Source organism: Tursiops truncatus, chromosome 1 (genome assembly GCF_011762595.2).
Source record: "Tursiops truncatus isolate mTurTru1 chromosome 1, mTurTru1.mat.Y, whole genome shotgun sequence".
NCBI lineage: Eukaryota > Metazoa > Chordata > Mammalia > Artiodactyla > Delphinidae > Tursiops > Tursiops truncatus.
In genome coordinates, this window is record NC_047034.1 from 145,315,216 (window position 1) to 145,376,163 (window position 60,948).

The following is a 60,948-nucleotide window of genomic DNA, read 5'->3' on the forward strand; positions in this document are numbered from 1 at the left end:
GCAGAAAGGACAATATCCAGAAAATCCTGCTACTTCCTCTTCTTAGTGTTAGTCTGCTTATTCTCATCCTTGAGGGAGTTCTTTCTAACCTGGATTATCTTTTCTGGGGTAGAATAAAAACTCCCCATTACCGAAGTGACAGCAAAGTCAATCAAAGTAAAATAAATTACAGAACAAGCCATGGCCCAAGAATAGTTTCAAATCTTGCCTAATTTCCTGAGGTCAAAGTGGGTACATTATATTTAAATAGCTTTAATTTATGCAGATATTTATCTTCCCATCAAATTAAAACTTTTGGTCAAAGTTCCAAAGACAAACACAACAGACCAAAAATATACTTTATATAACTAGGTAGGCAATATAATTAAAATAATGTCAAATTTAGGTGCAAGTGACCAATCATTCTTTTCTTCCTCAGTCTAATCTCTCATTTTCATGGAAAAGTTATCACATGAAATGTAATGAAAAGTAAGACAAGTAGGGGCTTCCCTGGTGGCGCAGTGGTTGAGAGTCCGCCTGCCGATGCAGGGGACACGGGTTCTTGCCCCGGTCCAGGAGGATCCCACATGCCACGGAGTGGCTGGGCCCGTGGGTCATGGCTGCTGAGCCTGCACGTCTGGAGCCTGTGCTCCACAATGGGAGAGGCCACGGCAGTGAGCGGTCCACATACCGAAAATAAATAAATAAATAAATAAAAATAAAATAAAATAAAAAAAAGAAAGACAAGCAAAGAAATGCCAACATATGTATAATTGAAGGGGCTAAAAGAAAAAAATACGGAACAGAATATTTAAAACTGTATCTAAGAAAACTTTTTGGAAATAAGAGAAAAATTAAATCTACATATTAAAGGGCTCATGCTATGTCTGGAAAAATTGGAAGGGAATAACCAATTTCAATATATACCCTAATAAAATTACTTGACATTAAAGACAGAGAAAAGGAAATCCACAGAGATTCCAGGCAAAAATACCAAATGACTTTTAAGGATGACAAATTAAGCTAGCATCATACTTCTCAAGAACAATAAAGAAATCAAGGCAAGATTAGAGCATTTAAAAAAAACTCAAGGAAACAAAGTGTGAAGCAAGTATATTATATCCAGCAAAATTGTTCTTCAAGTATCAAGTCTACCAAAAAACAGTTATAAACTTGCATGAACTCAGAAAATGCTATGCTCATGAGCCCATCCTGAGGAATCTATAGTGGATGAGCTTTATCCAACCAAGAAAGTACTGGGAAAACTTTATAAAAATAACTGAGGTAGGGGGACTTCCCTGGTTGCACAGTGGTTAGGGCTCTGTGCTCCCAATGCAGGATGCCCGGGTTTGATCCCTGGTCAGGGAACTAGATCCCACATGGTTGCTGCAACTAAGAGTTTTCATGTCACAACTAAGGAGCCTGCATGCCACAACTAAGGACCTGGTGAGCTGCAACTAAGGAGACCACAAGCCACAACTAACGAGCCTGCCTGCTGCAACTAAGACCCAGCACAACCACATAAATAAATAAATAAATATTTTTAAAAATAAATAAATAAAAATAACTGAGGTAGGTATTTCATAGATTTAATTCTAGATCTCCGAATAAAATAAGGATAGAAATTTGGGCACATAAACATTAAAAGTAAAAATTATGCTACCAAAAATAGGAGGAGTAGGGAGGGAGAAATGGGAAAGTAGATTAAAATCACTAATAACTGTGTAGGTAATAAATGAAAATCAGTGGATATAATTAAAAACTGACAAACTATCAAGTAATCAGTCACAAAAGGACAAATACTGTATGGTTCCACATATATAAGGTACTAGGAGTATCTAGTCAAACTCATACAGAAAGGAAGTAGAAAGGTAGTGGCCAAGGGCTGAGGAGAGAGTGGAATGAGGAGTTATTGTTTAATGGGTACAAAGTTTCAGTGTTGCAAGATAAAAAGAGTTCTGGAGATGGATGCTGGTGATGGTTGCACAACAATGTGAATGTACTTGATAGCACTGAACTACACAGTTAAAAAAGGTTAAGATAGTAAATGTTATGCCATGTGTATTTTACTACAGTAAAAAATACTGACAAATCAGATAGCAAAAGTTTAAATAAGGAAAAGGGGGATTAAGGATCTATGAAAGGACTAAATACTACTGTAGCCATAGAACAAAAATATAAACTTCTTATATTTATTTATTTAAAAAATAAATTTAATTAATTTATTTATTTATTTTTGGCTGTGTTGGGTCTTCATTGCTGTGCAGGTGCTTTCCCTGGTTGTGGCGAGCGTGGGTTACTCTTCATTGTGGTGCATGGGCTTCTCACTGCAGTGGCTTCTCTTGTTGTAAAGCATGGCCTCTAGGCATGTGAGCTTCAGTAGTTGTGGCACGTGGGCTCGGTAGCTGTGGCTCATGGGCTCTAGAGCACAAGCTCAGTAGTTGTGGCCCAGGGGCTTAGTTGCTCTGCAGCATGTGGGATCCTCCTGGACCAGGGATCGAACCCACGTCCCCTGCATTGGCAGGCAGATTCTTAACCACTGCACCACCAGGGAAGTCCCTAAACTTCTTAAATATCAAAAGATCTTGTATTAAAAGAAAGACAAATACGATATGATATCACTTATATGTGGAATCTAAAATATGACACAAATGAACTTATTTACAAAACAGAAACAGACTCACAAACATAGAAAACAAACTTATGGTTACCAAAGGAGAAAGGGTTTGGGAGAGGGATAAATTAGGAGTTTAGAATTAGCACATAAAAGGAAAAAATATTATATTTTAATAAAGCAAAGAAGACATACCACATAGACAAAGAAACAGTGTATGCTGGGTTGAATAATGTTCTCCTCAAATTCATGTCCACCCAGAACTGGTGAAAGTAGCCTTATTTGGAAATAGGGTCTTAACAGATGTGCTCACCTGCTAGGCCACAAAGCAAGTTTCCATAGATCTAAGAAGACTGAAATCATATCAAGCATGTTTTCTGACCACAGCAAACTATAAATCAACTACAAGACGAAAACTGGAAAAAAAAAATAAACACATGGAGACTAAACAACATACTACTAACCAATCAATGGATCAATGAAGAAATCAAAGAGGAAATAAAAAAAATACTGAGACAAATGAAAATGGAAACATAACTTTCCAGAATCTATGGGACACAGCAAAAGCAGTTCTAAGAGGGAAATTCAAAGTGATACAGGCCTATCTCAAGAAAAAACTCAAATAACAAACCTAAATGTACATTTAAAGAAACTGGAAAAAGAACAAGAAAAGCCCAAAATTAATAAAAGAAAGGAAATAATAAAGATCAAAGAGGAAATACATGAAATAGAGACTAAAAAAGAATACAGAAAAGATCAATGAAATTGAGAGTTTGTTCTTTGAAAAGAAAAACAAAATTGACAAACTTTTTGCCATAATCACCAAGAAAAAAAAGAGCCACTAAATAAAATCAGAAATGAAAGAGGGGAAATTATAACAAACACCACAGAAATACAGAAGATCATAAGAGAATAATATGAACAATTATATGCCAACAAAATAGACCTAGAAATATGGATAAATTCCTAGAAACATACAATCTTCCCAGACTGAATCATGAAGAAATAGAAAAATCCAAATAGTCTGATTACTAGTAACAACATTGAATCAGTAATCAAACAACTCCCACACAACAAAGTCCAGGTCCAGATACCTTCACAGGTGAATTCTACCAAACGTTTAAAGAAAAGTTAATACATATCCTTCTCAAATTATTCCAAAAAACCACAGAGGAAGGAACACTTCCAAACTATTTTACAAAGGCAACATTATCCTGATACCAAAACCTGACAAAGACACCACAAAAAAATAAAATTACAGGCCAATATCCCTGATGAACATAGATGCAAACATGCTCAATAAAATGTTAGCAAATTGAATTCAACAATACATTGAAAGTATCATACACGGGACTTCCCTGATGGCACAGTAGTTAAGAATCTGCTTGCCAATGCAGGGGACACAGGTTCAAACCCTGGTCCAGGAAGATCCCACATGCCATGGAGCAACTAAGCCCGTGCACCACAACTACTGAGCCTGCGTGCCTAGGGACCATGACTTGCAACAAGAGAAGCCACTGCAATGAGAAGCCCGTGCACCACAACAAAGAGTTGCCCCCACTCACTGCAACTAGAGAAAGCCTGCATGCAGCAATGAAGACCCAATGCAGCCAAAAAAAAAAAAAAAAAAAAAAATCAATGGTTTAATACACCAATTAAAAGACAAAGACTGTCAGAATGGACTGAATAAACAAGACCCAACTGTATGTTGTGTACAAGAAACCCACTTCAATTCATTTATGTATTTTTATATGTATATTTTTAACATTTATTTATTTGGCTGCATTGGGTCTTCATTGCTGTGCTTGGGCTTTTCTCTACTTGTGGTGAACGGGGGCTACTCTCCATTGTGGTGTGTGGGCTTCTCATTGTGGTGGCTTCTCTTGTTGCAGAGCATGGGCTCTAGGCATGCGGGCTTCAGTAGTTGCAGCATGCGGGCTCAGGAGTTGCAGCATGCGGGCCCTGGAGCACGCAGGCTTCAGTAGTTGTGGTGCGTGAGCTCAGTAGTTGTGGCACATGGGCTTAGTTGCTCCATGGCATGTGGGCTCTTGCTGGACCAGGGATCAAATCTATGTCCCCTGCATTGGCAGGCAGATTCTTCACCACTGCATCACCAGGGAAGTCCCAGAAACCCACTTTAAATACACAAAGATACACATAGATTAAAAGTAAAGGGATAGAGAAAGATATACCATGCTAACTAACCAAAAGAAAGCTGGAGAATCTATATTAGTTTCAGACAGAAGAGATTTCAGAGAAAAGAAAATTATTAGGGATAAAGAAAATTATTTAGGCATTACATAATGATAAAGGGGTCAATTATCCAAGAAGACAAAGATCTTTAATGTTCATGTGCCTAACAACAGAGTCTCAAAATATGTGAGGCAAAAACTAATAGGACTACAGGAAGAAATAGATAAATCTACTATAATAGTTGGAGACGTCAATACCTCTCTATCAGTAATAGACAGATCCAGCAGGCAGAAAACCAGCAAGGACATAGTTGAACTGAACAATATCATCAATCAACTGGATCTATTTGACATCTATAGAATTACCCATCCAACAATAGCAGAATACACCTCCTTTTCAAGCTCATACAGAACACTGACCAAGATAGACAACATTCTGGGCCATAAACCACACCCTAAATTTTTTCTTTTTTTTTTTTTACATCTTTATTGGAGTATAATTGCTTTACAATGGTGTGTTACTTTCTGCTTTATAACAAAGTGAATCAGTTATACATATACATATGTTCCCATATCTCTTCCCTCTTGCATCTCCCTCCCTCCCACCCTCCCTATCCCACCCCTCTAGGTGGTCACAAAGCACCGAGCTGATCTCCCTGTGCCATGTGGCTGCTTCCCACTAGCTATCTATTTTACATTTGGTAGTGTATATATGTCCATGCCTCTCTCTCGTTTTGTCACAGCTTCCCCTTCCCCTTCCCCATATCCTCAAGTCCAGTCTCTAGTAGGTCTGTGTCTTTATTCCTGTCTTACCCCTAGGTTCTTCATGACATTTTTTTCTTAAATTCCATATATATGTGTTACATATGGTATTTGTCTTTCTCTTTCTTTTTTTAAATTTTTTTAAATTTTTCTTTATTTTATTCTCACTCTTGAATGATATGGTAGCTGGGTATAGAATTCTAGATTGAGTATTATATCTTCATTGTAAAGAAGTCACCTCTTGGTTCATTTGTTGTGCTTTTTTAGGGGAGGTAAGTAAATTGTCTTTTCTGTTAGGCTGCTTTTTTTTTTAACATCTTTATTGGGGTATAATTGCTTTACAATGGTGTGTTAGTTTCTGCTTTATAACAAAGTGAATCAGTTATACATATACATATGTTCCCATATTCCCATATCTCTTCCCTCTTGCATCTCCCTCACTCCCACCCTCCCTATCCCACCCCTCCAGGCAGTCACAAAGCACCCAGCCGATATCCCTGTGCCATGTGGCTGCTTCCCACTAGCTATCTACCTTACATTTGTTAGTGTATATATGTCCATGCCTCTCTCTCGCCATGTAACAGCTTACCCTTCCCCCTCCTCACATCCTCAAGTCCGTTCTCCAGTAGGTCTGTGTCTTTATTCCTGTCTTACCACTAGGATCTTCATGACATTTTTTTTTCTTAAATTCCATATATATGTGTTAGCATATGGTATTTGTCTTATTCTTTCTGACTTACTTCACTCTGTATGACAGACTCTAGGTCTATCCACCTCATTACAAATAGCTTAATTTCGTTTCTTTTTATGGCTGAGTAATATTCCATTGTATATATGTGCCACATCTTCTTTATCCATTCATCCAATGATGGACACTTAGGTTGTTTCCATCTCTGGGCTATTGTAAATAGAGCTGCAATGAACATTTTGGTTCATGACTCTTTTTGAATTATGGTTTTCTCAGGGTATATGCCCAGTAGTGGGATTGCTGGGTCATATGGTAGTTCTATTTGTAGTTTTTTAAGGAACCTCCATACTGTTCTCCATAGTGGCTGTACCAATTCACATTCCCACCAGCAGTGCAAGAGTGTTCTCTTTTCTCCACACCCTCTCCAGCATTTATTGTTTCTAGATTTTTTGATGATGGCCATTCTGACTGGTGTGAGATGATATCTCATTGTAGTTTTGATTTGCATTTCTCTAATGATTAATGATGTTGAGCATTCTTTCATGTGTTGGTTGGCAGTCTGTATATCTTCTTTAGAGAAATGTCTATTTAGGTCTTCTGCCCATTTTTGGATTGGGTTGTTTGTTTTATTGTTATTGAGCTGCATGAGCTGCTTGTAAATTTTGGAGATTAATCCCTTGTCAGTTGCTTCATTTGCAAATATTTTCTCCCATTCTGAGGGTTGTCTTTTGGTCTTGTTTATGGTTTCCTTTGCTCTGCAAAAGCTTTGAAGTTTCCTAAATTTTAAAAGAACAGAAATCATACAATGTATGCTCTCAAACCATAATGGAATAGAAATCAATAAGAGAAAGAATAATTGGAAAACTCCAAAATATTTGGAGAGTAAAGCACACACTTCTAAATAACACATGAATCATAGAAGCAGTCTCAAGAGCAATTTTAAAAATATTTTGAATTAAATGAAAATTCAAATACAGCTAATCAAAATTGTAAGATGCAGTGCTTAGAGGGAAATTTATAGTATTAAATGAATTATCAGAAAAGAAGAAAGATCTAAAACCAGTAATCTAAGCTTCTACCTTGGGAAACAGAAAAAGAAGAAAAAATTAAGTCCAAACTGAGTAGAAAAAAAGAAATAACAAAAATTTGAGCCGAAAGAAATAAGATTGAAATAGGAAATCAAGAGATAAAATCAATGAAACCAAAAGTTGGTTCTTAGAAAAGATCAATAAAGTTGATAAATCTCTAGCCAGGTTAACTAAGGAAAAAAGAGAGAAGACATGAATTGCTAATATCAGATATAAAAGGAACCATCACTTCTGATCCTATGGACATTAAAAAGATAATAAAGAAATATTATTAACGACTCTATGCTCACGAATTTGATAATCTAGTTGAAATGGGTCAATTTCTAGAAAGATGCAATCTACCAAAAGTCAAAAAAGAAATAGCAAATCTGAATAGACCTCTATCTATAACAAAGTTTAAGTCAATAATTAATAACCTTCCAAAACAGAAAGGACCAGGCCTGGATGATTTCACTGGTGAACTATAACTAACATTTAGGGAAAAAATTCTGCCAATTCTCTACAATCTCTTCCAGAAAATAGAAGCAGAGGAAGTACTTCCTGACTCATTTTATGCGACCAGCCATTATCCTCACACCAAAACCATACAAAGGCATTTCAAGAAAGGAAAACTACAAACTAATATCTCTTACGAACATAGATATGAAAACCCTCAAAAAAATGTTAGCAAATTGAATCCAACAATGCATAAAAGGAGTTATATGCCAAGACCAAGTGGGATTTAGTCCAGGTGTGCAAGGCTAGTTTAATATTCAAACATTAATTAATGTAATCTATCACATCAACAAGCTAAAGAGGAAAAATAATATAACCATATCAAAAATTCAGAGAAAACATTTGACAAAATCCAACACCCATTCATGATTAAAAAAAAAAAATACCCTCAGCAACTAGAAATAGAGAAGGAACTTCCCTAACTTGACAGAGAAAATCTCCCAAAACCCTACATTTAACATTATATTTAATAGTGAGAAACTAGATGCTTTCCCACTAAGATCAGATACAAGGCAAGGATGTCCCCTCTTATCACTATGATTCAACATTGTACTGGAAATCTTAGCCAATGCAACAAGACAAGAAAAGGAAATAAAAAACATACAGATTGAGAAGGAAGAAATAAAACTGTTTTTGTTCACAGATGATATAATTGTCTATGTAGAAAATCCCAAAGAATCAACAAAAACTTCCTGGAACTAATAAGCAATTATAGCAAGGTTGCTGGATACAAAGTTAATATACAAAAGTCAACTGCTTTATTATATACTACCAATAAATAATATTGGAATTTGAAATTAAAAATATAATACCATTTATATTAGAACAAAAAATGAAGTACTTAGGAATAAATCTAACAAAATATGTACAAGACCTATATGAGGAAACCTACAAAACTCTGATGAAAGAAATAAAAGATCCAAATAACTTGAGAAATATTCTATGAACATGGATAGGAAGACTAAATATTGTGTTCTTCCTAATTTGATCTATAGATTCATCACGATCACAATAAAAACCCAACAAGTTACTTTGTGTTTATCAACAACTGATCCTAATGTTCATATGGAAAGGCAAAAGCCCCAGAATAGCCAATACAAAATTAAAGGAGATCAACAAATTTGGAAGACTGTCACTACCTGACTTCAAGATTTACTCTAAAATTACAGTCATCAAGAGAGTCTGGCATTGGTGAAGAAAGAGAAGTAGATCAATGGAATAAAATAGAAAGCCCCAAAATAGATCCACACAAATACAGCCAACTAATCTCTCACAAAGGAGCAAAGGCAATTCAGTGGAGAATGAATAGTCCTTTCAACAAATGGTGCTGGAACAACTGGATATCCACATGCCAAAAGAAAAGAAAAGAAAAGAAAAGAAAAGAAAAAGCATCTAGACATAGATGTTACACTTTAACATCTTAAATATTAACTTAAATTGTATCATAGACCTAAATGTAAAATGTAAAACTATAAAACTCCTAGGAAACAACATGGGAGAAAATCTATATGACCTTGGGTATGGCAATGATATAACACCAGAAGCATGATTCATGAGAGAAAAAAAAAACTGATAAGTTGATTTTATTAAAATTAAAACCTTCTGGGACTTCCCTGGTGGTCCAGTGGTAAAGAATCTGTCCTGCGATGCAGGGGATGTGGATTTGATCCCTGGTCAGGGAACTAAGATCCCACATGCCGCAGGGTAACTAAGCCCACACACGCCACAACTACTGAGCCTGTGCGCTTCAACTAGAAAGCCCACGTGCTGCAAACTACAGAGACCACGTGCTCTGGAGCCTGCGTGCACCACAACCACAGAGCCCACAAGCCCTGGAGCCCATGCGCCACAACTAGAGAAAGAAAACCTGCACGCCAAAACTAGAGAAGACAAAACCTGTATGCCACAACTAGAGAGAAGCCCACCCACTGCAGCAAAAAGCCCATGTGCCACAACTAAGACCTGACGCAGCCAAAACCAAAAAACAAAACAAAACAAACGTTCTGCTTGGCAAAAGACACAGTTAAGAGACTATTAAGACAAGCCACATATTGGGAGAAAGTATTTGCAAAAGCCTCTTCTGGTAAAGGACTGTTATCCAAAATACATAAAAAACTCTTAAAACTCAACAATAGAAAAAAGTAATTTAAAAATGGGCCAAAGACCTTAACAGACACCTCACCAAAGCATATATGCAAATAGTAAACAAGCATATGAAAAGATGCTCCACATCATGTGCTAGCAGAGAAATGCACGTTAAAAAATTAATAAGGGGGGAGGAGCTTCAAGATGGCGGAAGAGTAAGACATGGAGATCACCTTCCTCCCCACAAATACATCAGAAATACATCTATATCTGGAACAACTCCTACAGAACACCTACTGAACACTGGCAGAAAACCTCAGACCTCCCAAAAGGCAAGAAACTCTCCACGTACCTGGGTAGGGCAAAAGAAAAAAGAAAAAACAGACACAAAAAATAGGGAGGGGACCTGCACCTAGGGGAGGGAGCTGTGAAGGAAGAAAGCTTTCCACACACTAGGAAGCCCGTTTGCAGGCAGAGACTGAGGGTGGTGGAGGGGGGGAAGCTTCAGAACCGCAGAGGAAAGCACAGCAACAGGGGTGTGGAGGGCAAAGTGGAGAGATTCCCGCACAGAGGATCAGTACTGACCAGCATTCACCAGCCCAAGAGGCTTGTCTGCTCACCCGCCGGGACGGGTGTGGGCTGGGAGCTGAGGCTCGGACTTCGGACTTCAGAGGTCGGATTGCAGGGAGAGGACTGGGGTTGTCTGAGTGAACACAGCATGAAGGGGCTAGTGCGCCACAGCTAGCCATGAGGGAGTCCGGGAAAAAGTCTGGAGCTGCCAAAGAGGCAAGAGATTTTTCTTGCCCCTTTGTTTCCTGGTGCGTGAGGAGAGGGTATTAAGAGTGCCACTTAAAGGAGTTCCAGAGATGGGCGCGAGCCGCGGCTATCAGCGCGGACCCCAGAGACAGGCATGAGATGCTAAGGCTGCTGCTGCTGCCACCAAGAAGCCTGTGTGCAAGCACAGGGCACTATCCACACCTCCAGTCCCAGGAGCCTATGAAGACTGCCACTGCCAGGGTCCTGTGATCCAGGGACAACTTATCCAGGAGAACACACGGTGCACCTCAGGCTGGTACAACGTCACGCTGGCCTCTGCCACCCTAGCCTCACCCCGCATTCCGTACCCCTCCCTCCCCCCAGCCTGAGGGAAGCAGAGCCCCTGAATGTGCTGCTCCTTTAACCCCGTCCTGTCTAAGTGAAGAGCAGACGCCCTCAGGCGACGTACATGCAGAGGCGGGGCCAAATCCAAAGTTGAACCCCAGGAGCTGTGCGAACAAAGAAGAGAAAGGGAAATTTCTCCCAGCAGCCTCAGGAGCAGTGAATTATATCTCCACGATAAAGTTGATGTGCCCTGCATCTGTGGAATACCTGAATACACAACAAATCTTCCCAAATTGAGGGGGTGGACTTTGGGAGCAATGATATATATGTATTTTTTTCCCTTTTTCTCTTTTTGTGAATGTGTATGTGTATGCTTCTGTGTGTGATTTTGTTGTATAGTTTTGCTTTTACCATTTGTCCTAGGGTTCTGTCTGTCCGTTTTTTTGTTTTGTTTTGTTTTGTTTTGTTAGTATACTTTTTAGTGCTTGTTATCATTGGTGGATTTGTTTTTTGATTTGGTTGCTTTCTTTTTTCTTTTATTTTATTACTTTTAAAAAAATTTTAATGATTATTTTTTATTTTAATAACCTTCTTATTATATTTTATTTTATTCTTTCTTTCTTCTTTTTTTCTCCCTTTTATTCTGAGCCATGTGGATGACAGGCTTTTGGTGATCCAGCCAGGCATCAGGGTTGTGCCTCTGAGGTGGGAGAGCCACATTCAGTACATTGGTCCACAAGAGAGCTCCCAGTTCCATGTAATATCAAATGGCAAAAATCTCCCAGATATCTCCATCTCAATGCCAAGACGCATCTCCATTCAACGACCAGCAAGCTACAGTGCTGGACACCCCATGCCAAACAACTAGCAAGACGGGAACACAACCCCACCCATTAGCAGAGAGGCTGCCTAAAATCATAATAAGGCAACAGACACCCCAAAACACACCATCAGACGTGGACCTGCCCACCAGAAAGACAAGATCCAGCCTCATGCACCAGAACACAGGCACTAGTCCCCTCTACCAGGAAGCCTACACAACCCACTGAACCAACCTTAGCCACTGGGGACAGACACCAAAATCAATGGGAACTACAAACCTGCAGCCTGTGAAAAGGAGACCCCAAACACAGTAAGTTAAGCAAAATGACAAGACAGAAAAACACATAGCAGATGAAGGAGCAAGATAAAAACCCACCAGTCCTAACAAACGAGGAGGAAATAGGCAGTCTACCTGAGAAGGAATTCAGAATAATGACAGTAAAGATGATCCAAAATCTTGGAAATAGAATGCAGAAAATACAAGAAATGTTTAACAGGGACCTAGAAGAACTAAAGAGCAAACAAATAGTGATGAACAACACAATAAATGAAATTAAAAATTCTCTAGAAGGGATCAATAGCAGAATAACTGAGGCAGAAGAACAGATAAGACCTGGAAGATAAAATAGTGGAAATAACTACTGCAGAGCAGAATAAAGAAAAAAGAATGAAAAGAATTGAGGACAGTCTCAGAGACCTCTGGGACAACATTAAATGCACCAACATTCGCATTATAGGGGTCCCAGAAAAGAAGAGATAAAGAAAGGGACTGAGAAAATATGTGAAGAGATTATAGTTGAAAACTTCCCTAATATGGGAAAGGAAATAGTTAGTAAGTCCAGGAAGCATAGAGAGTCCTATACAGGATAATTCCAAGGAGAAACACGCCAAGACACATATTAAGCAAACTATCAAAAATTAAATACAAAGAGAAAATAATAAAAGCAGCAAGGGAAAAACTACAAATAACATACAAGGGAATCCCCATAACGGTAACAGCTGATCTTTCAGCAGAAACTCTGCAAGCCAGAAGGGAGTGGAAAGACATATGAAAAGTGATGAAGGGGAAAAACCTACAACCGAGATTACTCTACCCAGCAAGGATCTCATTCAGATTCGACGGAGAAATTAAAACCTTTACAGACAAGCAAAAGCTAAGAGAATTCAGTACCACCAAACCACATTTACAACAAATGCTAAAGGAACTTCTCTAGGTGGGAAACACAAGAGAAGGAAAAGACCTACAATAACAAACCAAAAGCAATTAAGAAAATGGTAATAGGAACATGCATATCAATAATTACCTTAAATGTAAATGGATTAAATGCTCCAAACAAAAGACATAGACTGTCTGAATGGATACAAAAACAAGACCCGTATATATGCTGTGTACAAGAGACTCACTTCAGACCTAGGGACACATACAGACTGAAAGTGAGGGGATGGAAAAAGATATTCCATGCAAATGGAAATCAAAAGAAAGCTGGAGTAGCAATTCCCATATCAGACAAAATACACTTTAAAATAAAGACTATTACAAGAGACAAAGAAGGACACTACATAATGATCAAGGGATCAATCCAAGAAGGAGATATAACAATTGTAAATATTTATAGGACATTCCATCCAAAACAACAGAATACACTTTCTTCTCAAGTGGTCATGGAACATTCTCCAGGAACAGATCATACCTTGAGTAACAAATCAACCCTTGGTAAATTTAAGAAAATTGAAATCGTATCAAGTATCTTTTCCAACCACAACGTTATGAGACTATATATCAATTACAGGAAAAAATCTGTAAAAAAATACAACACATGGAGGTTAAACAATACACTACTTAATAACCAAGAGATCACTGAAGAAATCAAAAAGGAAATTAAAAAAATACCTAGAAACAAATGACAATGAAAACACAACGACTCAAAACCTATGGGATGCAGCAAAAGCATTTCTAAGAGGTAAGTTTATAGCAACACAATCCTACCTTAAGAAACAAGAAACATCTCAAATAAACAACCTAAGCTTACACCTAAAGCATTAGAGAAGAAGAACAAAGAAACCCCAAAATTAGCAGAAGGAAAGAAATCATAAAGATCAGATCACAAATGAATAAAAAAGAAATGAAGGAAAGGATAGCAAAGATCAATAAAACTAAAAGCTGGTTCTTTGTGAAGATAAACAAAATTGATAAACCATTAGCCAAACTCATCAAGAAAAAAGAGAGAAGACTCAAACCAATAGAATTAGAAATGAAAAAGGAGAAGTAACAACTGACACTGTAGAAATACAAAGGATCGTGAGAGATTACTACAAGCAACTATATGCCAATAAAATGCACAATATGGAAGAAATAGACAAATTCTTAGAAATGCACAACCTTCCGAGACTGAATCAGGAAGAGGTAGAAAATATGAACAGACCAATCACAAGCACTGAAATTGAAACTGCAATTAAAAATCTTCCAACAGGGCTTCCCTGGTGGCGCATTGGTTGAGAGTCCGCCTGCCAATGCAGGGGACACGGGTTTGTGCCTCAGTCTGGGAAGATCCCACATGCCGCGGAGCGGCTAGGCCCAGGAGCCATGGCCACTGAGCCTGTGTTTCCGGAGCCTGTGCTCCACAAAGGGAGAGGCCACAACAGTGAGAGGCCCGCATACTGCAAAAACAAAACAAAACAAAAAATCTTCTGACAAATAAAAGCCCAGAGCTTCCCTGGTGGCGCAGTGGTTGGGAGTCTGCCTGCCGATGCAGGGGACGCGGGTTTGCGCCCTGGTCCGGGGGGATCCCACATGCTGCGGAGCGGCTGGGCCCGTGGGCCATGGCCGCTGGGCCTGAGCGTCCGGAGCCTGTGCTCCGCGACGAGAGAGGCCACAGCAGTGAGAGGCCTGAGTACCGCAAAAAAAAAAAAAAAAAAGCCCAGGACCAGATGGCTTCACAGGTGAATTCTATCAAACATTTAGAGAAGAACAAACACCTATCCTTCTCAAGCTCTTCCAAAATATAGCAGAGGGAGGAACACTCCCAAACTCATTCTACAAGGCCAACATCAGCCTGATACCAAAACCAGACAAGGATGTCACAAAGAAAGAAAACTACAGGCCAATATCACTGGTGAACATAGATGCAAAAATCCTCAACAAAATACTTGCAAACAGAATCCAACAGCACATTAAAAGGATCATACACCATGATCAAGTGGGGTTTATCCCAGGAATGCAAGGATTCTTCAATATATACAAATCAATCAATGTGATATACCATATTAACAAATTGAAGGAGAAAAACCATATGATCATCTCAATAGATGCAGAGAAAGCTTGTAACAAAATTCAACACCCATTTATGATAAAAACCCTCCAGAAAGTAGGCATAGAGGGAAATACCTCAACATAATAAAGGCCGTATATGACAAATCCACAGCCAACATCGTCCTCAATGAAAAACTGAAACCATTTCCACTAAGATCAGGAACAAGACAAGGTTGCCCATTCTCACTACTATTATTCAACATAGTTTTGGAAGTTTTAGCCACAGCAATCAGAAAAGAAAAAGAAATAAAAGGAATCCAAATCAGAAAGAAGAAGTAAAGCTGTCACTGTTTGCAGATGACATGATACTATACATAGAGAATCCTAACAATGCTACCAGAAAACTACTAGAGCTAATCAATGAATTTGGTAAATTAGCAGGATACAAAATTGATGCACAGAAATCTCTTGCATTCCTATACACTAATGATGAAAATTCGGAAAGTGAAATTAAGAAAACACTCCCATTTACCACTGCAACAAAAAGAATAAAACATCTAGGAATAAACCTACCAAAGGAGACAAAAGACCTGTATGCAGAAAATTATAAGACACTGATGAAAGAAATTAAAGATGATACAAATAGATGGAGAGATATACCATGTTCTTGGATTGGAAGAATCAACATTGTGAAAATGAGTCTACTACCCAAAGCAATCTACAGATTCAATGCAATCCCTATCAAACTACCACTGGCATTTTTCACAGAACTAGAACAAAAAATTGCACAGTTTGTATGGAAACACAAGAGACCCCGAATAGCCAAAGCAATCTTGAGAAAGAAAAACGGAGCTGGAGGAATCAGGCTCCCTGACTTCAGACTATACTACAAAGCTACAGTAATCAAGACAGTATGGTACTGGCACAAAAACAGAAATATAGATTAATGGAACAGGATAGAAAGCCCAGAGATAAACCCATGCATGTATGGTCACCTTATCTTTGATAAAGGAGGAAAGAATATACAGTGGAGAAAAGACAGCCTCCTCAGTAAATGGTGATGGGAAAACTGGACAGCTACATGTACAAGAATGAAATTAGAACTCTCCCTAATACCATACACAAAAATAAACTCAAAATGGATTAAAGACCTAAATGTAAGGCCAGACACTATCAAACTCTTAGAGGAAAACATAAGCAGAACCCTCTATGACATAAATCACAGCAAGATCCTTTTTGACCCACCTCCTAGAGAAATGGAAATAAAAACAAAAATAAACAAATGGGACCTGATGAAACTTACAGGGTTTTGCACAGCAAAGGAAACCATAAACAAGACCAAAAGACAACCCTCAGAATGGGAGAAAATATTTGCAAATGAAGCAACTGACAAAGGATTAATCTCCAAAATTTACAAGCAGCTCATGCAGCTCAATATCAAAAAAACAAACCACCCAATCTAAAAATGGGCAGAAGACTTAAATAGACATTTCTCCAAAGAAGATATACAGTTTGCCAACAAACACATGAAAGAATGCTCAACATCATTAATCATTAGAAAAATGCAAATCAAAACTACAATGCAATATCATCTCACACCAGTCAGAATGGCCATCATCAAAAAAATCTACAAACAGTAAATGCTGAAGAGGGTGTGGAGAAAAGGGAACCCTCTTTCACTGTTGGTGGGAATGTCAATTGATACAGCCACTATGGAGAACAGTATGGAGGTTCCTTAAAAAACTAAAAATAGAACTACCATACGACCCAGCAATCCCCCTACTGGGCATATACCTTGAGAAAACCGTTATTCAAAAAGAGTCATGTACCACAATGTTCACTGCAACTCTATTTACAATAGCCAGGACATGGAAGCAACCTAAGTGTCCATCAACAGATGAATGGATAAAGAAGATGTGGCACATATATACAATCGAATATTACTCAGCCATAAGCAGAAACGACATTGAGTTATTTGTAGTGAAGTGGATGGACCTAGAGTCTGTCATACAGAGTGAAGTAAGTCAGAAAGAGAAAAACAAATACCGTAAGCTAACACATATATATGGAATCTAAAAAAAGAAAATAAAGATCATGAACCTAGGGGCAAGACGGGAATGAAGACACAGACCTACTAGAGAATGGACTTGAGGATATGGGGAGGGGGAAAGGTAAGCTGGGACAAAGAGAGAGAGTGGTATGGACGTATATACACTACCAAATGTAAAATAGGTAGCTAGCGGGAAGCAGCCTCATAGCACAGGGAGATCAACTCGGTGCTTTGTGACCACCTGGAGGGGTGGGATAGAGAGGGTGGGAGGGAGGGAGACGCAAGAGGGAAGACATATGGGGGTATATGTATATGTAAAACTGATTCACTTTGTTATAAAGCAGAAACTAACACACCATTGTAAAGCAATTATACTCCAATAAAGATGTTAAATAAAAAAATAAATAAAAATAATAAGGTACCACTACACATCTACTAGAATGGTCAAAATCCAGAAGAGTGACAACACCAAATGTTGGCAAGGATGTGGAGTAACAGAAACTCTCATTCATTGCTGGTGTTAATGAAAAATGGTACAGCCATTTTGGAGGATAATTTGGTGGATTCTTACAAGAGTAAACTTATTCTTACCATACAATCTCTAATCATCCTCCTTGGTATTTATCCAAAGGAGCTGAAAACCAAGTTCACACAAAAACCTGCACACAAATGTTTATAGCAGCTTTATTCAAAATTGCCAAAACTTTGTTTTTTGAAAGCAACTAAGACGGCCTTCAATAGTTGAATGGGTAACAAACTGTGCTACACCCATACAATAAATATAATTTAGCAATAAAAATAAATGAGCTATGAAGCCATGAAAAAACATGGAGGAAGTTTAAATGCATATTGCTAAGTGAGAGAAACCAATCTAAAAAGGCCACATATAGTATGATTCCAACTAATGACATGGAAGAAGCAAAACTATAGAGACAGTAAAAAAAATTAGTGGTTGCCAGGGGTTCAGGGCAAAGAAAGGAGGGATAAGTGGCTGGAGCACAGGGGAGTTTTTAGGGCAGTGAAACTATGCTGTGTGATACTGTAATGGTGGAAGCATATCATTATATATTTGTCAAAACCCATGGAGTGTACAACATAGAGAGTGAACCCTAAATTATGGACTTTGGTTAATAATAATGGCTCACCAATTACAAGAAATGTACCATACTAATGCAAGATGTTAATAATAGGGTAAACTGTGTATACGGGGGGGTGAGGAAGTATCAATATATGGGAACTCTGTGCTTTCTGCTCAATTTTTCTGTAAACCTAAAACCCTCTGAAAAATACCTTAGTAATTAAAAAAGCATACTACAAAGTCTCTTTAAGTGAGTCAGTGTGATTCTAGCTCAGAAATAGATGAATGGAATAGAAAAGAAAGTCAAGAAATAGGTCCAAGTACATATGCCAATTTAGAATATGATAAAAGTGGTTATCATCTCAAATCACTGGAAAAGATGGAACTTTTTAATAAATGGTGATGGGACAACTGGATAACCATTCAGAAATATTAGAACAACTCCTCATATCATACATAAGAATAAACTTTAAATGGATCAGAGATCTAAATCCAAGAAGAACAAAACCATGCAAGCACTAGAAGAAAATATGAATGAATGTCTTTACAATTTGGTTACAGGGCAGTGGTTCTCAACCAGGGACAATTTTGACCCCAGGGGACATTCAGCAATGTCTGAAGATATTTTAGTTGCCGCAACTGTCAGAGTCCTACTATCATCAAGTGGGTAGATGTTAGGGATGCAGCTAAACATCCTACAATGCACAGGACAGCTCCTCACTGCCTGGATAACAAAGACTTATCCAGCCCAAAATGTCATTAATGCCGCAGCTGAGACATTCTGGAATAGGGAAAGGTTTCTGACTAACACTCAAAATCTAGATGCAGTAAAAATATTGACAAATTTGACTAATAAAAATTTTTGAATTTGAAAAGTTTTTATTTTTAACAAATTTAACATTTAATTTCCCCCTAATATTCTGCATTTTGTTTTTTCATCATAATTATGTAATAGAAAGAAAATGTGAAGAATTTTTTTCACTAAGTTCTGTGTAGATGCCCCCAAATCCACTCTTGTTTCCTCCAATGAGCCATAGAAATATTAATATTTTCTGTGTGGGCCATGATGAGAACAAGTTTGAGAACTACTGCTATACATAACGTCCATTTGTGTCTTAAATAATTTCTAATCTGCTTATCTGAGTGTCCTCCTTATAATATCTATGTTTGTGTGTGTCTATATGTATGCATGTGTAGGTGTGTCTTGCCAGTTTCCTGGGGCAAATATATTTTATATTTAACATTTATTCAGTTCCAGGCACTGTCCTAAGTGCTTTACATATATTAACATATTTAATCATCACCACAAACCTATGAGATAGGTTCTTTTTTATCTCCATTTTACAGATGACACTGAGACAAAGCAGTCACTTGCCCAAAGTCATACTGCTACTTAGTGGTGGAGCTGAGGAAGGATTAATTAACTGCCTGATAAATATTCTCTATTATGGTGCTCATGAAAAGTGATGTTGAACTGCTTAAAAAGCTTAATTGATTCCACATATATGTGTTAGCATACGGTATTTCTTTTTCTCTTTCTGACTTACTTCACTCTGAAGAACCTAGGGGCAGGACAGGAATAAAGATGCAGAGGTAGAGAATGGATTTGAGGATACGGGGAGGAGGAAGAGTAAGTTGGGATGAAGTGAGAGAGTGGCATGGACATATATACACTACCAAATGTAAAATAGATAGCTAGTGGGAAGCAGCCGCATAGCACAGGGAGATCAGCTTGGTGCTTTGTGACCACCTAGAGGGGTGGGATAGGGAGGGTGGGAGGGAGACGCAAGAGGGAGGGGATATGGGGATATATGTATAGGTATAGTTGATTCACTTTGTTATAAAGCAGAAACTAACACACCATTGTAAAGCAATTATACTCCAATAAGGATGTTTAAAAATAAAATAAAATAAAAATTTAAAAAGCTTAATTGATTTCAACTTTTATGTTTTGTTAAAACGATTTATTTTTGGACCAAGCTTCTTTTATTTTTTTAAATTGTGGTAAGAATACTTAACTTGAAATCTACCCACTTCAATTTTTAAGTGCACAATACATTATTGTTGGTACTTCCCTGGTGGTCCAGTGGTAAAGAATCCACCTTGCAATGCAAGGGACGCGGGTTCCATCCCTGGTCGGGGAGCAAAGATCCCAAATGCCACGGGGCAACTAAGCCTGCAAACCATAACTACTGAGCTCGCACGCCTCAACTAGAGAGAGAGAAAAATTTTTGAGTTTTCTTGGCATGCTGTACTATAGAAAGGGGACTTCAAGAGAGAGTGGGTCAGTCACCCCCTTCATTTGCACATACATACCAAGGCATGGAACCATGAACTCATACAAGAACTTGGACTTGGGATCTGTAGAGTCAAGCAGAGGAAATGAAAGACAACATTAGAGGAAAATTACCAGAGTTGGTGAAGGTTCTCTTCATTTGCCTGCACTAACCATAAATAGTGAGCAAAAGGGAGCCCAGGGCTCATTCCTTACAGCCTTGGCCGCCTGGGGAAACATACAAATCTTGGTTCACAAAGCTGACAAGAGCAGCCCCAGGAGGCAGGCAGGTACACAAACCCAGACTCTTTCCTTGTTTCCACTTCTCCCAACAGAAACAGAGATTGCAAAGTGTCCAGAACAGGGGTCGGGACAATATATCACATCCTTTTTGGAAAGCAAATTAACTGTTAGAGCAGGGACCAGCAGACCCCAGAGAGTGAGAACCCTCTCGGGGTTCTCGTGATCTCTAACATGAGGATGTTTTACAGCTCGTGTCCTTTACAAGGTGAACATGAGATGAATCAGAGCTGGGGGGCTGGGAGACATGGAGGCTTTCAAGGGAAGGCTGCTTTCTTTTATCAGGTTTTACTAAGTGTCACGGAGGTAATAGCACAAAGAAGAAAGGTGAGCATATCAGATCTTAGTTTTACAAAGTCGAGGGAGCAAAAACTGGACATTTAAATTTTGTGGTATGAGATAATCTCTACCCTGGAAGCATTGAGAAAGGAATCATGGGAAGGTTAGATGCCTCATGTCCCAAAAGGGAACACAGCTGAGAAACATGCAGAAAACAGAAACATTTTAGACCACAATCAAGAGGTTAGACTGGCAAATGGATGATCTAATTCAGGTTTACATACTGAACCAGCAGAGGCAGCACTACTTCTGAATTCTCCTTCAGGAGAATAAGGAGACTTTATGTCCAAGAAAGGGGATGGGCGTGGGGAGTATTGCTGAAGTCACAAAACCAACAGAGGCAAAGGAAGGTCCTGGAGATCTGGTGGTGCCAGATGGGCTTTAAGATACACTGACCTAAAAGGGCCCATGGGAGTCTGAACTAGACAAGGGACTGGGGGATGTGGGAATCCCCTTCAGGATTGGTGGGAAACCTCTCCACACTTCCCCCAGTGTCTCTTAAAGGTCCAGTACCAATCTTTGCTTCAGAATTCCTTCAGAATCCTGCTTGTGGCTTGTGCATATCGCTCCTAGGAAGACTGGGATCCTGAGGTTCATCCCTTTTCTTACCCATTCTGCTCAGAAATGTCTTTGCATAGTCTGCGTCATAGATATAGAAAAATGCCTGAAAGGGCCCAACCCAGTGAGGAAAGGCACAAGGGTGGTTTTCTATAATCTCCTCAAGCTTCTCCATTTTACCATTCTGAAATATCTGCAGTGAAAAAAGTGAAAGAAATTAGAGAAGCCAGCCAATCTGGACTCATCCCGTTTACAGCCGCAAGTTGAGCTCAAGGCCTGGATGAGGTCCCACAGGTAGAGGGCCTTGACCCTTTTTCTGGAAGCGAGTGAACACACATTCCTTGGGATTTCCGAGCCTGGGGTATAATTTTCTAAACAAGGTTAGTGTATTCATCTTTTCAATATAAATATATGTTGTATCCCCAGACCCCATGACTGTTGAATGACAGATACTGTGAGCTGCTTTTCCAAGTGAGAAGGTGAAGTTAGGAGAGTCACACACTCTGCCTCACCTGCCAATGTCACATAGGTTAGGAGTGGAGTCTGGAGGCTGAAAAAAATGTTTTTACGTGGGAAGGAAAAGATGTTAGTAGACTGAACATGACCCACCATCCAGCTCACCATTCCGTCTCTGTAATTACTGATGACTGATTCTTTCTCATGACTTAATAGTAAGCGCTTCTCTAAAAACCTGCCAATTCCATCTACAAAAAACCCTAATTCTTTTCCTTTATAACAGCAGAAGGCTCTTTTTCACAGGTGTGTAAAGCTGGAAGCAAACTCAAAAACCAAAACTCTGAGCTTCCAACATTTATAAATTAGCATACAAACACTGCCATCAGAGATGAACTTTCTGCCTTGATAAGCAGATTACTACGGCTAATTTAAATAGTAGATATAAGCAGATTACTGTGGCTCCTTCTGAGTAGGAGGTAGATGGGCCTCAGGCTGAGCAGTTGGAGCTTGTCTCCTGCTGACATTTCAAAGAAAAGACAGGAGGAGAGAGGAGCTGAGTTCTGCTAGAGTAAAAAAATAAGATGACCACAGTTTTTGGAATCAAGGAGACTTCCCAGGCCGCACATGTGCAGAAAAGATCCTCAGGGGTCAGGGAAGGGAGGGGGCACCAACCCATAATATGTCCTGCCAACCTCCCAGAGACTCTTGCACTGGAATCCATCTTGGCTAAAAGATGTGCGTGCACATCGGGTAGGGCACTGAGTCAGACCAGATATGAGCAATGAGCAAGATGATTGGCCAGAGGAAACCTGCAAGATGATTGGCCAGTGGGAACCTGGAAAACTGCCCCCATATAAGCAATTTAAGCCACCCCCAAAGCACAGCTCTCTCTCTGAGCCCACCCATGTGTCCTTTTCACATGTACTCTGCTTCTAATAAATGCTTTACCCACTTTACTATCTTCATCTCTTTGCTGAATTCTTTCTTCAAAGAAGACAAGGACCAAGGTTCCATTTCAAGCTCGCTGGCCCTCGTGGTCTACTGGTTAAGGATTCGGTGCTCTAACCAACGTGGCCTGGGTTCGATCCCTGGTTGGGGAACTAAGATCCCGCTTCAAGCTGACGCACATCCCCCGCCCCACACCAGATCACTTCTAAATCACTGACAGTAGGATCCATTTACATCTGCTTGTTGTATAAAGTGGGAGGGTGGAGGGGCATCTGTGTGTGTGTGTCTGGTTGTTCCTAGCTATGCATTTGAGCACAGTTGTGGGGGGTCTGACTTGCAAAGAAATCTTAAAGCTGGCAAGTTCTTCCTTGTGTGACCCATCACAGAATTTGCCATGTGACTGTTCTTTCCTCAGAAAAGCTGGAAAACTTCAGTTCCTAATTTCCTCTTTTACCAGCTAGCAGCTCTAACCCATGAAGTGTTCCCTGGATAGTTTAGGGCCCTAAAACATTGAGACTCTTGAAATCTAGTTCCTGAAATGCTGCACACTCTGTTTTGCTAACATTCCCACAATCAAGCCAGTGACAAGGGCCCACCAACAGTGCAAACAGTGTTTTCCAACAACGTAAATATTTATTCATTCGCAAACAATAAACAGATGAGTATTTATTAAGTGCCTATTATATGTGCCAGGAGAATAGAGATGCAGAGAAATATAAGACAGGCGAGGTCTTTGCCCTCATGGAAAGTGTAACTTAACATGAGGATTATTTCTTTAGGTTTGAAATTGTCATAGATGCCCTCAGCCATAAGCATTTGGTTATACTTTTAGTAACTCTTGCCTGGACAAAAAGGACAGAAAGCTATCGTGAATCTTGTAATAGATGAATTTATATTTCTTCATCCACAAATATAAATACATTTGAAAATAAATATCACATAACATATTTAGGAAACACCGTCCAGAAACATTCGAAAAATGCTTAGCCCCTGAGGAATAGTAATAGCTAACATTTACCAAGCACTCCGATGAGCTAGGTGCTGCCGTTGACGGAAAAGAACGCACAACCTAAAAGTTGAGAATTATGTTTTAGTTGGCAGACAAAACTGAGGGCTTAAGCCCAGAACTCAGCCTCTCAGATAGCTCTGAGAAACTGCTCCCAAGAGGTAAGGGAAGAGCCAGGATATACAGGAGTTTTTGTAACAAAGACCAGGTAGTTGAAACTTCAAAAGACTACTATTAATTAAAGAAAACCAGATCTCAAGTTAAGGAATTTGGCACTTTTCTATGTATCAGAAGATGCAAGAGTCTGGGTTCATTGAGATCATTCATTTGGTATGCACCTCAGCTATCTGGGAACGGTATCCTGATTTTCTCCTGAATCCCCTCAGGGTGCACCACTGGGGGTGGTTGCAGCAGCAGAGGACTCGGCAGCTGGCAGCCCGTCTGTCTCCATCCTGCGTTCCTTCAGGGCTCACCTTTGGAGGTGGCTGTAGTGGCTTGATGGCTCTAACACCCTTTGTTTGCTGACATGGTGGGCCACATTTTTTTACTCACACTGCCAAGTGCTTTCCATGCTTTATATTCTTTTTTTTTTTTTTTAAATAGGATTTACTCTTTTCTTTCTTTCTTAATTTATTTATTTATTTAGGGCTGTGTTGGGTCTTCGTTTCTGTGCGAGGGCTTTCTCTAGTTGTGTCAAGCGGGGGCCACTCTTCATCACGGTGTGCGGGCCTCTCACTATCGCGGCCTCTCTTGTTGCGGAGCACAGGCTCCAGACGCGCAGTCTCAGTAGTTGTGACTCACGGGCCTAGTTGCTCCGTGGCATGTGGGATCTTCCCAGACCAGGGCTTGAACCCATGTCCCCTGCATTAGCAGGCAGATTCTCAACCACTGCGCCACCAGGGAAGCCCCCATGCTTTATATTCTTAATCTTTACATCAGGAACCCTATGAAGCAGATATGATTGCAATCTCCATTTTACAGATGAGGAAATTGAACTTAGAGAGGTTAAGTAATCTCTCCCAGATTATGTAGCCAGCAACTAGTAGTAAGGATTCAAACCTGGGTTGAACTATGGAGCCCAAGTGCTACTTATCTACACAGACTTTCCCTGAATTACATACAAGGATACACACACACACACACACACACACACATACCCTGCATAAACACACACTAGGTCCCCTACACTGGCTGGGATACACTGGCGACTGAATAAATGTCAGTCTACCTGGTCTATTCTTTGTAGTCAGTAAATCTTTGAATGAATGAATTTATTTAGCATCTAATATATGTGAGCATTCAACAAAGTAGTCTTTTTATTGAAGTATATAGTTGATTGACAATGCTGTGTTAATTTCTGCTGTACAGCAAAGTGATTCAGTTATACATATATACTTTCTTTTTTATATTCTTTTCCATTATGATTTCTTAGAATATTGAAATAGTTCCCTGTGCTATAGAGTAGGACCTTGTTTATCCATTCTACATGTAGTAGTTTGCATCTGCTAACCCGAAACTCCCAGTCCATCCCTCCCCCACCCCCACTCCCCCTTGGCAACCACAAGTTTGTTCTCTATGTCTGTGAGTCTGTTTCTGGTTTGTAGATAGGTCCATTTGTGTCATATTTTAGATTCCACATATAAGTGATACCATATGGTATTTGTCTTTCCCTTTCTGACTTACTTCACTTTGTATGATAATCTCTAGTTGTATCCATGTTGCTGCAAAGGCATTATTTCATTCTTTTTTACGGCTGAGTACTATTCCATTGTATATAGGTATCACATCATCTTTATCCATTCATCTGTCGATGGACATTTAGGTTGTTTCTTGGCTATTGTGAATAGTGCTCCTATGAACATAGGCATGCATTATTTTTTTGGATTATAGTTTTGTCTGGATATATGCCCAGGAGTGGGATTCCTGGATCATTCTATTTTTAGTTTTTTGAGGAACCCCTATACTTTTTTCCACAGTGGCTGCACCAACTTACATTCCCACCCACCGTGTGGGAGGGTTCCCCTTTTTGCACATCCTCTCCAGCAACAAAGTAGTTATTGAACACCTACTATGACGCAAGCACTGGGTTTATAGTGGTGAACAAAGACTCTCCTCTCACAGATCCTATATTCTAGTGGGGAGAAGGGGAGTGTGGATGAAAAATGTTGCCTGCCATATCAGCAAACAAAGGATGTTGAAGCCATCAAGCCATCAGCCACGACCACTGCCCCCCAACAGTGAGCCTGAGGGTACGCAGAATGGGAAAGAACAGGATGCTGCCCCTAGATAGCTAAAGTGCATATCAAAGGAGTGATTTCAATGAGCCCAGACTCTTGCATCTTCCCATACATAGAAAAGTGCTAAACTCCTTAAGTTGAGATATCATTTTACTATTATTAATATTATTTTTGGTCACACTGTGCGGCTTCTGGGATCTTAGTTCCCTGACCAGGGATCGAACCCGTGCCCCCTGCCGTGGAAGCTCGGCGTCCTAACCACTGGACAGCTAGGGAATGCACCCGGTTTTCTTTAATTAACAGTAATCTTTTGAAGTTCCAACTACTTGATCTTTGTTGCAAAACTCCTACGTATCTTGGCCCCTCCCTTACCTCTTTGGAGCAGTCCCTCAGAGCTAGCGGAGAGGCTACCTCCCAGGCTTGAAGTCCTCAGAAAGTCCACCGAATAAAATATAATTCTCAACTTTTAGGTTGTGCATTTTTTTTTCAGTCAACAGGAGTGTATAGTAACAGAGTATATAATATGATGTCAGAGAGTGACAAGTGCTAAGATAAAAAAAACAAAGTTAGGGATAGAGAGTATCAGAGGCTCTATTTTAGTTTGAGTGACATTTGTTCAAAGGCCTGAAACTAGTGCATGGAGAGCATTCCAACCAGAGAAGAGCATATCCAAAGCCCTGAGGGAGCCCTGAGCGAATTTGCTTGCCATGTTTGAGGAATAGTGGGAAGACCAGTATGACTGGAACAGAGCAAGGAATGAAATTTCTGGTCTTGTAGGAAATTTTCACTACACACACATTTCCCTTCTGGAACCTTATGACTATATCTAAAATGTTACTGTCTATGTGAAGTAGTTCCATCCTTTCCTTGCGACTAAGTGATGAATCATCATAAGGAACATAAAAAGTTAAAAAAAAAAAAGGTAGATAGGCAGGGATGGGGATATTAGCCAGCTTGACATATCAGCCGCTTCTAATCTTCAAAACTCTGATAGAGGCACCTCTAAAATATTCAAAAAATAATCTAGTGACAGTCAAGAGGGATAGGGACTTCAAAACACTATGAATACAATTAAAAATCTGAAAATAAAACCATTCCGTTTACAGCAGTATCAAAAAGAATAAAACATTCAGAAATAAATTTAACAGAAGAAATGTAAAACTCATACAGCAAAAGCTACAAACCATTGCTGGAAGAAATTTCTAAAAACTTAAATAAAATGAAGGACAGCCATATTCATGGATCAGAAGACTCAGTATTAAGATGGCAATACTTCCCAAATTGATCTGCAGATTCAATACAGTTCCTATCAGAATCACAGCTGGATTCTTTGCAGAAATTGACAAGATGATCCTAAAATTTGTATGGAAACCAGAGGGATCCAGAACAGTCTTATTCTTGAAAAAGAACAAAGTAGGAGGACTCACACTTCCTGATTTCAAAACTTACTATAAAGCAACAGAAATTAAGACAGTGGTATTGGCATAAAGATAGACATATAGCTCAATGGAATAGAATTGAGAATCCAGAAATAAAACTTCACATGTACAGTCAACTGATTTTTGACAAAAGTGCTGTGAGATAATACAAAAATAATTGTACATATTATTATAATTATATATATATATCTGCTCCTGGTTCCTGGCACAGAGCTCCTAAAACCCTTGTAATTCTTAAGTGATAAGAGCACTGGGAACATCTTTTGTTGCAATATTTGATTTTCTTTTTTTTTTTTTTTTTTTTTTGCGGTACACGGGCCTCTCACTGTTGTGGCCTCTCCCGTTGCGGAGCACAGGCTCCGGACACGCAGGCCCAGCGGCCATGGCTCACGGGCCCAGCCGCTCCGCGGCATGTGGGATCTTCCCAGACCGGGGCGCGAACCCGTGTCCCCTGCATCGGCAGGTGGACTCTCAACCACTGCGCCACCAGGGAAGCCCCCAATATTTGATCTTTGACCCCAGTTCCTGACAGAGTTCTTAAATTCCTTAGAATTTCCTGGGTGATACCAGTGTCTTTTGTTCTAATGAGATGACTCTTGGCGGGCTCCTGGATGGGGGATGGTCACCAGAAAGACCAAACCACGATTAGAAACTTGGAATTTTCAGCCCCCTCCTCCCATTATCCAGAGATGGGAGAAGGGCTAGAAATGGAATTAGTGATCATTCACGCCTATATGATGAAGCCTTCATAAGAATCCCCAAAGTACAGGGTCAAAAGACCTTCTGGGTTGGTGAACAGGTGGTGGTGCTGGGACAGTGACACACCTGGAGAGGGCATGGAAACTCTGTGATCCTTCCCACACACCTTGCCTATGCACCTCTTCCATCTGGATGTTCATGTGTATCCTTTATCATATCCTTTTACAATAAACCAGTAAACAGTAAGTAAACTGTTTTTCCTGAGTTCTGTGAGCTGTTCTAGCAAATTAATCAAAACTAGGAGATGGTCATGGGAACCTCAGGTTTGCAGCTGATTGGTCAAAAGCATAGGTAACAACCTGGACTTGCAATTGGCATCTGAAGTGGGGTGGAGGTAGTCTTATGGGACTGAATGTTATCTTAAACTGTGAGATCTGATGCTATCTCCAGGTAGATAATGTTAACTGAGTACAGTTGAGGTAAATTGTAGGACACGCAGTTAGTGTCACTGAATTGCTTGATGTGGGGAAAACCCCCACACATCTGGCATCAGAGGTGCTGTGAGTGTGGTAGTGATGTGAGAGTAAAGGAGAAACACAGGAGGAAGACTGGAATCTTCCTACTCAGGTACCACAACAATTCAACTGAGAGAAATAATAGTCTTCTCAACAAATGGTGCTGGGATAACTGGACATCCACATGCAAAAGAATGAACTTGGACCCCTACTTCACACAATACACAAAAATTAACTCAAAATGGATCAAAGTTCTAAATAAAAGAGCTAAAAACATAAAACTCTTAGAAGAAAACATGAAGACTTAGTCTCGGATTTGGCAGTTGTTTCTTAGCTATGACACCAAAAGCACAAGCAATAAAAGAAAAAAACAGATAAATTAGATTTCTTTAAAACTAAAAACTTTTGTGCTTTAAAAGACACTACAGAATGGGAGAAAATATTTGCAAGTCGTATATATAATAAGAAACTTGTAGCTAATATATATCGTTAAAAACTCTCTTACAACTCAATAATAAAGACACATAACCCAATTAAAAATTGGCAGATAATCTGAACAGACATTTCTCCAAAGAAGATATACAAATGGCCAATGAAGAACATGAGAAGGTGTTCAGTATCATTAGTCATCAGGGAAATGCAAATCAAAACCATGAGAGACCACTTCATACCTACTAGAATGGCTATAATAAAAAAGACAGATAATAACAAGTGTTGGTGAGGATGTGAAAAATTGGAACTTTCATACACTGCTGATGGAAATGCAAAATGGTGTAGTCACTTTGGAAAAAAACTCTGGTATCTCCTCAAAAAGTTAAACAGAGTTACCATTTAACCCAGAAATTCCAATCCTCGGTATATATACCCAAGAGAAATGAAAACATACATCCACACAAAAATATGTTAAAAAATGTTCAAATAATAGCCCCAAATTGGAAACAACTCAAATGCCCATCAACTGACAAATGGATAAACAAAATGTAGTACATACATACAATGGAATATTATTCAGCCACAAAAAAGAATGAAGCATAGATATATGCTACAACATGGATGAATCTTAAAAACATTACACTGAATGGAAGAAGCAAGTTGCAAAAGACCATGTTATTTAATTTCATTTATATGAGATATTCTTAAGAGGCAAGTATACAAAGACAGAAAGTAGATTAATGATTGCCCAGGGATGAGTGATGGGGTGCTTTGGGACTGAGAGCTAAAGGGTATAGGTTTTGTGGGGTCTTTTTAGATGATAAAAATATTCTAAAATTGATTGTGGTTATGATTACACAACTCTGTGACTATACTAAAAACTGTCTAATTATACACTTTAAGTGGGTAAAAGTTTGTGGTATGTGAGTTATATCTCAATAAAGCTTTACAAAAAATTACAATGAAGCAATTCATCTATCAGCTGATAGAATATAGTAATGGTGTCAGTGAAGAGTGGGATTTGATTTAACAATGGACTAGTGAGTATGTAATAGACAAGCCAAACCAAATAGCACAGAGGGAACAAGAACAAGGAATATACAAAGTACCAGGTGCTGAAGACATGGAATTAAGACAGGTTAGTGCCTTACCCTATAGTGGTCACAGTCTGGTGGTGGAACTTATGTTTCATTTAACAAACACTTACATAGCACTTACAAAGTGCCAGACATCATCTCAGTTCTTTTCAAATATCAAATAAATTTATCCTCTGAAAAAGTCAATAACATATCAGTAATTATATTACATGTAAATAGCCTAATTATTTCAAGTAAAATTCAAAACGTGTCAGATTATATATTTTTAAAAGCCTACCTATATACTGCTTACAAAAGACACAAGACAAAAAGTCCAAAAGGTTAAAAATAAAGGATTAAAAATATCATTTAAACACTAACAAAAAGTTTGTGTAGTTATACTAATATCAGATAAAGTAGAATTTAAGGCAAGAAGTCTTACTAGATATAAAAAAGAATGGTTCATATATAAAAAGGATTAGTCTACCAGGAAGATATAATAATTCAAAATCTGTATGCACACTATACTATATCTTGAAAATTGATAAAACAAAAATGGACATCAGAACTAAAAAAAGAAATAAAGAAATTCACAGTAAGAGTGGAAGACTTTAACACAATGTTACTCAAAGCATGGTCCATAAACCAGTCCATGATGAGATAATTATAGAAACTGAGCATAGCATTTAGAAATTTTTATAGTAACTTGACATTGTTACAATTTCTGTTTTTTTTTTTTAATGAAAGTAAACATCTACAAGAGATTGGAAAAAAACTGGTTCTTCACTACAAATACTTGGAAAAGCACTACGTTAATACATCATTCTCAATAGCTGGTAGAACAGATCTCTTGGTCCATTTTCAGTATTCCCAACTTCTGATTGATAGCTCCTTCTCAACTCCAGTTTCTGGAAGGTAAAAATCAAACTCTACTGAGAAACAGAGTAAATGGAAGTTGAGGAATGAGAAGTTTAGAAAAAGTTAATCAGGTTAAATTAAAAAAAAAAGTTACATAGAGAGCAGTAACTTAAAGGAGAAGTAGATTAAAGGAAGGGCTGGTTCAACCCCAGGTCTCCACCCTCTCCCCATGCAACACCCCCTTTAAGTCCCACAACAGATCAGAGGTTTTATTTTCTAGAAAAACTAAACCAGAGAGTCTCTAAGACTGGAAGAAATCAGGCATTGTGGAGGGCAGGGATGAATCATTGGACTAAAAATAGAGGAGTTAAATGAAAGACTGCATAACAAATGATTAGATCCCTAACTCCCTTTTTCTGCTCCCAGAATGCCAGAAGTCATCTGCAATCTCCTAAATAAAAGGCAGAGTCATCTCTAAGAAACTGGAAAAAATAAAATAAAAACAAAACCACAGATACTGGCAGTTTGGGTCCTCCAACAGGTTTGCTCTCAGGGAAAGTTCTCGCTCTGTACACAAGACTTCAAACATCTTTAGTGCCTCACTCTAGAAAATGAAATGACAGCCAAAGAGCATCTGACATTTGAGGATAGCCTTAAAGAAGAAAGGCATAAAGCAAAAGAAACTGCAGTAGCCAGCCTCCAAAATGGCCTCCAATCATCTACCATCTTTTTATATTGTCCCCTCCCACACTGTACACGGATTTGTCAGTGTGACTGATTGCATACAGTACAAGTGATGGTATAAACATTCCAAGATGAGGTTATAAATGAGTGCGATTTCCATCTTAGATTCTCTCTCTCTCACTCTTGCTCTCTCACATCTTACTCTGAGGGAAACAAGCTACCTTGTTGAGAGTAGGGTGACTAACCCTTCCACCTTGCCTGACTGAAGGGGTTCCCGGGAGATAAAACCTTCAGAACTAAAATCAGGAGACAACCAGGTAACCTGGGACGAGTGGGTCACCCTAGTTGTGAGCAGCCCTATGGAAAGGTCCATGTGGGAAGAACTGAAGCGTCCTGGCCAATAGCCTGTTAACAGCAATGTAAGTGAGCTTGAAAGTGGATTCTCCAGCTCCAGTGGAGCCCTGCAATGACTGCAGCCCCAGCCAACCCCATGCAACCTTAGGAGAGACCCTGAGTCTCTCACAGAGACTCACCCACCTAATCAATGCCACTCCCAAATTCTTGACCTTCACAAACTGTGTGAGATAATCACCATGGGTTAAGTTGCTAAGCTTGGGGGTAATTTGCTAAGCTGCAATAGATAACTAATACACAAACAGAAAAAACACTGAAAAAAGTTACTAATACTTCAAAAAAGACATGATATAGCATTTCACGAAACAAGATCAGGATTCTATATGAAAGAGGAATGTGTTGAATTGACTGTAGTAATGGCCTCAATTTGTTAATGCCTCCCTGTATTCATACACTTTGATAGTGTTCTCCCACACTGACTCGGCCATGTGTCTTCCTTTGGGAGAGTAGCAAACACGACTCAGAGACTTAGAAAACACTTGCACATTGAAGCCTGGTCTCTTGCTATTCTTGAGACCCCGATACCATATGAGCAAGGCTGGGCTAACTAGCTGAAGGATAATAAACTAGATGGAAGAGAACGAAGGCACCCAAGGTGACAGCCAGCCTTTACCTGCCCCAGCAGCTGACTGCAGATGCATCAGTGAGCCAAACTGAGGTCAACTGAGCCTGGATCATAACAGCAGAACCTCATAGCCTAGTCCAGCTCAAATTTCTGACCCACAGAATCATAAGCTAAATAGCTGGCTGTGTCTTAAGCCACTAAGTTTTAGGGTGATTTTTAATGCATCATAAGGAAGCTGATGCAAGAATAGATGAAGAATAGGACAGAGCTCTTGGAAATGAAAATTATGACAGTCAAAATTTTTCAATGTTTTAGTAGAAATTCTAGGAATATAAAATCAAGAAGAAAAGATTAAAAAATGGATCTACAAGGTTTATCTCCAACCAATAGGAGTTCCAGAAAGAGAGAAAAGAGAAATTGAGAGAGGTAGAGGATGTATCAAAGAAATTGTAGTATTCACTGTTAATGTCCTGTCCCTAACTCTTCAACCTTACCACCTTAATATATACCATAATCAGCATCTGCATTTATTAACCTAGGGTTATTTCGTGGACATTGGAGCCTGCTTTGCTGCCTGCATATCAAAAAGAATAAATAAAATAGTTAGGAAGTGAAACTTCCTCTTTCCAAGTATTGGAAAACTATGTATTTTCAAACAACAAAGTGAAAGACTTATTCATCGAAAATTATAAAACACTGCTGAAAGAAATTTAAAAAGGCATAAATAGGTGGAAACACATCCCATGTTCATGGATTGGAAGATTTAATATTAAGATGTGAATTCTACCCAAAGCAATCTACAGATTCAATGCAATCCCTATCAAAATCCCAATTATGCTTTTGCAGAAATAGAAAAATCCATTCTAAAACTCATGTGGCATAGCAAAAGACCTTGAATAGCCCAAACAATCTTCAATAAGAACAAAGCTGGATGACTCACTTTTCCTGATTTCAAAACTTACTACAAAAGTACAGTAATCAAAATAGTATGGTTCTGGCTTAAAAATAGACAAATGGAATAGGATAGAAAGCTCAGAAATAAACCCTTTAATATATGGTTAAATGATTTATGACAAAGGTGCCAGGACCATTAAATGGGGAAAGGGCAGACTTTCAACAAATGTGCTGGGAAAATTGGATGTTCACATGCAACAGAATGAAGTTGTACCCTTACCAAAAATACAAAATATAACCCAAAATAGATCAAAGACCTAAAACTTTAAAACTCTTGAAAGAAAATATAGGACAAAAGCTTCACAACACTGGATTTGGCAATGATTTCTTGGGTACTTTACCAAAGGCACAAGCAACAAAAGAAAAAATAGACAAATTCATGAAATTAAAAAATTTTTGTACATGAAAAGACAGTATCAACAGAGTAAAAAGACAATCCACAGATTGAGAGGAGATATTAGCAAATCATACATCTGAGATCAATATCCAGAATATATAGAGAACTCTTAAAACTCAACAACAAAAAACCACCTGATTCAATGAACCAAGGACTGAATAGACATTTTTCCAAAAAGGAAATGCAGATGCCGACAGGCACTTTAAAAGATGCTCAACATCACTAATCATTAGGGAAATGCAAATCAAAACCACAATGAGATATCACCACATACCTGTCAGAATGGCTATCAACAAAAAGACAACAAATAACAAACGTTAGCGAGGATATGGAGAAAAGGGAGTCCTCGTACACTGTTGGTGAGAACTGTAAATTGGTACAGCCACTGTGGAAAGTATGAAGGTTTCTCAAAAAACTAAAAATAGAACTATCATATGCCTCAGCAATTCCACTCCTGAGTATATATCCTAAAAAACCCCAAAACACTAATTCGAAAAGATACATGCACTCCAATGTTCACAGCAGCATTGTTTGCAATAGCCAAGGTATGGAAGCAACCTAAGTGTCCATCAACAGCTGAATGGATAAAGAAATTGTGGTATATATATACACACAGTGGAATACTTCTCAGCCATAAAAGATGAAATTTTGCCATTTGCAACGATACGGATGGACTTGGAGGGCATTATGCTAAGTGAAATAAGTCAGACAGAGAAAAACTACTGTATGATATTACTTATATGTGGAATATAAAAAATACAACAAACTAGTGAATAAAACAAAAAAGAAGCAGACACAGATATAGAGAAGAAATTAGTGCTTACCAGTGGGGAGGGGGGTGGGCAATGTAGGGGTGGGGGAAAAAGGGTTATTAGGGGATCATATGAAATCGTGTGTGAAACTTTTGAAAATTGTAAAGCACTAAAGAATTTAAAGAATTTTCATTCAGGGACTTCCCTGGTGGCACAGTGGTTAAGAATCCGCCTGCCAATGCAGGGGACATGGGTTCGATCGCTGGTCCAGGAAGATTCCACATGCCGCAAAGCAACTAAGCCTGTGCACCACAACTACTGAGCCTGCGCTCTAGAGCCCGCGAGCCACAACTACTGAGCCGACGTGCCACAGCTACTGAAGCCTGTGTGCCTAGAGCCTGTGGTCGGCAACAAGATAAGCTACTGCAATGAGAAGCCCACACACAGCAATGAAGAGTAGCTCCTGTCCACCACAACTAGAGAAAGCCCACGAGCAGCAACAAGGACCCAACGCAGCCAAAAATAAATAAATAAAATAAATAAATTTATTAAAAAATAATGAATTTTCATTCAATAAAAAAATTTTAATTAAAATTTTTTTAATTTCAAAAAAATGAACAAAAGAGTTAAATAGACATTTCTCCAAGTAAGATATACAAATGGCAATAAGCTCATGAAAAGATGCTCAGTATCACAGATCACTAGGGAAATGCACATCAAACTATGAGATACTACCTCACACCCATTAGGATGGCCGCTATTAAAAAAAAAAAAAGCACAGAAAATAACAAGTTTTAGCAAGAATGTTGAGAAACTGGAACCCCTGTGCACTTCTGGTGAAAATGTAAAATGGTATAGCCACTGTGGAAAACAGTACAGTGGTTCCTCAAAAAATTAAAAATAGAATTACCATATGATCCAGCAATTCCATTTCTGGATATTTACCCAAAAGAATTGAAAGCAAGGTCTCAAAGAGGTATTTGTACACCCATGTTCACAACAGCTAAAATGTAGAAACAACCCAAGAGTCCACCAACTCCATTAAGTGAATGGATAAGCAAAATGTGGTCTATACATACAATGGAATATTATTCAGCCTTAAAAAAGCAGGAAATTCTGACATATGCTACAATATGGATTAACTTTGAGGACATTATGCTAAGTGAAATAAGCTAATCACAGAAAGGTAAATACTACACGACGTATGAGATACTTAAGAGTAGTCAAAATCATAGAGACAGAACATAGAATGGTGGTTGCCAGGAGCTGGGGAAAGGCAGAAGTGGGGAGTTACTGCTTAATGGGTAAAGAGTTTCAGTTTTACAAGATAAAAGAGTTACAGAGACGGATGAGTTGATAGTTTCACAACATTATGAATGTATTTAACATCACTGAACTGTACACTTTAAAAATGGTTAAGATGGTAAGTTTTATTTCAGGTGTATTTGACCACAATAAAAAAAGTTGGAAAAAAATAAGAAATTTTCAAGTCATCCTGAAAGCTAGAAGACAATGGAACATGTTTTCAAAATTATGACAGAAATTTATTTCCAAAATATAATTCTGTATCCAACCAAGTTATCACTCAAGTTCAAAATTATAGTAAAGACATTTACAATGATTCAGGAGCTCAAAAAATTCACCTGGCATTCCTTCACTCATTCTCAAGAAGTCACCCGTAAAAATGATTAAATAAATTAGGAAGAAAAAAGGCATAATGTCCAGGAGACAGGAGATATGACACAGGACAGCACAACATCTGTGTACCAGGTCTAGAGAGCAACCAGTCCAGATTGGAACAGGAGGAGAGGTCTGTGGGAGAAACGCCTCCAGAAAAACATATGGGCTGATAGATTGTTTGATATGTTCCAATATTTGGAAATATTATTGCGATGTGTTTGACAGGCCTATTAAAGCATTTGGGGAGGGCTTCCCTGGTGGCGCAGTGGTTGAGAGTCCGCCTGCCGATGCAGGAGACACGGGTTCGTGCCCCGGTCCGGGAAGATCCCACATGCCGCGGAGCGGCTAGGCCCATGAGCCATGGCTGCTGAGCCTGCGCGTCGAGAGCCTGTGCTCCGCAACGGGAGAGGCCACAACAGTGAGAGGCCCGCATACCGCCAAAAAAAAAAAAAAAAAAAAAAAAAAAAAGCATTTGGGGAAAAAATAGTGATAGATATTGAAAAACTAAGCAAATGAGAAAAGGAGGAAGTTAACAACACCATGAGGGAAAAAAAAGCTCTATGAGAAAAGGACCAAAATCAACCATTAGGTCAGTGATAAATAACATTTACATAATCAAAAGAATATAAATAATAATTTTTCTATTTAATAAAAAATACAATATCACTATATTGGGACAGTAAAAGATGGGTGTAAGTGATTACTCATCATAAGGTAGTTAATAGATGGATAACTAAAATTATTAAATTAAGAAATGCAATGTAGTAATATTGGGTTGGCCAAAAAGTTCATTCAGGTTTTTCTGTAAGAGCGTATATAAAAACCCAAACAAACATTTTGGCCAACCCAGTATTATCTTACAGGTAAGGATTTAAATAAACAGATAAAAGAAGGGAAAGTGGTTGCTTTAGGGAAGAGGGACTAGGAGTGGGGGAGCCAAAAGATCACACAATAGGTCTGCTGGGAACACCCTCTCCACCCACCCATCCTTTAAGATTCTGCTCAGCCTTTCATAGAACTTCTTCTCCTCTAGGTAGAGATATATACTTCCCTCCAAGATTGCCTTGTCCCTAGGCCTCTGCCAATGCACTCATTACCCTGTATTTTCATTTTCCCTTTGTGGTCTAAGTATACATCTGACTTGGGCCCCTTGAGGGCAGGCATCTGTCTTCTCTTTGTAATCTTAGCACCTACCACACAACTGCCACTCAAAGTTGGTTGAATGAATAAAACAAGGAATGGGTGGGGAGTGGATTTAGAGAACAGGAGAGAAGAAAAGGTAAGGAGTCTCTCTCTACTTTACAAATTCCAATTAGTCAATATTTTTTGTGTGATTGGCTGGGGCTGCTCCCTACTTCACAAGAATCTCTGGTTGGAAAGGACTAAGGGTGGCAACTACTGTGTCCAATTTTGTGTATCTTCTGCACTTAACAAGTATTATTTAGTATAACCGACTATTTTTAGCAGTATGTGAGGAAGGCTTTTTAAAACACAGTACATAAATGCAAGAGACGGGTGAAGCAATTAGACCTGAATTACACCAGAGCCTTCTTTTTTCGTATTGTGTCTTTAAATAACCCCCTCCAAGCCCCCCAAACTTCCTTTCTAGTGGCTCTAGGGTGTTTCCATTTCCCTGGAGGGCTGTGAGAAAACAAGTCTGGAGTAATGAAAATGCCGAGAGCCACAGGTGGGGCAGGAGAGGTCTGTGCAGGACGGAGGGATGGGAGGGATGGGAGTAAGGGAAGGAAACAACCACTTCTCTGTCCGCCCAGTTTCCAGCATCCTCCTTCACCCCTCCCTTCCCTCTATCTACCTTGTGATGCCCGTAGAACCAGTGGGTGGGGGGCCAGGGGAAGGGGCGCAGGTCTCGAAGCAGCCGATGCCTCTGCAGGTAGAGCTTGACGGCCTGCAGCAGCCTCGGGGCCAAGCAGAACACCAATGCCAGGTCAAAGGGCCTTGCCCAGTGCGCCTCGCGCCAGGAGGATTCCATCGCTCTGCGCTGCGCGGATTGCGGGGGGAGCTTTCTGTAGCCTGGCTCTTGGGGGAGGATCCATCCACTCACTCCAGGACAAAGCCAGCGCACCGCATCTCTGAGCCCTCGGGCAAGATCCCCGCTTCCCCCGGAGAAAGCAGGAGCGGTGGGAGGGGCAGCTCTGGCTTGGCCGGAGAGGCAGGCGTGAGTTCCTGGATTTCTAGCCCTTTTATCAATTGGTGCCGACCTTCGTTCAGGACACTTTCTTCTCATGGAGTGTCATAATTCAACTGTGACAGTTTTCAATCACGGAAGGTCTGCATTTAAGTTTTGAAATAATGCCAAAGCTGAGGTCGTTGTTTTTCTTCTTTGCCACAAAGGACTAGTAAACTGCTCTGAAAAAGAGAACTTCTTTCCCACTGAAATGCTATCAAACCCCACAGGTGTCTGGGGGCTGGTAGTGGGTGTGTATGATCACTAGGCCTGAAGAGCGTGGCCTGTGCAGTGGTGCGCTGGTAAATGTTTTACAACTGGTTCTCACTCTGATTTCTGGTGCTTGCCAATGTCTACCATGTCCTATTTCAAGCCTGCCAGCAGAGGACCCAGAACACTCAGCTGGGAAGAGATGCAAAGTAGCTACCATCATACAGTATTTCCCCCACACGGACACAAGAAGGACCCACTGCAAGATTTGTGGGTCCCACAGCACAAAATGAAAACGTGGGGCCCCTTGTTAAAAATGCATTAACAATTTCAAGTTGATGACAGCAGAGCATTAAACCAAGCACCCTTTTGAGTGCAGAGCCCCGTGTGACGCCCATGAAGCCAGCCCTGGATACAAGAGACGTAATTAATCTCAAGCTTATCTATTATTATAGATAATGGTAAAATATAGTAAAATAATTAGAAAGTGATGAGTTTTTAGTACTTATTACCTATCAGATGGTAAACTAGGACCCAAAGGACCTAACTTCCCAAGATGCTGTCCCCCACTCCCAGCCTGCTTTTTACACATTGCCCAGAATTCTTTTATTCATTCATTGATTTATGCTAAAACAGGCACATGTAAGGTGTTGGATTTATAGCCCAGAACAATAAACCCAGTCTCTGCTACAACTCTCTGCTCTCCTCTCCTCACTGCCTTGCACTCCTCAGGTTGGGAACCCCAGTCTCTGGAGCCAGATTTTACTTGGCAGGGTAATAGTTAAGACACACTCCAGTGAGGATGACTTCATCTGGACCGAGTGCTGGCCCTTTGAATCCATCGCGCAGCACCCATGAAGTGTTTCAGCTTCTTCTTCTCCAGATCTTCCCACCTCCTGCCTACCTCCATCCCTCAGCTAGAAGTTGCTATTTGACAGTGTCTCAGAATCTTCTGGTTTATACAGTCTCTCCTGGGAGACTCATGGCATTTTCGTTTTTCAGATTCTTTTTCTGTGTCCTGCTCTTTCCCCAAATCATGATGAGTGTATGGTGGGCTTCATAAGCCTGCATCATGGTGGCCGGGCTGAAGACCTCAGATCCATGCCTAGGGTCCTGGCTAGTCTAAGCTTCGTGAGATCTAGTCTTGTCTGGTCCCTGGGTTGGTGAACTTCTAGTTACTTCTCTCGGCAAGGTCAGGGCCTGAGGACACCTTAGCTGACCCAGTCATACCCAGGCTCTTGCTGGAGGTGTTATCCCTCTGAGACCTGGCCAGTCCATCAGCTGCATTTCATGTCCTTCCTTGGAAAACAAAGGAACTTTGGGGCTTTTTACAATATACCCTGGAACCGAAAAGAGGCTTGAGGGTGCTAGCTCAGGGCTTCTTTCTGCTTCACTGCCATTTTCACTCTGGTTCCTCCCAAAAAGGAACTCTGTGCTCTCAACTTTTCCCTCATCTATCCAAAACTCCCCCTCCCCGGATCTGCACCTCGGTGGGAGAAATCAGTTACTCTCCTGAACACTGGCTTCCTGGCCTCTGCCCATTCTTGCCTCAGCCCACCAGCCTGGAAGAGGTGGATTTTCCACAACCTCCATTTCATGTAGTAGAAACTTTCCTTAGATATTACCTGTGTTCTTTCTACCTCTAATTGAGAGCAAAGATCTACAACCCACTCCAGCAGTGGGAGATACAGGAATTTAGAAAATTATTTATTCTGGCCAAAGAAAGGCTTACCATACTTACTGCGACTCAAAAATCCCATTTTAGGGAAGCGATCCCTTCCTTCTCTTGGCATTCATATGCAAATGTCCACCGAATTAAATTTCCTCAGCTGCAATACAGGGGACAGGGGACATTGAAAAAGCCCCCAGCAACACAGATAATGATGCTTGGCAGGTCCAGGTAAGGATTTCAGACTTTACTAAGGCCACTGAAGGGATTTAAGATGGAAAATTACATGTTTAGATAGTAGAGCACCCTGATGACTATTTGGTTAATAATAGCAGGTAAATATTCATTGTGTGCCGACTAAGTGCCAAGTACTGTTCTAAAGTGATTTATATGTAGTAGCTCATTTAATTCTCATATTAAAAATTTGAGGTTGGTATTAGCATTTTACTTATCCTCATTTTACATATATGGAAACCGGGACACAGAGAGATTATGCAATTTGCTCAAGGACATCAGAGGGTAAGGAGGCAGTTTCAGGAATCCACGTCCCAGGATCTTAACACTTATGGAAGCAAATTATGTGTGTGTATAGGGGGTATAAGACCTGAACTAAGAGACCAGTTCAAATGCTATTGTAGTATTCAGATAAGATGTGATGATGGCCTGGACTGGGAATTTCATGGGACAGAGAGGCAGAATGAGTGGGAGAAATATTGGAGTGTATTTTTGATGGGAATTGGTAACTGGCTGGATGTGGGCACAGTAGGGAAGAAATCTAGGACGATCCCTATGTTTCTATTCATTGAGATAGACAAAGGAAGAAGAATCAATATTCCTAACACCACCCTCCCCAACACCCCCCAACTCCTGTCCTGTGTGTCTCGTGCTCTTCTTAAAACCATGTTCATGACTCACCTCCTCTATAAACGCTTCTCTAACCACCACCCGCCCATGGGAATCTATCCTGTGAACAGTTAAAGCATTCATTTTTATAGCTCTCATTTGACACTTTGTTCATGGTTTCATTTACTATTCATTCCACAATCAGCAATCCTACGCAGCCTCTTTATGTATCTCTTTGTATATACAACTTGTCTTCCTAATTAGGTTTTGAAACTCTATGGTGATTCAAACATTGTTTTTTTCATCTCTTGGATTCCCTTGGAGCTCAAATTTGGGCTTGGCACACAGTAGATGTTTTACAGTTATTTAATTTACTTGAACTAAGAAGACGTATGGGAGAAGGGGGAGACTTAGGAAAGAGCAGAATGAGGAATATAGAAATGATCTCCAAAGCAAGGGGGCAACAAAGAAATGGAGACATTGCAGGTCAAGGAGTTTGTATACTAAGAGAATAAACATAGGGCAGGGAGTGGGGAAAGGAGCTGAGAAGAGGAAGACTAAATTAAAATGACGGCTGTTTTCATGACAGGGAGCCTGGTGTTTGTTCATAAGGGAGATGGTGCTGAAAAGTGCTGAGAGAGGGGCAGTAAGAGAGAAAAAATGGGGTCAGGGGGTGAATGGGCACTGAATAGAATGGATGAGCTGGATGGGATGGGGCTCAAAACTTCATAGATGGAGATTTTTATGAACGTATTGAGGCTAGGTAGAAATCACTTTGTTCTGCTCTTAATTTAAAACAGTAGTTGTAGTTTGTGAAGGGGTCCAACTGGGAAGACCAACACGTTAGAAGTATAAGAGACAAGAAAGGGGAAGGGAGTGGACAGATTCGATTTCTGATGCCAAATAACCTCAATTTTCTTAGAGGATTCGGAGGCGTCATCTGCCCTGGCAGGGGCAGGGAGGATTGAGTGCCTGAGCAGATTGGCGATCTGGAACAGCTGCTATTGTTAATGTTGAGGGCATGGGCAAGCAAGTTGTTAAAAGACAGGAACCAATAGAATTTACATAGCAGATTCCATACAGAGGGCCAAGGACTCATATTTCCATTATTTTCTCCCGCAAGAGCCTGGAGGTAAGAGAATGGAAATGTTCCGGAAGGAGGTATAGACTCAGTCCCCACACTCACTGCTGCCTCCTGTATACCAGCTAGTGCTGAGCAATGCCAGGATACAAAGGTGAATAAAGGGGTGGCCTTTCCCTGGGACAGCTCACAATCTGGTGGAGGGGACAGATTGATAAGCAAAGAGATACAGTATAATGGATAAATGCTACAACTGGAAGGACGTACATGGATTATCTAGACCTTGTCCTGTCTTCCGAATAAGGAAATTAAATCCGAAAAAAGGAAAGGGGCTTGCCCTAAGCCCCTTATCACCAGACTGAGAATGTCAAGGTCCTTTCTCCTTTCCTCATCACCTGTATGACACAGCAGTTGCACTATTCTCCCCAGTCCCTTTGAATGACACAACCAGTGAATCGGGGAGACTTTTGAATGAATGTGTCTAATCGTGTTGCTCTGTTACCTTGAGTAATTCCAATATTTTAAAAACTGGGTAGAGAAGTGTGAGGCTCCAGAGGAGGAAAAGGAGCCAGTAGAGAGGTATGAGGGAAACCAGGAGCACCAAGGGTTATGGCCTACAAGGAGTGTCTAAACACGTGAAAAAAAGATGGATGTCAAGCGCTCCTGAGACAACAAGGACCAAGTATAAAATGTGTTTCTTGGAATTAGTGTCATGGAAGTCAGTGGTAACTGTTAGAAGAGTTGTTGAAATGATAGATATAGAAGCCAGAATAAAGTGGGTTGAGCAGTGAACATGATGGCAACTTGTCGAGACTGTGGAGAAAGTACTAACCACCCTGAAAAGTTTGGCTCTGAGAAAGAGAAAATCAGGATGTTACCTAGTTAGGGACTTGAGAGTGGAAGTTAAGGTCTCCCTGCTACCCTGGTTCTTAGGAGAGGGGCTGGGATCCTTGGTGCAGTCACTAGTCTTGAGCTAGAAGGAAGAAGGAAAGGTTAGGGGTAGATGCAAAGTTTCACATTTTGTGGTATTTCAAACCACAACAGAGAAGAGCACAAAATGTAAGTCTCCTAAAAATCCCATAAAAAAGTCTCCAGATCATAGTTTTGAATTATATGCATATCACTCAGTTTTACAATTTCAAGAGCTAGTCTCTTATCTTCTATTTTAAAAATAGTTTCAAAACTATTTTAAATTCAAAATACTTGAATTTAAGAGGACATTGAAGTCATCTGATCAAAAGTATACTTGCATAATATCGAGTTAAATAAATTGCTATTCTCAACAGTAAGTTAAACAAATGCCTTCAGCAATCCTTCACATTTGTTTGAATTGGGTGCAATTCAAAAAATAATAATTTTATTTGAGCTATCACATAAGTAACGTAACTATAGGGCATAACAGCCTATGCTAAGATAGACTCTCATCCGGAATAATAATAAAATCAAAATAATATTGAACCCATACTACATGCCAGGCACTTTGCATGCACTGTCTCCATTCTTCTAGGTAGGCCTTACTTACCATCCCCACTTTACAGATGAGCACATTGAAGGCTAGAGAAGCTAAGTCACATGACCTTGATCTGTCCTCTGTATCACATGGTGCCTCCAAGGTATCATAAGACCCCTCCCCTGCCAGTTCTTCTCATTACACAGACACATACAGTGAGCCATAAATGGGCCAATATTTTCGAATATCAACCTGTGTTCATTATTGACTAAATAACAATATTTTACCCTGGTAAGAAACAAAAAGGAAAATCAGCCTGAATTATACATCTTGAAGTATTCAATATTACCAAATTCAAATCATCTAAGTATTTTTCCACATGACCACTATTCACATTTCCTTAAATTACTTAAATTCCTGAAACTTAGAGCACAGTTACCTACTCCAATTACAATGAACTCTGAGCCTTATTCAGAATTAGAAAAATATATCCAGGTTCCTATATTCTTGTAGAACAGGATCCAAACTTTCCTATGGACAACAGAGAGCTTATTTTTGTATAAGTAAATACTACATAACTTTATTCATAAAATGGCACTCATTTTGATAAACAAAAACTATATATACAAATATGAAATCTTAAACTTTAAGGAAAAACTTGACAAAGACTAAAGACGTTGCCTTTACAAGCAAATTTTAACATTTTTAAAATATTTTAAACTTAAAATATTCTTCTTTGTACTGTGACATTAGCAAAATTATAAATGTGTTACTACTTCCATTTTTTTCAATTGCTTTAGCTTCCATGGTCAACAGCACTAGCTCTATTAATCATGGCTATCCCATTGTGTTACTTAAATGGCTTTTAATTTTTAATATGCAGAAAGACATTCTACCATAGAGACAAAGATGGGAATTGTCAAAATAAAATTAATGAAGAACCTATTTTGCAAAACTTGCATGTATATTGTATTTATGATAATGATCTCAGCAGATCTGCAGAAGTATTTTTTCAATTTCATTTTTAATGATTTTATTCAAGGCCTTCATTGTATTGGTAATAGCTCTGATGGGTCACTTCATTTTTTGTTTTTTTGCAACCTTCATATTTTTTACAGTAGATTTTCCTCCACTTGAAATAATTGGGTTGGAGGGGAAAAAAATGCAAGTATGTCAGCATCAGTAGGTCATTTCTTGAAATATTAAAATTGCTAAAGTAATCACTCTATCAAGGGCAGAACGAAAATGATACTTTATAGCCCTTTTGCCTGAAACTCTGCTCAGAGTTGGGAGCACACCATCTGGATTTCAGCCAGTAGAAAACAAAGCAAGAGAAGAAACCAGTCTTTCTGCACTGCCTGCTCTATGTTAAACTTTCCCCAGGACAAGAAATAACCAAGCCAGTAAATGGGAGCAGGAAAGAGGGAAATGAGGATTAATGTCTCCAAAAATTATCCTGCTTTGTGTCAGATCTACTTACAGATTAAACCGCTCACCAGCTTCCTGCAATGTGCCGTTCTGTGGATGGAACATAACTCCTGGACTCACGTGGTACTTAAGCCAGTGGCAACCTAAGCCTCAGTTTCCCCAACTGTAAAACATGGCAATGACAATAGCACCCACCACAGTCAGTTACTGTGAGAATTAAATGCACAGCACTGAGCACTGTGCGGGAGCAGTGAGTGCACACGTGCTTTTATATACTGTGATTATCAGAGAAACCAGGGCTTCCAGCCAGGGAAACCTAAGGAAGTGAAGGAAGGGGTTTGTCATTCAGCCATTAAACAAACATAAATTAAACAAAAAATATGTATACTAAACAAACATATCCCATCAATAAACAAGCATGCAAAGACACTGTCATGCAGTTTACCATCTACCACATATTTCCCACCAAGTGAATGTTTATTAAGTGAATGAATGAACCATGGTTCGAACCTCTTTTTCAATGCTTTCATCCCTACATTTTCAAAACTTCTGAGTGAACCAGCTACAACAGCTACCACTATTGAGGAAATGGTGGGGTGGCTTTGCCCCTAGAATGAAGCTGAAAGCTGGAAATTACCTTATGTGCTGCGAAGGAACTGAAAAGCACAGCCAAAACCTTTTAAACAGAAAGATGCTCAAATGGGCAGAAATGAGTTAAGTAATAAGGTTAGGTAAAGGACTTTAATTAGTTTTTGTTACAGAAAAGGACTTACTTTAGAGACAAATGGACTTTTAGACTCTTGTAATTTAAAAGAACCCATACCTGGAAGTGGAAATAACAAGAGCTTACAGAAGTATGTCACTTTCAGAAATATTCCCTTGCTTGATTCTCCCGACTGCTCTGTGAAAGGTAGGGCAACATAAGGTTCATTTCACAGATAAGGATGCGGAAACACAGAGAGCTCCCAGGGTGAGCGGGATGTACAAGTGAGACTAAATCTGGGTCGCTGGTCCCAGCTCGGGCTCTCAGCAGCCGTTGCAAAAGGGACTGGCACGTGTATTGTTTCACATCTGTGTCATCTCTTTCTGGCCAGGATTTTCCAGAACTGGTAGGAGGGCATGCATGTGTTGCCAAGGAAGGAGGATGTAGGAAAGGAGAGTGGAGGTCAGACGATCAGTCAGTCTTGAAGAAGCTGAGCTGAGGAGGTAGAAAAAATGCAATGCCTGGGGTAGGGGCTAACTTATATAAGTCAGAGAGACCCACCTGATGATCTACAAGGGATACTAATGTCTGGGCCCAGATGAGGAAGTCGTGGTCAGGGTGTGGATCAAGACCCAGTGCAGAAAGTAGGGGTGTAGTGATGAGGATAGATTCAGATCCCCCAGATTCCAGGGTAGAACAGATGCCTTACCCCCCATTCCAAAGACCCTTCCGTAGCCCGTATTTTGAGAGTCAGGGTAGAAGCCCTAAGTCAGTCCTTATTCTGGGAGCTCAGGAAGCCTTTGTCCTCCCCCTACCCCACCTCAGAATGGATGCTTCCTATCTGTGCTTGGTATTTTTAGAAGTCCAATGCGCTATCCATTGCGCCACTGAGCCCGACTGTGCTTGGTATTTTTAAAGAAACGTAGGCTCTGCACGGGGTCCCACTCAGACTTCTTTTTTTTTTTTTTGCGGTACGCGGGCCTCTCACTGTTGTGGCCTCTCCCGTTGCAGAGCACAGGCTCCGGACGCGCAGGCTCAGCGGCCATGGCTCATGGGCCCAGCCGCTCCGCGGCATGTGGGATCTTCCCGGACCGGGGCACGAACCCGTGTCCCCTGCATCGGGGCAGGCGGACTCTCAACCACTGCGCCACCAGGGAAGCCCTAAATTTTTTTTTTCAGACTTCTTAATGAGCCTAGTGGGGGACCCCGGGGGTAAACTGACACTTTGTTCCCTGAGGGGGTGAATGGAGACCTCTCTGAAGTCTGACAGATACTTTCTCTTCCTGTTCTGCCTCACAAACTGCTGACTCTACCTTACAAACAAATTTCAAATCTGATCTGTGCAGTCTGGCTGCTGCCATGGTTGTAGGTCAGACCTAGACCAAGTCCATGTCTTGCTTCAAAACCATCATGGGTTTTGGAAAAGGTCTTCTTTCTTGTGATGGCATGCAAGGTATACCCCTACTCTTACTTCCATCTCCATCTTCCACGGCCCTTTTTCCCCCTCAGCCCACTCACCTCATCATTCCCTAAAAGCACCATGCCTCCCTTTGCCTTTGCTGTTCCTTCCTTCTGATTCCTTCGCAATTCACCTCCTCCCCAATTGGATGGGCTCTGAAGGTTCCAGCAGAAAATTCACAGCCAGTAGAAGATTAGAGAGGATAAAGCAAGGGATTCATTTCATATCAGGAATGCCAACAGGCACAGAGTTTCAGCCAGCTTCCTCTTGAGGCCTTTCTTTCCACACATCTCCCCGCCCCCAGGGACTTACTTGAGGTCCCAAAGTAGGTAGTCAAGTCCAGACCAAGAGTGGAGTCTACTAGCCCGGCCACTGTCATTGTTCTTACTGCCATGAGGTGGCACTGTTGGAAACTGGTTTTGCTCTGTAAAGCCACCTGGGAGTGATGCAGAGGTACCACTGATGTTGCCCAAGCTTCAGTCAGGGCTACCCACCTAGGAGATTGCTAATGTCACAATTCTTTTTAGTTGACACCCTCTACCATTTCAGCCACCGTGCCTCAAAGCACTGCACCAGAAAAAGCTACTAGAACGAGCCACAAACCAAGGCAAAAATCATTCCTTCCCCTAAAAACTCCTAGGGGCTTACGTTGAATGTGGTGCCCAGTCTAGAATATCCCTTTGCATAAGGTAATTTTATTTAAATGGAATCACTGCCCTTCCCTGCCACTGAGATTATCAGGACCACGTTGTTGGTCCTCCCAAATCTCCCTCACTTCCAATTATGCAGCTGAGGAAGGAGTGCGTGTCCCTCTGTACCTGTCTGTGTAGAGAACTTTGACTCAGAGACACAGTTTTTGCCAAATCCCACAAACAGAAGGTCCTATTACACCCTGAGTTGTCCCAGAAAATGGATGTCTATTCTCCCTACAACTCAAGGGACTCTCATAGGACAAACAGAGTCAGCTTCAAGGTGTACATCTGATTCTACTTCTAGGTTAATATCCAAAATATATAAACAGCTCATACACCTCAATATCAAAAAAACAACCTGATTAAAAAATGGGCAGAAGACCTGAATAGACATTTTTCCAAGGAAGACATATAGATGGCCAACAGGCACATGAAAAAATGCTCAACATCACTAATCATCAGAGGAATGAAATCAAAACCACAATGAGATATTACCTCACACTTGTCAGGATGACTATCATCAAATAGAACACAAATAATAAATATCAGTGAGGGTGCGGAGAAAAGGGAACCCTCACACACTGTTGGTGGGAATGTAACTCGATGCAGCCACTGTGGAAAATAGTATGGAAGTTCCTCAAAAAAATAAAAATAGAACTACTATATGATCCAGCAATTCTAATCCTGGGTATATATCTGAAGAAAATGAAAACACTAATTTGAAAAGATACATGCACCTCAATGTTCATAGCAGCGTTACTTACAATTGCCAAGATATGGAAGCAACCTAAGTGTCCATCAACAGAGGAATGGATAAAGAAGATGCGGTATGTATCTACACAATGGAATACTAATCAACCATTTTAAAAAATGAAATTTTGCCATTTGCAACAACGTGGTTGGACCTGGAGGGTATTATGCTTCGTGAAATAAGTCAGATAGATGAAGACAAATACTGTATGTTATCACTTATACAAGGAATCTAAAAAATAACACAACTAGCAAATATAACAAAAAGAAACAGACTCACATATATAGAGAAGAAGCTAGTGGTTATCATGAGGAGAGGGAAGTGGGGAGGGACGAGATTGGGGCAGGAGATTAAGAGGAACAAACTACTATGTATCAAATAAATAAGCTGCAAGGATGTATTGTACAGCACAGGGAATATAGCCAATATTTTATAATAACTATAAATGGAGTACAGTCTAAAAATTGTGAATCACTATGCTGTACATCTGAAACTTATATAATATTGTAGATCAACTATACCTCAATAAAATTGATTAATTAGTTAATTAAATTAAAAAAGAAGAAAAGCCAAGATGAGAGGTGGAGAGAACGTGGCCCCCTTGGAATCTCTAGTTCCAGGCCTATGGCATCCTGTGATTTAGTTATGTGAATCAGTAAAGTCTCAGGTTAGGTTTCTGTTACTTTCCACTAAAACATAAACAAACAAACAACAACAACAATGAAACTCCCAACTAATATATCTGATCCTCACTAAAAATGGCACGTTGTAGTTTTATAAAGGTTTTGTGTACCCTTTCTCTCTGTCTCCTAATGATAACCCTGTTAAGAAGCACTTGTATTTTCTTTAAAAACTGAGACATAATTCACAAACTACAACATACACTATTTTAAGGTGCACAGGTCAGTGGTTTTTAGTATACTCCCAAGGTGTCCAACCATCACCCCCATAAAAAAATTTTTTTTCAGTTGACACTGTGCAACTCTTATAGCTACACAAATGGAGGGAAGCAGGAATAATTTCAAAGGACGGTGTATTCATTTTCTACTGCTGCCACAAAGTGCCACAAATTTAGTAGCTTAAAATAACACTAATTTATTATCTTACAGTTCTGTAAGCCAGAAGTCTGACATGGGTCTCACTGAGCTAAAATCAAGGTGTCAGCAAGGCTGCATTTCTTTCTGGAGGCTCGAGGGGAGAATCCATTTCATTGTTTTTTCCAGCTTCTAGAGACCATCCACATTCCTTGGTTCATAGACTCCTTCCCCCATCTCCAAAGTCAGCAACACTGGATCTCTGACCCTTCTGTAGTCACATCTCCCTCTGACCACAGCCTGGAAAGGTTCTCTGCTTTAAGGACCCATGTGATTCAGTTTGGACCCATCCAAATAATACAGGAAAATCTCCCCCATCTCAAAGTCTTTAACTTAATCACATCTGCAAAGTCCCTTCTGTCATGTAAGTGACATATACACAGGTTCTAAGGATAAGAACATGGGCATATTTGGAAGGGCTGTTATTCTGCCTATCACAGAAAGTAATCCAAAAGTTAACTGAGGGTTGTCCAAGTAACTAAGCAGGTTTTTGAAGGTGAGATATTTGGCAAACACACTCATGAAATATAACATGTTGGTTAAGATTCTTGGCTCAATATTCAGAACAAACCAGTTTCAAATAATGGGGCACTATTTACTATTTGTGTAGCCTTGAGCAAATTACTTTGTAGCTTCGGAGACTCAGTTTCCTCTGCTGTAAAATGGGCATTTTTTTCAGTACTTATTCATAGGGCTTGCAGCGGAAGTCCTTGTTCACCTTCAAGATCCCCCTGCGGAACAAGGCATTCATTCCTCTAGTTCCCTGGTGTGTTGGCTACTAATGGCTCAAAGATGCATCCTTCTCCGGGGATTGCCCTGCTGCAGCCAAAGGGCAGAAAGGACTGAAGATCAGCTCCAGAACTTAATTCCAAGAAGAACAAAGCTCCAGAGGAGATTAAACTTTCAACCTCAGCAGGATTGCCACAACAAAGTCAGGGTACCAGTTGGGAAGAATGGGACCCTAATACATGAGATAGGACATCTGAGTCAATGCACTTAAAAATCTTGGGTCCTGAGCAGAGAGTGAACAGGAGGCGGAGCCGGGGGAGCTGCTCTCGTAGCTCCTCCTGGCCCTCTGCTGGGGAGGAGTTTGTCTTCTGCCGGGGAGGAGTTTGCCTTCTGCCGGGAAGGAGTGACCACAGCTCTTCGCTTTGGGGGAAGATGAAGAGTTGGAAGAGGAATATGATAAGGAGGAACCTCTTAAGTTTCCCAGTGATTTTCCACGTGTGCCCAGTGGAAAGAAACCTGCACCCCGGAGACAACGGCACCACTTTCCAGCCAAGGAGGATACTTGGGAGGGTGGACGCAGCGATCTCAGATCCCCTGGTCTACATCGGCTGGGTCGGAAATGGAGTCAGGCAGATTAGCACAGAGGACTGGGATTGTGGGGGGCAGAGGAACTGTGTCAGCTTGGACAGGCAGGTTTCTAGAGGCTGATCGAACTGCTGGTATTAGTGGGGGAGTACATGGAAACTTATGGCCATCTCATCCATGCACACAGGCAGCTGAAAGGCAGTGATCCGGACCATTTTTGTGTCTGGGTGGGAGTCTGGGCAGGGCGGCTGGGGGGCTGGGACCAGGTAATGTTCCAATTTCTGAGCCAAGGGTTTTGTTATGGGGTAGGGCTGTTCACCCGTTTTCTTAGGCTACTGGGGGCTTTGCTGCTCCCAGCTGTGGCCCTTTTGTTGGGCTGCCTACAGTTGGGCTGGAGGTTTCTGGTAGCACTGAGTGACCGGTTAGGCCGGACGGGTAAAGCCACCTGGCTCTTCTCTTGGCTGGCTTCTCCCACCTGGCAGCAGTGCCTGATTCTGCCAAGAGATAGCAGGCCGTGGCAGCAGCTGGCAAGAATAGTTCAGTGGGGTTGGCTGGAGTTGGCCTTGGGTCAAGAGAGGAATAAGCAGGGGAATGCACCTGTAGCTAGTGGTCGCTACTGCCAGCCTGAAGAGGAAGTGGCTCGACTGTGGACCATGGCTGGGGTTCCTGAGGATGAGCTAAACCCTTTTCATGTGTTAGGGGTTGAAGCCACAGCCTCGGATGTTGAACTGAAGAAGGCCTATAGGCAGCTGGCAGTGATGGTTCATCCTGACAAAAAATAATCATCCCCGGGCTGAGGAGGCCGTCAAGGTTTTGCAGGCAGCTTGGGACATTGTCAGCAACCCTGAAAGACGGAAGGAATATGAGATGAATCGAATGGCAGAGAATGAGCTGAGCCAGTCAGTGAATGAGTTTCTGTCCAAGCTGCAGGATGACCTCAAAGCAGCAATGAATACTATGATGTGCAGCCGATGCCAGGGAAAGACATGGGAGGTTTGAAATGGAACGGGAACCTGAGAGTGCCAGACACTGTGCTGAGTGTAATAGGCTGCATCCTGCCGAGGAAGGAGAATTTGGGGCTGAGTCAAGCAGGTTGGGCCTCAAGATTACCTACTTTGCGCTGATGGATGGAAAGGTGTATGACATCACAGAGTGGGCTGGATGCCAGCATGTGGGAATCTCCCCAGATACCCACAGAGTCCCCTATCACATCTCATTTGGTTCACGGATGCCAGGCACCAGTGAGCAGCAGAGAGCTACCCCAGATGCCCCTCCTGCTGACCTTCGGGATTTCTTGAGCCAGATCTTTCAAGTACCCCCAGGCCAGGTGTCCAACGGGAACTTCTTTGCAGCTCCTCAGCAGGGCCCTGGGGCCACTGCAGCCTCCAAGCCCAACAGCACAGTAGGAGGAGCCAAACGAAAGTGGGGAAAGAAAGTGAGGAGGCCCTTCCAACGTTGACACCCCCTCTCTTTCCACAAATCAATGTCAGGGAGTCAAAAGGGCTGTGTACAGTGCAGGATGGAGTTTGATTTGTTTATTTTTAAATATTTAAAAAAGGGAAAATTTTAAGCTCAAATTGTTCACTCAGTAGTTATAGGAAGCCCTGGAACTACTCTCCCTCCTCCACCAGCACCCAGGAACTGAGTCTTGTCTCCTGACAATACCAAAGAAATAGGGGGTGGCTAGAACAAAGAACCTAGGGCCTGGACCTGGGCTGGACAATATCTCCCATAGTAGTGTGGGAACTGGGTATTTCCCTGGGGTCTGTATGCCTTTGTCTTGTCTTTTGCGTCTACAGCTGATGACACTTCCCCCCGCTTTAAAAAAAAAATCTTGGGTTCCCAATCCCCCTTGAACGATTCCAGCCATTTGAAAATCAACTCTTGTCATGCTCCTGGGCCCCAGTAGAGATAAGGTACCTAACCATGGAGCACGAATGACCATGTAGTCACAAACATTTGTTTGAGCTGGGTCTGTCAGACCTACTAAGTCATAAGTTTGAGCAGGCCCAGCAGCAATAGATCATAAGATAGAAGTGGTGCACCCGGGATCCGGTGCAACTAGGACCAGAGAGCACAGATAAGCTGCGTGAGTTCTATGTTATGCATGAGCTAAGTGGCTCAGACTTTCATGTTGTCCACCACTGTTGCTTGGGACACGTTCCCTCAGTTCATACCAATAGCTGCAGGTGTGGTCCTTTATGACTCACTTACGGAAGAGGGAAAAGGCTGAGCGTGGTGCTCACGTGGGTTGGTGCCGTCTGTGAGTGCAAGTTGTTAATGGACTGCTACTGCTCTACAGCCCCATTCAGGGGCGGTTCTGAAGGGCAGCAGTGAGAGGAAATCTTCCCAACGCACAGAGCTTTAGGAAGTGCATCTGATCATACTTTCAATGGGAAATAAAATAAGAATATGTACAGACCCATGAGCAGTGGTGAGTGGCTTGGCTGGTTTGACTGGGACCTAGAGGGAGAAAGATTAGAAAATAGGAGAGAAGAAGGTCTGGGAAACAGTTGTGTGGATGGAAAAATGGCAATGGGCACGAAGTGTGAAGATCTTTGTATTGTATCCTAATACCCACCCAAGAGTTTCTATCACAAAAGAGGCATAAAAATCCTGGTAGACAAAGTGACTCAATCAGTTAACATCAGCCTCTGTCATCATGTGTTCCAGTACTGGCACAAAGGGTACATGAGCAGGGTAGCCATAGTGGCAGGGAAGCAGGCTATGAATGGGTCCAGTAACATGGACTCCCTCTTACTCATGAAGTTTTTCCCTAGTGACTGCCACTGTGAAACATTCAACCTACCAACAAAAGAGACCAATGCTAAACCCCTGAAACAGGACATCCCCTGAGAAGATAAACACACTGGATATCTTGCATCCTGAAAGAGAGAGAATTAATCTTAACTGGATTTGGCCAAGTTCCAGTTATTGGTTTACCATTCTTGCCTGCAGGGCTTCAGCTAACACCATTGTTCAAGGGCTTACACAGGGTTTGGCTTTAACACAAGATCTCACACATCATCTTCGACTATGAGAGCTGCTTTACAGGAAAGGAGGTATGGTGGTGAACATAGAACCATGGGACCCATCATATACTGCCCACCAAAAAGTTTGTCCTGAAAAGGTGATGAAATGGCCTTTTGAAAGCACAGCTGAGGCTCCAACTTGGAGATAATACCTTGTGAGGATGGGGCCCCATGGATGTAATATACAACCTACTCATCGACCTAATGGTTCTGTATTTTCAATGCATAGATTACATCGGTCTAGAAACCAAACAGTGGAAGAAAAATTGACTCTGCTCACCATCACTCTCAGTGATTCACTTTGGGGAATTAATGCTCCCTTTATGCACAAAAATAGGCTCTGTGGATCTAAAGACTTTTTTCCCAAGCGGGAGATATTTCTACCAGGGGCACAGCAAAAATCCCATTAAACATTAATCTATGCTTCCACCCAGTTACTTCAGGTTCTTTTTACCAAGAGACAAGAAGGCAAGACAAGGAGTCCCATCCTGTAAAGGGTAATTGACTCTGATCATTAGGATGAGGTATGGCTACTATTCACGATGGGAGCAGGGTAAATTACTTTGACATCCAAATGACCAATTAGGAAATCTTCTGGTATTTACCTACCCAATTATGACAGTAGACAGACAAGTGCATCCTGAGATGATCATGTGTGATCAAGGGCTCAGTCCCTAAGGGATAAGGAGCTGAGTCACCCCATCTAGACCAGCAGAGATGCTAGCTGAAGATGAGGAAAATTTAGAAGGAGTAGAGGAGGGAGATGATGAGTATCATTTGTGACCTTGAGAGCACAAATGGTCATCTCATTTGCCTTCTAAATTTCCCAAGGAATTTACTACATGAAGCAAGTGGATCCAAGCAGTGAACAGTGTGGATTATAAAGGAGAGTATGGTGCACCACTAAGTTCCCCCTTTAGGAATGAGGTACATATTCCCCCAACTGCTAGGAGTATTAGCTGCTGATGGCTCACATCTATGTTCCTCTCTGGGAAATTCCCTAGGCCACATGAGCCTGCCTTGCCCAAGGTCACATTCCTCCTTTAGGGGCAGCCTGCAATCAATGACTGGTCAGTGTAGAGGTACAATAGTTATTCCCCTACCCCTTTTCAGAACAACTCTAAAGGACACCCCAGATTCAGTGCTTACCATGAGATTGCCTGAGCCAACTATTTCAAGTGTATCACAGTTCATATTCTCCCCCTGCCTAATCCCTGCTGTCCTTGCTTCCTCACAGGTGTTGTTCCATAGAGCATTTCCTAAAAACTACCTTACAGGGTAGTATAAGTATTAAGGAAGCTAATTTAGTACAATGCTGAGAATATAGTATTGTGCCAAATAAATGATAGGCCAGTAGTAGCAAAACTGGAGTTAGAAATCTGAGGTGTGGGTCCTGACTCCAACACGTACTTGCTTTGTAACCTTGAGAAAGTCAATTGATACCTCTGGGCCTCAGTTTTCTTATCTGTAAAATAAGGTTAATAACACCTGATAAATTGAGGAGTAGATATGAATGTGCTTTGGAAAGGTTAAGCACTAGACAAAGGTAGAGCAGAATTTTTTTTTTTTTTTTTTTTTTTTTGCTGCTCTACTGCTACCAGCACTGTGTTAGGTGCTAAGGAAAGAAAATCTCACTTTCTTAGAACTTGCCTCTGACTCTCATTCCAGATATGAAGTGGTGATACACAATGTTCCCAGCTGAAGAGAAACTTGACAGTTCTGTGCTTTGCCTTGGATGGGAAAAGTAGGCAAATATTTAAATATTTGAGTATTAGAAGGCCCTCTGCCAGAGTGGCACTAGGAAAGATGGCAAAGTCAGAAGCCCCAGGAATCCATATCTCCATTGAAACACCTGAGCTAGCAGGAGCTGTCTTAAGCAACTATTTTGGAAATCTGAGTCTAGTAGAATACTCATAACATCTAAGGAAAAGCTTGATGAAGGGACAGGTAAATTTCAGTCAGTTTCAGCTTTCTTGCATTAGTGGCTACTATCTCCAGGACAGGCAGCTGTGGGGACAGTGGCATGTGTTTCCAGTGCAACTTGCTGGAGCCAGGGTTGGCAATAAGGCTCTGTCCTCCCAAGGCTGGAGTTGAGTGTTTCAGTTGCTGATTTGCTGCTTTTCATCACTAAGGGACCAGCACAATATGTTTTGGCCCCCACAGGCTGAAATGGCTTCCCAACTAAGAGGGAATTTTAAGTGACAGGATCTCCTCACCCCATCCTGTGAGCCAGATATTTAAAGAAATATTTTCCAGGTCACTGGCTGACAACAGAGACAATGGAAAACAACTGGCTGGCCACACACAACAAGGAATACACACTTTGCAAAAATAGTTTGGAAGAGTCACAAAGGATGGCTCCCAGCTTCAACAAGTAAAATACAAGTAATGACTGAAGAGTGACAGAATTAGACTTCCAAATTACTAAAACATAAGAGTCAGAATGTCCAATAATCAACAAAAATTACAAAACGTGCAAAAAAACAAAAAATATGACTCACTCAAAGGAAATAAAGAATATGACATAAACTATTCCTGAGGGAGCCTAGACATTGGAATTGTTTGTCAAAGATGTTAACCAACAGTCTTAAATATGTTCAATGAGTTAAAAGAAACCATGGACAAAGAACTAAAGGAAATTAGGAAAATCGTGTTTGAACAAAATGAGATTATCAATAAAAAGATAGAAATTATAAAAATAAACAAAACAGAAAAGTACAATAACTGGCTCTGAAAAGTATAATAACTGAAAAGAAAAACTCACTAAAGAGATCTGACAGCAGATTTAAGCAAGCAGAAGAAATGATCAGTCAAGTTGAAGATAAGACATTTGAAATTAACCAGTTGGAGGAACAGAAGAAAAAGGAATGAAGGAAAACAAACAGAGCCTGAGACCTGTGCGACCCATGAAGCATACCAATACGTGCATTTTATGAATCTCACAAGAAGAGAGAGAAAGAGGAAGAAAAAATATTTGAAGAAATAATGGTCTAAAACTTCCTAAATCTGATGAAAGATTTGAATACACACATCTAAGAATCTCAATGAACTCCAAGCAGTATAAACTTGAAGAGATCCACACTGAGACACATTATAGTCAAATTATAAAAACCTAGAGGCAGAAAGAGAATTCTGAAAGCAGCAGGAGATAAGTGACTCGTCACATACAAGGGATCCTTGATAAGATTAACAGCTGATTTCTCACCAGAAATCATGAGGGCCAGAAGACAGTGGAATGATATATGTGAAGTTCTGAAAGAAAATGTCAATTAAGAATTTGATATCTGGCAAAATTATCTTTAAGAATGAAGGAGAAATTAAGACATTCCAAGATAAACAGAAGCTGAGGGAATTTAATACCAGTACACCTGCCCCACAAAAAGTGCTAAAGAGGGACTTCCCTGGTGGCACAGTGGTTAAGAATCTGCCTGCCAATGCAGGGGACACCAGTTTGAGCTCTGGCCTGGGAAGATTCCACATGTCGTGGAGCAACTAAGCCTGTGCACCACAACTACTGAAGCCCATGCACCCTAGAGTCCATACTCTGCAACAAGAGAAGTCACCACAATGAGAAGCCTGCGCACCACAACAAAGAGTAGCCCCCGCTTGCTGCAGCTAGAGAAAAGCCTGTGTGCAGCAACAAAGACCCAATGAGCCAAATAAATAAATAAAAATATAAATAAAAATGCTAAAGAAATTTCTTCAGCCTCAAATAAAGGACACTAAACAGTAACTTGAAGATATAAAATATATGTTAAAAAAAAACTAGTAAAGGTAACTTCATAGGTAAATATAGAAGCCAGTATTATTGTAGTTTTCTTTTGGTTTGTAGTTTCCTTTTTCTACATAAATGAAAAGGAAAATTCATTAAAATTATATAGCTATGTTAATAAGCATACAATATATAAAGACATAATCTTTGACAATAATAATATAAAGAGGTTGGGACAGAGATGTATAGGAACACATGTTTATATACTACTAAGTATTAGTAGTATAATACTCTAATTATATAAGTATAATTAGTAGTATTATAGTATAATTAGTAGTAATTATCTAAGTATAATTAGTAGTATTATAGTAAGTATAATACTTATAATTCAATAAGATTAGTATAAATTTAAGGTGGTAATTGTAAGCTCCAAGATGACCACTAAGAAAATAAATTTAAAATATACATAAAAGGCAAGATGAAGGGAATCCAAAAGGTGTACTACAAAACATGAACAAAATGCAAAACAAAAAAGGCATTAATGGAGGAAATGAACACAAAACATATAAGACACACAGAAAACAAATAGCTGAATGGCAGAAGTAAATCCTTCTTTATGAGTAATCACATTAAATATAAATGCATTAGACTCTTCTATTGAAAGACAGAAGTTGGCAAATTAGATTAAAAGAAAAAAAACAGGATCCATCTATATGCTTCTAGAAGAGACACACTCTAGATACAAGGACACAAATGGTTGAAAGTAAAAGGATAAAAAGTAAAGTAAAAGGATAAAAAATATATCCCATGCAAACAGTACCCATAAGAGAGCTTCGGTGGCTATATTGCTATCAGAAAAATGGATTTTGAACTCAAAAATTTATAAGAGATAATAAAGGACATGATATATTGATAAAAGGTTCAATACAGCAAGAAGATACAATTTTAAATATATACACACCCAACAAAGGGGCCCCAGAATATATGAATCAAAAGTTGACAGAATTGAAGGGAGAGATAGATATTTCCATGATAAGTTGACGACTTCAATACCCCACCCAATAATATATTCTTTTCAAGTGCACATGGAACATTCTTTGGGATAGACCATATGTTAGGCCACAAAAAAGTTTGAATAATTTTAAAAGATTGAAATAATACAGGGACTTCTCTGGTGGTCCACTGGTTAAGAATCTGCCTTCCAATGCAGTGGATGTGGGTTCAATCCCTTGTTGGAGAACTAAGATCCCACATGCCATGTGGCCCATACGCCACAACTACTGAGCCAGCATGCCACAACTAGGGAGAAGCCTGCGCACCATGATGAAACATCCTGTGTGCCACAACTAAGGCCCAATGCAGTCAAAAATAAATACATACATACATACATACATATTTTTAAAAAAGAAATAATGCAAAGTACATTTTCTGATTACATGGAATGAAACTAGAAATCAATAACAAAAGAAAACTGAAAAATTCACAAATTTGTGGAAATTAAAGAGAACACTTAAACAATCAATAGGTCAAAACCACAGGAGAATTAGAAAATACCGTAAGACAAATGAAAACAAAAGCATAATATGTCAAAATTTATGAGATACAGTGTAAGCAATGTTAGGAGGGAAACTTATAGCTGCAATCACATATATTGAAAAAAAAGAAAGGTCTCAAATGATAACTTAACTGCATACCTTAAGGACTTAGAAAAAGAAAAGCATACTAAACCCAAAGCTGACAGAAAGAAAGAAATAATAAAGGTTAGAATGGAGATAAATAAAATAGAGAATAAAAAAAGCAATAGATAAAATCAACAAAACCAAAAGATGGCTCTTTGAAAAGATCAGTAAGATGACAAACCTTTAGCTAGATTGACTAAAGAAAAAAAGAGATGACTCAAGTTAAAAAATCAGAAATGAAAGTGGGGATATTACTACTGATTTTACAGAAATAAAAAGGATTATAAAAGAATACTTCGAACAGTTGTATACTAACAAATTAGGTAACTTAGATGAAATTGACAAGTTCCTAGAAACACATAATCTACCAAACTGACTTAAGAAGAAATAGAAGATCCAAATAGAAGTGTAACTAGTAAGGAGATCAAATAAGTAATCAAAAACCTCCCAAATAAGAAAAGCCCAGATCAGATGGCTTCGCTGGTGAATTGTATCAAATGTTTAAAGAAGAAATAACACCAATTCTTCTCAAACTCTTCCAGAAAGTTGAAGAGGAGGAAACACTTCTTTTCTCATTCTATAAGGTCAAAATTACCTTGATACAAAACCCAAAGACACCACAAGAAAAGAAAGCTGCAGGTCAATATTTCTTATGATTATAGAAGCAAAAATCCTTAACAAAATACTAGCAAATTCAATAGTATATTAAAAGGATTATACATCTTGACCAAATGACATGTATTCCAGGAATTACAAGGGTGATTCAACATACAAAAATCAATAAATATAATACACCACGTTAATAGAATGAAGGGGGAAAAAACTGACATGATCATCTCAGTTGATGCAGAAAAAGTA

General features: G+C 40.1%; 1 long non-coding RNA gene and 1 pseudogene across 1 annotated transcript; one reads left to right on the forward strand and one right to left on the reverse strand.

Moving 5' to 3' along the window:
• Positions 1–36,537: 36,537 nt before the first annotated feature.
• Positions 36,538–47,899, reverse strand: LOC141276146 (uncharacterized). Its single transcript, XR_012325192.1, has 4 exons — positions 45,707–47,899; positions 44,299–44,514; positions 43,655–43,749; positions 36,538–41,012 (listed from the first exon to the last, which is right to left on the reverse strand). It is a non-coding gene; the product is annotated as an uncharacterized lncRNA (long non-coding RNA).
• A 3,590-nt stretch (positions 47,900–51,489) lies between these two features.
• Positions 51,490–53,623, forward strand: LOC117314503 (dnaJ homolog subfamily C member 14 pseudogene; annotated as a pseudogene).
• The last annotated feature ends 7,325 nt before the right edge of the window (positions 53,624–60,948 follow it).